Source organism: Mustela putorius, unplaced genomic scaffold (genome assembly GCF_011764305.1).
Source record: "Mustela putorius furo isolate JIRA1106 unplaced genomic scaffold, ASM1176430v1.1 tig00003845_pilon_pilon_pilon, whole genome shotgun sequence".
Lineage (NCBI taxonomy): Eukaryota > Metazoa > Chordata > Mammalia > Carnivora > Mustelidae > Mustela > Mustela putorius.
The window spans coordinates 95,763,876-95,835,964 of record NW_025421998.1 but is presented as its reverse complement, the minus strand read 5'-3'; the positions used below and the strand labels follow the sequence as shown (position 1 = coordinate 95,835,964).

Below are 72,089 nucleotides of genomic sequence, written 5' to 3'. Positions count from 1 at the left end.
AGCACAAATAAATATCTTCATCAGCCTTAAGAGCAACATTCTTCTCAGAATAGTGACACATACAATTACTGAATATGGCTACATATACCGCACATTTTAAGTGAATCTTCAAATTGAAAATGATTTTGTTCCCAGTGGAAACTTGGTGATCTTTTACAAAATGTGGCTGATTAAAAACTGTGCTCCAAGGTAAGATTCATGAATAGGTCCATAATTACGAACGATGTGACAAATGAAGAGGAAATGGTATTATCTTCCACTACTCTCAGGCCGTATGAAAGAAGATTGAGAAAGGGGGAGTTCTTTCTTTTTCTTTTTTCCTCTCTTTTTTAGAATTTATTATTATTTATTTAAATTCAATTAATTAACATACAATATACTATTAGTTTCAGAGGTAGAGTTCAGTGATTCATCAGTCTTATATAAAACCCAGTGCTCATTACGTCACATTTTCTCCTTAATGTCCATCACCCAGTTGTCACATCCACCCATCCCTCTCCCCCTCCAGCAACCCTCAATTTGTTTCCTGTGACTAAGAGTCTCTTATTGTTTGCCAAAGGTGGGAAGTTCTATTACAGCAGTTCTCAACTCCAGTGAATATGCTGCTGTGACATAAAAATAAACCCACACCCCACACCCCAACCCAACCTCCAGCCTCCTACCCAGCATCACCGGTACATAGTCGTCATCTTCTTCCTGGTTGCCAAGGCAATACAGGTAATGCCTGCCATATCTGAGTTAAGTGGGAGAAAACACAGGCAAAGTTACTCTAAGTGATGCTCAGGATTCATCAAGTTGCCAGTTTTGATGTTAGTCCAGAAAATTGCCCTAGTAGTTTCTGCCAGGCCCCCTTAACCTCCTTATTCCTTACACTATAAATCATGGGATTCAGCATGGGTGTCAACACAGCATAGAAGAGAGAGATCAACTTCTCCTGAAGAACAGAGGGGCTGGAGCGGGGCTGAATATAAGTGAAAATGGCCATGCCATAGCACAGGACAACCACTGTGAGGTGAGAGGCACAGGTGTGGAAGGCTTTCTTTCTTCCCTCTGTGGATCGGATCTTTAGGATGGTGGAGATGATCTGGATGTAGGACAGGAGAACCAGGCAGAAAGGTGTCATCAGCAGAACAATGCTAGAAACCATGATTGCGATCTCATTGGAGGAGGTGTCCACACAGGCCAGCCTGATCACAGCTAAAATTTCACATGATATGTGATCAATATACTTGTTTGCGCACATGGGTAGCTGAAATGTGATGGCAGTATGGATAAGAGAGTTGACAGAACCACTGACCCAGGATGTGAAGGCCAACCTAGTACAGAGGCCTCCATGCATGATGACTGAGTATCTTAGGGGGTTACACACGGCCACATAGCGGTCATAGGCCATCACTGCCAGTAGAACAAACTCAATCCCACCCCAGCCTAGGGAGAAAAATAACTGGGCTGCACAGCTCACAAATGGGATTGCTTTATGTGCTGCAAGAAGATGCACCAACATCTGAGGAATGATGCTTGTGGCATAGGAGACATCAACGAGGGAGAGGTTGGTGAGAAAGAAGTACATGGGAGTGTGGAGTCGGCTGTCCAGTCTGATGAGAAGAATGATGAGGAAGTTCCCCAGCACTGTCACTATGTACATGACTAAGAACAGGACAAAGAGGGAGACCTGTGTGTCCCAGTCATTGGACAGGCCAAGGAGAATAAATTCTCTCACCCATGTCTGGTTATCTGTTCCCATTAAAAAAATGTGAGAATCATTAATCTGCAGAATCAGAGATAACAAAAGTTGTTGAAGCAAAGAACCATTTTAGTGAATACATACTGTATACAATTAGCTAGCCTTCACCAGATGTTTCAGACCATTTATGGGTGAAGATGACAGGCTTTATCCCAACATACCCACTCTGCATCAGAGTCAGGTCAGCACCTTCATAGGAACATGATATGGTCTCAGGGAGACCCATTAAGGCCTGGAGATACTGCAGTGCAATTTTAGGAGCTCACATCTTTACCACCGTACCTCAAATTCTAGGGCAAGGAGAGTTTGGTAGGTGAGAATGGTAGGCAAAATGATAAACAATGAGGAAAATTTGGTTGGAAAGTTTATAAAAGCTACCCCTGACATATGTCAACTAGACACATCATAATGAAAAGTGTAAACTTATTACAAAATGAAATATTGGGAAAAATCAGGTCCTTGTGCAAGATCTGGAATCAGAGAGAACGTAAATTTCAAAAATGATTTTGTGTCTTAGTCATTTACAACTATGTGATTTGGGTTAGGTGACAAGCTTTTATATATAAAACAAAGGAATATCACCAAACTCACAAGTACTTTTAAGCTCAACTGTAGTTAGTTAGGGGAAAGTACTTTGTGAACAAATACTGGTAATAGTACTACAGTAGTAGCAGTATTAGTAATAACATGACCTCTGTCTTGGGGTAGATAAGGTAGCAAACGTGATTTTCTACATGCATCCTATCCACAAATACAAACCTAAATAAAATTGGAGACAACTGTCCACAGCACTAAGGGCTTAGGAATGGATGAGAGGCTTTGAAGCCTTTTTTTTTTTTTAATTACCTTTGATCCTCTTGGCCTTTAGTTTCTCAGCCTTCAGTGGGATCACAAAGGGAAAGGTATTGCAATGGCATCTTATTCTTTTTATTTTTCTCAATTACTATTATTAATAATTTACCCTCTGTATATAGGCTTAAGAGAAAATGAAGAAGACTTGAAAAAAGGAGGAAGGAAACACAAATGTTTAAGGGCTCTTCTTCATTATCCAAGGCAGAGAAGAAGGTATGAATTCATGTAGAATGGGGTTTCCTCCATTTCACTCATTTTTTTTCATAGAACTATTTTGTTATTATATCTGTTTTGAACATTAAACAAGAATAATTAAAATTTTAAAAATTTTTGAATCACTGCATTTTCACTAACTTTCCTTTTCTTGCAGTGCACAAAAAAAGGAAAATGAGAGCTAAAGGCAGCAAGAGGAATTGAGGGCAGAAACAGCTACCTGCCAATCCCAGGACCCATACAAGTTTCAGGTAAGGGTCGTTGAGCAGGAAAATGAAGACTCTCTATGTTTCAAGTCTCGTTTCTTAAACAATAAAACAGAACAAGTCATTCCAGAAATGCCTTTCTCGTTTGTGATTTAGAAACATATACTTTTATAAATTTCCTTAATTTCCTTCTCAAAATCTGACCTGTTCTTTCAATAGTTCTTTCTTTCCTGCTGTGTCATGAGACTTCCATCTCTACCCTTCACTTTGTTTTTCTTTAATCATGATTAGTCTGAGAAAACATTTACCAGTGTTGATTAATGAACAGTTAAGAGTTAATCCTATTTAGTTCTCTCTCCCCTATAAATTTGTTTGTGTTCTCTTCTCAGTATTTGTTATAACTTTGGCTACTCTACCTTTTTGCCAGGGACCAAATGCTCCTTTAGTATACATTAAAATCTGGGGAAGGAGGTCAGTAAGATGGCAGAATAGGAGGCTCCTGAGGAAGCTTTCTCCTCTCATGGATGCATCAAATAAACACATATATACATGGATCAAATCCCTCTAAGGGGAACCCAAAAAGTAGTTGAGCAACTCCTACACATAGGATGATTGAGAAAATACCCACATCTTAAAGGGCTGAAGATGCTGAGACATATTAGTGGCACAATCCCCACTATTAGCACAATTCCTTATAACCAGGAGAGAGCTCACAACTCCCAGCTTCTGAGGATAAAATAATAGGACTGCATATCCAGCACCCCAGCTTTTATGGCTGTCACCTGAGGGACTGACTCCCTAGTTCTCTGATCAAACAGAGTCCAGCATTCAAGAGTTCCCCAGGTCCACAAAAAATAAAGAGACACTTATCTTACACATACATGAAAATAAACTCAAAAGTGAATTAAAGACTAAACTGTAAGAGATGCAAACTCCGAGAAGAAATTAGGGGGAAAACATTCTTGATATTGGTCTAGGCAGTGATTCTTTAAAAAATATTGACATCAAAAGCTCGAACAACCAAAGCAAAAGTAAACAAGTGAGACTACATCAATTAAAAATTTTTTCACAGCAAAGGAAACAATCAACAAAATGAAAGGGTAGCCTAGGGATTGGGAGAAAATATTTGCAAACTATATATTTGATAAAGGCTTAATATCCAAACTATACAAAGAATGCATACAACTCAACAGCAAAAACAACAATCAGATTTTGAAAATTAGCAAAGCCCTGAACAGATATTTTTTCAAGAAGACATTCAGATGGCTAACAGATATATGAAAAGATATCTCAGCAACACCAACCATTAGGGAAATATATATCAAAACCATAATGAGATGCCACCTCAAACGTTAGGATGGCTATTAACAAAAAATAAAAAATAACAAGTGTTGACAGGATGTGGAGAAAGGGAGCTCTTGTACATGGTTGTGGGAAATGAAAGTTGGTTCAGTCAATATGGAAAATAGAATAGCATTTCCTTAAAAAAAAATTGAAAATAGAACCACCATGCGATCCAGCAATCCCACTTCTGGTATAAACCTAAAGCAAATGAACTCAGTACCTTGAGTTCCCATGTTCATTGCAGCATTATTCACAATAGCCAAGATATGGAGACAAATTAGTATCTGTTGAATGGTTAAAGAAATTATGATACACGTACATATAATGGAATATTTTTCAGCTTAAAAAAAAAAAAAAGTCCTGCCATTTGCAACAACATGGATGAACCTGGAGGACATTATGTTAAGTGAAATGAGCCAAAGACAGAAAGAAAAAACCTACATGATCTCACTTATATGTGGAATCTAAAATGTCAAATATGTAGAACAAGAGAGAAGAATGGTAGTTACCAACAGAAGAGGAAATGGGAAGCTGTTGATTACAGGGTACAAAGTTGCAGTTATTTAGGAAGAATAAGTCTTAAGATCTAATGTGGGTCACGATGACTATAGGTAGTAATACTTAGAATGGAAATTTGCTAAGAGAATTGATCTTAGGTGTCCACCACACAGAAAAGGTAACTATGTGAGAGTGTATGTTAAGTAACCCTACAATAGTAATCATTTCACTATGTATACGTATGTAAAATCTTCATGTTGTATGCCTTAAATAAATATGATTTTTATTTGTTTGTTTAACTAAAATAGGCAGACAGACAATAAATCCTATTTTACATTTTTGGGTCATATCACACTCATACTTAAAGAATCTCAACTGACACCTCTTTATGTTTTGAGCTTTTATTTGTCTACTCAAAAAAAAATCCATGCTGTCTACTCATAACATCATATTAAACAATAATATATCTCTGTGATTCCTCCTTGGACAAGAGCACCATAAAGGAAGGAATTCCTCATGTTTGTATTTCATGAATTGCAGTAGGTATAGGGTAATTACTTAGGCCATAACTAATAAGACATAATATGTGATATAATATGATAGATACTATTGAAATAGTTCATGAAAAATTATCTCCTTAAAGCACTGCCACTAATGCTTAAAATCTATTAGCATTATGTTGATCACTGTCCTTTTGGTTAAATGATTTAAAAAGGAAATAATATTTTTTAAATGAAATGATATTAAGTGGGAGTTTTGTATGAAGTACCTAATCTTGTAAACTAGTGTACCAGCTTACACTGACCCTAAAAATAAGTCATGCGAGAGTAGAAAATTGGGGATGCTTTGTTGGCTCAGTCAGTTAGTGTCTGCCTTTGCTCAGGTCATGAGCTCAGGGTCCTGAGATCAAGCGCCATATCAGGATCCCTGTTCTCTCCCAACTTGTTCCATCTCTCTCTCCATCAAATAAATGAAATATTTTTTTAAAAGAGTAGAAAATAGTAAGTTTCATGAATGATACTGAAATTGCAGGAAAAGTCACGTCTGGAGTATGAAGACAAACTTTTTTCATTTAAAGTATTATCATTGTTGGGGAAACCTGGGTAGCTCAGTCAGTGAAGAATCCAACTCTTGATTTTGGCTCAGGTCATGATGTCAGGGTTGATCTCTTGCTAAGCATGGAGTCTGCTTGAGTCTCTCTCCTTCTGCTCCTACCTCCACTTTCTCTCTCTTTTTAAAATAAATAAATAAATCTTTAAAAGTAAATAAATAAATTAAATATTACTCTAGATAAAAGTAGCTCTATTTATCTTCTCATAATTTCCAGTAATTATTAGTTACTGCATATATCAGGATAGAAATGTTCTTATCTCTATGACAAAGAAATAAAAACAAAATAATAGGTAGTTGCATTTCTATACACTGACAATGAGACTGAAGAAAGAGAAATTAAGGAATCAATCCCATTTACAATTGCACCAAAAACTATAAGATACCTAGGAATAAACCTAACCAAAAAGATAAAGGAGCTGTACAGAACACTTGTGAAAGAAATTGAGGAAGGCACAAAGAAATGGAAAAACATTCCATGCTCATGGAATGGAATAACAAACATTGTTAAAATGCTTATGCTACCCAGAGCAATCTACACATTCAATGCAATCCCTATCAAAATATCTTCAACATTTTTCACAGAGCTGGAACAAACAATCCTGAGATTTGTATGGAACCAAAAAATACCCTGAATAGCCAGGGGAATGTTGAAAAAGAAAGACAAAGCTGGGGGCATCACAATGACTTACTTCAAGCTATATTAAAAAGCTGTGAAAGACAGCATGGTACTGGCACAAAGCCAGGCATATAGATCAGCGGAACAGAACAGAGCATCCAGAAATGGACCCTTAACTCTATGGTCAACTAATCTTCAATAAGCAGGAAAGAATATCCAAAGAAAAAATGATAGTCTCTTCAACAAATGGTGTTAGGAAAATTGGACAGCCACATGCAAAAGAATAAAACTGAATCATTCTCTTTCACCATACACAAATATAAACTCAAAATAGATAAATGAGCTAAATGTGAGACAGGAGTCCATCAAGATCTTAGAGGAGAACACAGACAGTAACCTCTTTGACCTCAGCTGCTGCAACTTCTTGCAAGACACATCTCTAAAGGTAAGGGAAACAAAAGCAAACATGAACTATTTGTACTTCATCAAAATAAAAAGCTTTTGTACAACAAAGGAAACAAAACTAAAAGGCAACCTCCAGAAAGGGAGAAGATATTTGTAAATGACATAACAGATAAAAGGCTGGTATCCAAGATCTATGAAGAACTTATTAAACTCAACATCCAAAAAGCAAATAATCCAGTCAAGAAATGAGCAGAAGACATGAACAGACACTTCTCCAAAGAAGATATAGAAATGGCCAATAGACACATGAAAAAATGTTCCGCATCACTTGCCATCAGGGAAATACAAATCAAAACCACGAGATACCACCTTATACCAGTCAGAATGACTAAAATTAACAAGACAGGGAGCAACAAATGTTAGTGAGGATGTGGAGAAAGGGGAACCCTCTTACATCATTGGTGGGGATGCAAGCTGGTACAGCCACTCTGGAAAAGAGTATGGAGGTTCCTCGAGAAGTTAAAAATAGAGCTACCCTATGACCAAGCAATTACACTACTAGGTGTTTACCCCAAAGATACAAATATAGTGATCTGAAGGGGGAAAGGGCACCTGTGCCTGAATGTTCACAGCAGCAATGTCCACAATAGCCATACTGTGGAATGACCTAAGATGTCCTTCAACAGATAAATGGATAAGGAAAAGGTGATACACACACACACACACACACACACACACACACACACACACACACGGGGAGTAGCAAGCAGAGAGGGAGGGAGAACCAGGCTCTTCACTGAGCAAGGAGCCTGTTTCAGAACTCAATCCCAGAACCCTGGGATCATGACCTGCATCTCAGGCAGACACTCAACCAACTGAGCCACCCAGGTACCTCAAGTTAAATAGATTTCTAATAGTAAATTCTCAGGCTGTAATTTTTAGTAATATCTAGTATTTTGGAGTCTTAAAAATGAGACATCACCCAACTATTACAATAAACTAAAATTCTGAACAGTGGACCTCCCAGATGTGGGACTCTTTCATTCTGACCTCCCTATAGCTCTGCAGTATGCCTGAGATTTTGAAATGTATTGCCCCAAGTAGCAATTCTCAACATAAAGTACCCTTTTAGGATTTACCACATCCTCCACATATTCCTGCTCTAACAGTATGATACAACTTTGAGGAATTATGAGGAACTGCTCATTAAAAATAAGATGAGTAACCTGACCCATACCATAGACAAAAAAAAGAAAGTATGACAGAATTTTTCATGTGTTGGTACACACAGACAGGATCATCACTTCTGATTCTCTAGAGATGTCTTCAGATGCTGCTGTCCACATTTATTAATCAATTTTTAGTTGCATTTAGTTTCCCTTGTTATATTATGAAGCAACACCCCAAAATACTCAATTTTCCCTTGCAATGGAGGAAGTATCCAGGGCTTGACACGCAGGTACATTTACCTATTTAACATTCAGTGACACATTTAATATCCTGCACCAGTGAATGTGTTATCCACTTAAACGTTATCTATTTGAGTACATTTACATTAAATCTATCAAATAATATTTTCCATTTCTATTGACTGATGGCTTCATTAATTATCTTCTCCCTTACCCCCATGTCAGAAAAAGTATTTATTTGAAAAGACTCAGGAGGAATGCACACTATAAAAGGATTCTTCAATAGCTCAACTTCCAGAATTATATTTCAGAATAATTACCCCTTCCACTATTCATGCCAATTCAAAGAGTTAATGGATGGACAAAACCTTGGATCAGCCTCAAAAATCCAGTCTGAAACACAGCTGAGGCTGATGGGTGAGCTCTTTATTCATATTTTCCCCCATTCATTATAGAGATGATGATTTATGGCTAAAAGATAAAACACCAAAAACTTTGTCTCCCCTGAAAGTTTGGATATCCTCTTTTGAAACACTTCATTGAGTCACAACCATATTTGACCTTCTCACTGGAGTCCTTTATAGTCTTAGCAAAAACAGATTACAAGTCTTGAATTCAGAAACAGAGCTCATGAAGGTAAGTCCCACAACCTACAGAAATGCTTTCTTTCATGCTGGCCAAAATAAACCAGATCACACTTTTACACAATTGAGTTGTCAGTAGAGCCAAGATACACTTCAACAGATGACTGGGTAAAGAAGATGTGGTTCATATATACAATGGAATATTATTCAGCCATCAGAAAGGAGGAATACCCAACTTTTGCATCAACATGAATGGGACTGGAGGAGACTGTGCTGAGTGAAATAAGTCAACCAGAAAAAATCAATTATATGGTTTCACTTGTGGAGCATAAGCAATGACATGGAGGACACTAGGAGAAGGAAAGAAAAAGGGAATTGGGGCAAATCGGAGGGAGAGATGAACCATGAGAGACTGTGGACTCCAAGAAACAAACTGAGGGTTTTAGAGGGGAGGGGGTTGCCTGGATGGGGGTTAAGGAGGGCACATATTGCATGGAGCACTGGGTGTTGCACATAAACAGTGAATCTTGGAATATTGCATCAAAAACTCATGATTTATTTTATGGTGACTGATGTAACACAATAAAAAAATAAAATAGAATAAAAAATGAAATGTCACTTTTATTTAAAGAAAGAGTCCTCTACACTATGGCTGATTATTTAGTTGTTGCATACACTGAATATACCTATCAGGGGCAGGCATATTTGCATTATTCTAATATTTGGAAACAAAAGATCCCAAGGCCACTTGGGAATGTGATGTTTTAAAGGTAATTTTTAATCCTGAGAGGACAATTAATTTTCCTTCTTGGATTCTTGTTTCTGCTTCATATCTGGATTTTGTTACCTGACTCTTCACATATACTGAGTCCAGTTATTGAGGACCCAGTTTCTCCAACATGTGAAATACTGAAATTTACCTTTTGTGATATATTTTGTCATAATTTCATTCTATAAATGCTCAGCATCTTTATATCTTGTGCTTTGTAGGAAATACTAGCACAGTATAAATGCCTCAAAAAATTATGTCTCCACAATACAATTTCTCCAGCCCATTATAGAGGAACCAACCCTGAAATGAGAGTCAGGAGACCTTATTTCTAGTCTCAGCTCATATTCTTGAGTGTTTACGAATTTGAGCAATCCAGTTAATCACTTTACATTTTAAACCTCTACTGTAGAAAGGAAAATTCAAATATTTTGTGCACATACCCTTAGAGAAATAACTGAGAAAAGATATCTTAAGGCAATTGACAATTTGTCTTGTTTATACTCTTACTACATGTTCAAGAATATCAAAATCTAACTAATCATTTCACAGATCTGGGCTTGTTTCCTGCATGCTTCCCCCCCTCCAAAGATGTAGAATTTATCCATAGGAGCTCTACTTTTTAATTATTAATCAGTTGCTTCCTCCCATTTCTCACCATTGCACTTTTTCTCTGTCAGCATATAAATTTGGAATTAAGAACCCTTAGAACAGAAATGTACCTTCAAGAAAGCAGAATCACTTTACCCATTTGCTGTACTATTTACGGTGAGAAGACTTCAGTATCTGTAGGTCACATTTCTGATCCAAACTCCCTAACAAGTCAGATTGGTTCTATTTCTGCCCCTCTAGACACCTCTGTGTATACCAACATAAGATGCCTCCTCCATTCGAGCTCTCAAACAATGATTAGTGCCTGACAAACAGACATGTCTACTTCAGTTCAATTTTATGTTGGTTTCTAAAGAATGCTTCCCTCTAACAAAGTCATGGACCAGAGAAATGAAGAGTCCTAGACTCCTCAAACTCCTGGCTAAGAACTATCTGGAGTTGGTTGTGAGGTAAACATCTACTAGAAGGTTCACAGTGGCCCACAACTGGCTTCAGTATAAACCTGGTGAGGTGCAGCAGTGTGTGAATTAGCAATGTGGGGCTGACAGACTCCCTTCAGGAGCTTTATACATTATAGTGTCAACCACTGTCACCACTCCCAGTTCTCAAGGGCAGGGCCTCAATACTGACCTTCTTCTCCCTGTGAAGCCTGTTCTTCCCCATTTTCCTCAACCATAGCAACCCCCTGAAGCCAAAGGTCATACTAAAATGCCAGAGATACTAGTTTTCTGAGATTTAGAATATTCTCCTGTAGCCCAAACCTGACGTTTGGCACTTATGCCCCTATTCTACTGAGTGATGTCTAGGTCTGCAATCAAACCCAGTGAAAACAAACAAACAAACAAACAAACAACAAATAAAAAACCCCAAAACACAGTTGTCCCCTTAAGCTCTAAGATAACCCTCTCACTCCTTCTGAACACAAGAACATTGTGCCTCACTCCCTGATATATGTGCAAAGACCCACTGGACCTGCTGCAAGTTTGCAAAGATGGACGCACACCTGAGTACATTTTCATGGTACTATTCAAGTTTTCAAAATACTAATATCACATAATAGATTTAAGAATCCAAATAAGATCCCAAAAGGGGATGTAGAAAATCTTAAGCTTTACATGGGGGCAAAAGGAAAGGATAAAAGCATTAGAATTCACAACATAGAAGTACAGAAGTGTTAGCTTTCTATAACTTTTCAAATCTTTAATTTCTATGAACAGATTAAAAGCAAAATTCATAAAATGCAGTCACATATATGTCTGATACATTCTCAGGCACCATGAAACCTGTAAGTGAATCATTTGTCCATTCATCTCCAAGTCCAATACCCACTTTTAGCACTACCATTTGCATATCCACACATTTACCCACTATATATAGCCATCTCCATACTCCGCCATCTGCCTATCGACTCAGCCAACCACGTGTGCATCCCAGGATCATCCACATGCTACTTCATCTATGTCCCTAATGTCGAAAAGTTACTCCCACATCTTTTCTCAACAATGTATCACACTCCTTGTCCTCTCATTCATTCTGCATGTTACTATAATCTCTGATACTACAGTACCCGGTGACTTTAAAAGTGTTTTTGTGATATGCCAAGCAATGGAAAGAGAAAGTAGAGATGCTTTTCATTCTTCACCTGATTTTCTGAACTCCCCTCATTTGACAGAATTGGTTGGATACTTTCTCTGAGGAAAAATGGAAAAATTCCATGGCTGTGAGTGCTGTAGTCACAGTATCCAGATGTTCACAACACTGCTATTTTTCTTCACTCATCTGAAGACACCAAAAAGGGAAACTCCCAGATTCTAAGTTTTGGTAAGGAACCCACAGAAATCTTAGTCATTTTTCTGCTCCAGACCTAGGGAGGAGCCTTTCTTTTCATTCAACCTTCATTACTCAGCAAGTTATATCAACTTTTACTAGAAACATTGCCACCTGGATCTTTTCTTTCTATTATTAAAACAGCTGACTGCTATTATTTCAGCATTTGTCCCAAAGTCCTAAGTAAATTTAGTCCATTTCAATGCCTGAGAGGTTTCATTCTACCCAAGTGTATTGAATCAGATATGTTGCAGAGGGTTCAGAAAACTGTTTTGATGAGGCTCTCAGGTGTTTCGGATAGAATACATTTGAGAACTCCTGAAACAATTCATTTGTGAACCACTGTCACATTAATTTTTCATTATAACACTTTATTCTACCATTATTCACTTCACAAATATTTTATCTTAAAGACTCTAATGCTGTATCTCAACTAATTGTGAGAAAAGAAGTTCAAAATCAACTACAATCTCAGTTTCCCTGTTTGTCTTCCCTGCAAGCTCCCACCCATCCTACAATTCCTACTGTTTTGCAAATGGGAAATGCCCTCTTTGGACCAAGAAGGTAATTTCATGGGTGTCAGCCTACGAATTGGAATGCCTTCTTCAAGAAGCACTTCTGATGAACACAATAACATATACTATCTACGTGTAGGCTTGGTTTACAAGAAAAATACAAATATTTGCTCCAAACACTGCATCTAATTTGGGTATGCTGCTTCCAGGTAAGTGATTTATTGACTTAAAATTCCTTGGCCCAAAGAGCTTTATTTGTCATTGTTAGCTGAAAATCAGAATCTATTTCTCTCTTTTACTTTATCTATTAAAACATAATTTAAAGAGTAACTTAGTTTCTTCTAGATTCCTTTTAGGTTGTAGAAAGCTTGAATGAACATCACCCCCATCAGACAAGGAAGGAGCAGATAATCTACAAAACCATAACTATTTTTTAAATCATCAGAAAGCTGAGGGAAACCAAATAAAATGAAATCTCAAGAATGATAGTTGCATCCAGAAAGATGTGGGACATGGGCTTTGCCTTACCTGGGCGAGAGTATGAGAAGAATGTGGGGCACCATGCAAACCTGTAAGAATTTATTTACCAGATTGATAAAGGCTGAATGTGAGAGTACCATGAGCATATAATGGCTAGGAGACAGAGAAAAATAGAGGTGTTCACATATATTCTTGAGATTTTCTCTATATACTTAGACCAATCCTCATGAGAATATTTAAGGAAGGTACAAAACCAGGAAAGTCTCTCTCCTTCATAGTGCAAGTCTAGGTGAAGGCAATCACCTCTCTCACAGTAAGATAAAGAACTCTCCAACCACTCCATTATGGAACCAAAGTCTGAAGTCACTGGGGAAGGGTACCAAACCCTGTTTTCCTCAGAGACAGATAAAGGTTCATTCCTAAGGGAAGGGCAAACAGAAAAAAGCAAGCAAGCAAACAAACAAACAAAAAACAGTACAAAACAAAAAAAGCCCCTGTAGGTCTGGGGTTCCCACTGGCAGGAGACCAATCTAGGTCAGTCCATGAGCATCTTGTATGATGCTGCCCACAGAGGGGCAGGATCACTAAACATGTCTGAAACATGGGGACAAATGATGTGCCTAAGACTGACAAAGAACCAGACAAAAGGAATAAAGTCTCACCCTCCATCACCAGGACAGGAGGAATTAAGGGATAATTCAAAGTTGTTACCATGGGGTAGAGGCAATCTGTAGACAGACACACTCTCCACATGAAATTTAATAAAAAGAGCCTAAAATTCAAGGTAGTTCAGCGACACTGGGAAAAGCCCTCCAACCAGTGAACATCCCAAACTAAGAATAAGTCATGATTGGGAAAATTTAACTTTTTGGTACACTGAGGATAGCCATAGCAACATAAAACTCAAATGCAACACAACCCTGGCTGCACTGATTCCACACCCCATACACACTACCTTATAGGGTAAACAGAAGAGATGTGTCCACTGCAAAGCATACTACTACTTATCTCATACTCTGCCATCATACACACACACACACACACACACACACACACACACACGTATGGGTTTAAACAAAATTAAAGATCAGAGAAGAATCAAGAAAAAAATATGTTGTTATTGGGCCAAGCAATTAACAGAACAAAAATTAAATATGACCTGAATATAGAAACCATCACACAGGGATTCAAAATAACTCTCATTAAAATGCCAAAGGATGGGGAGAAGAGCAAGATGGCAGAGAAGAAGGAGACCTAAATATTAGAAGGTCACAGGAGTTCAGATAGATAGTTACCAAACCATTCTGAACACCTGCATACTCAACAGGAGATCAGAGAGAAGAGCAGCAATTCTAGGAACAGAAAATCGACCACCTTCCAGAAGGTAGGACGTGCGGAGAAGTGAATCTGAAGTGATACACAGGAAGAGAGCCCACAGGAGGAGGAGAGTGGTAGAGCAGCAGAGCACAAAATCAGAAGTCTGCTCTACTGAGGAATGTCACTCCAGAGGCTAAGCGGGGGGTGAAGCCCTCATGGGGGCAGTGTGTTCTCAGGACCTGCATGTTACAGAAAGACTGGGGGTGTCTTGAGTGTGGCAAAGCTCCCAGGTATCAGAGTGGGGAAGCTGGCTGCAGAGACGGAGATAAGGAGTACGCTCTCAGCTGGGTTTACTGTAAACCATGATCCAAGGCACGATCAGGCCACTGCTATTTGAGCAGACTCCCCACAAGTGGCAGATCTGGGGAGACTCACCTTTCCTTTCTTCTCCCAGAGGAGTGGCACAGGAGCATGCAGCAGGAATCTGCTGGGTTTGGAGAGTCCAAACAGGGCTGTGCACCAGAGATAGAAATGCTTGGTCACAGGCCAGGTGAGCATGGAGAGTAGCCAGAGACCAGGGAGATGGGAGGGACTGACGACTTTTCTCTGAGGGTGTACTAAGGACTGGGGGCCCAAACTCTGGGCTCCTCTGGGCTGGAGACTGGGAGGCTGCCATCTTCATTCCTGTCCTCCAAAACTCTACAGAAAGCATTCAGGGAACAAAAGCTTCCAAGAGCAAACCCAAGCAGATTACAGAGCTTGGCCCCTGGCAAGGGTGGTACAATTCCACCTCGGGCAAAGACATTTGAGAATCATGGCAAGAGGCCCCTCCCCCAGAAGATCAGCAAGAACATCCAGCCAAGACTAAGTTCGCCAATCAATGAGAACTGTGGAATTCCAGAGCTAGGGCAAAGCATTTCACAGAATTCATATATTTCTCCCCATGATTCTTTAGTCTTTCACAACTAAATTTTTTAAAATTTTATTTTTTTCTTATTCTATTTTTTAATTTTTCCCTTCATATTTTAGTGTTTTTATTTTATCTTATCAATACCTTTAAAAATCTTAATTTTCATTGTTATAGTCATATTCTATCCTTTCATTATATTTAACCCTATTTTCTATATACATATAGGTTTTTCTTTCTTTAAAACTTTGGGATACAGATTCTTCTAACAGATCAAAATATACGCTAAATCTAACACATGGCTTTCTTCTAGTCTCTAACTTGATTACATTCTTTGCTTTTTTTTTCAACCAGTTTCTTATCTTACCAATTCCTTTTTTTGAGTCTTTTTTTATTTTCATATTTACAGTCATATTCCACCTTTCATCATGTTGACCCTTATTTGTGTGTGTGTGTGTGTGTATATATATATATATATATATATATATATATATATATATATGTTTTTATTTCTTCAAACCTTTGGCAAGTAGTTTTTTCTAACAGGCCAAAATACACCCAAAGTGTGTAGCTCTGTTCTATTCACTGGTATGCGTGTGTATGTGTGTATATATATGTGTGTGTGTGTGTGTGTGTGTAATTTTTTTCCTCCTTTCTTCTCCCCCCAGTTTTGGGTCTCTTCTGATTGGTTAGTGTATAATTTTCTGAGGTCACTGCTACCCTTTTAGTATTTTGTTCTCTCATTCATCTATTCTTATCATGATAAAATAACAAGGTGGAAAAACTCACCACGAAGAATGGATCACACCCTGGGTAACAAATCAGATCTTAACTTGTACCAAAAGACTAGGATCATTCCCTGCATATTTTCAGACAACAATACTTTGAAACTAGAACTCAGCTACAAGAGGAAAGTTGGAAAGAACTCAAATACATGGAGGATAAAGAGCATCCTACTAAAGAATGAATGAGTCAGCCAGGAAATTAAAGAAGAATTTAAATAATTCATGGAAAGAAATGAAAATGAAAACACAACTATTCAAAATCTTTGAGACACAGCAAAGTTGGTCCTGAGAGGAAAGCATAGAGCAATACAAGCCTTTCTAAAGAAACAAGAAAGGTCTCAAGTAAACTACCTAACCCTACACCTAAAGGAGCTGGAGAAAGAACAGCAAAGAAAACACATCAGCAGGAGAAGAGAAATAATAAAGATCAGAGCAGAAATCAATGAAACAGAAACCAAAAGAACAAATCAACAAAACTAGGAGCTGGTTCTTTGAAAGGATTAATAAGATTGATAAACCCCTTGCCAGACTTCTCAAAAAGAAAAGAGAAAGGACCCAAATTAATAAAATCATGAATGAAGGAGGAGAGATCACAACCAACACCAATGAAATACAAACAATTATAAGAATATATTAGGAGAAATTATACACCAGCAAATTTGACAATCTAAAAGAAATGGATGTATTCCTAGAGACATACAAACTTACCAAAACTGAACCAGGAAGAAATAGAGAACCTGAAAGGACCCATAACCAGTAAGAAGATAGAAGCAGTCATCAAAAAACTCCCAAGAGGAGAGGGGAGTTAGAAAAAAATGGAGGGGGAGATGAAATATGAGAGACTGTGGACTCTGAAAAACAAACTGAGGGTTTTGGAGGGGCAAGGGTGGGAGGTTGGGTGAGCCTGGTGGTGGGTATTATGGAGGGCACATATTGCATGGAGCACTGGGTGTGGTGCATAAATAATGAATTCTGGAAGACTTAAAGAAAATTAAAAAAAAATAAAAATTTAAAAAACAAACAAACAAACAAAAACTCCCAAGAAACAAGAGCCCAGGACCAGACAGCTTCCCAGGGGAATTCTACTAAATATTTAAAGAAGAATCAATACATATTCTCCGGAAACTGTTTCAAAAAATAGACATGGAAGGAAAACTTCCAAACTCATTTTATGAGGCCAGCATTACTTTGATCCCAAAACCAAAGACCCCATCAAAAAGGGTAATTACAGACCAATATCCTTGATGAACATCGATGCAAAAATTCTCACCAAGATACTAGTTAATAGGTTCCAACAGTACATTAAAAGGATTATTCACCACGACCAAGTGAGATTTATTCCTGGGATGCAAAGTTGGTTCAACATCCACAAATCAATCAGTGTGATATGATACATATCACATGAATAAAAGAAAAACAAGACACATATGACACTCTCAAAAGATGCTTAAAAAGCATATGACAAAGACAGCATATTTTTTTGATCAAAACCCTTCCTTCACAGTGTAAGGATAAAGGGTATATACCTCCATATCATCAAAGCCATCTATGAAAAGCCCACAAGGAATATCATTCTCAATGGGGAAAAACTGAGAGCTTTTCTCCAATGGTCAGGGACACAGCAGGGCTGTGCACTATCACCACTACTATTCAACATAGTACTAGAAGTCCTAGCCTCAGCAATCAGACAACAAAAAGAAATAAAAGGCATCTGAATCTGCAGAGAAGAAGTTAAACTCTCACTCTTTGCAGATGATATGATACTTCATGTGGAAAACCCAAGAGACTCCACTCCAAAACTGCTAGAACTCATACAGGAATTCAGTCAAGTGTCAGTATAAAATCAATGCACAGAAATAAGTTGCATGTCTATACACTAAGAGCAAGGCAGAAGAAAGAGAAATTAAGGAGCCAATCCCATTTATAATTGCACCCAAAACCATAAGATACCTAGGAATAAACCTAACCAAAGAGGCAAAAAATCTGTGCTCAGAAAACAATGAAGTACTCATGAAAGAAATTGAGGAAGACACAAACAAATGGATAAATGTTCCATACTCATAGGTTGGAAGAACAAACATTGTGAAAATGTCTATGTTACCTAAAGCAATCTATACATTTATGGAACCCTTATCAAAACCCCATCCATTTTTTTTTCAAAGAAATTGAACAAATAATCCTAAAATTTATGTGGAACCAGAAAAGACCCCAAATAGCCAGAGGAATGTTGAAAAATAAAACCAAAGTTGATGGCATCACAATTCCAGACTTCAAGCTCTATTACAAAGCAGTAATCATCAAGACAGTATAGTACTGGCACAAAAACAGACACATAGATCAATGGAACAGAATAGAGCGCCCAGAATGGACTCTCATCTCTATGGTCAACTAATCTTTGACATAGCAGGAAAGAATGTCCAATGGAAAAAAGACAAGTCTCTTCAACATATGGTGTTGGGAAAATTGGACAGCCACATGCAGAAGAATGAAACTGGACCATTTCCTTACACCACATACAAAAATGGACTCAAAATGGATGAAAGACCGCAGTATGAGATAGGAATCTATCAAAATCCTTTAGTCAGCAACCTCTTCCACCTCAGTCACAGCAACTTCTTCAGAGAAACGTTGTCAGAGGTAAGGGAAGCAAGGGCAAAAAGAACTACTGGGAGTTCATCAAAATAAAAACTTTTGGGAGCGCCTGGGTGGCTCAGTGGGTTAAGCTGCTGCCTTCGGCTCAGGTCATGATCTCAGGGTCCTGGGATGGAGTCCCACATCGGGCTCTCTGCTCAGCAGGGAGCCTGCTTCCCTCTCTCTCTCTCTCTCTCTCTCTCTCTGCCTGCCTCTCCATCTACTTGTGATTTCTCTCTGTCAAATAAATAAATAAAATCTTTTAAAAAAATAAATAAAAAAATAAAATAAAATAAAAATAAAAACTTTTGTACAGCAAAGGAAACAGTCAACAAAACCAAAAGACAACCAACAGAATGGGAAAAGATATTTTTGAATGACATGAAGGGCTAATATCCAAAATCTATAAAGAACTTATCAAACTCAACACCCAAAGAACAAAGAATCCAATCAAGAAATGGGAAGAGGACATGAACAGATATTTCTGCAAAGAAGACATTTAAATGGCCAACAGACACATGAAAAAGTGTTCAACATCACTCAGCATCATGGAAATACAAATCAAAACCACAAAGACATACCACCTCACACCAGTCAGAATGGCTGAAATTAACCAGTCAGGAAACAACAGATATTGGCAAGGATGTGGGGAGAGGGGAACCCTCCTACTGTTGGTGTGAATGCAAGCTGGTGCAGTCACTCTGCACCATATGGTGCATAGTATGGGGGTTCCTCAAAAAGTTGAAAATAGAGCTACCCTGACCCAGCAATCGCATTACTGGGCGTTTACCCTAAAGATACAAAAAAGTGATCTGAAGGGGCATGTGCACCCAAATGTTTATAGCAGCAGTGTCCCAAGAGCCAAACTATGGGAAGAACATAGATGTCCATCAACAGATGAATGGATAAAGAAGAAGCAGTATATATGCAATGGAATATATACAGTCATCAAAAGAAATGAAATCTTGCCATTTGTAATGACGTGGATGGAACTAGAGGGTATTAAGCTAAGTGAAATAAGTCAATCAGTGAAAGACAATTTTTATATTATCTCTCTGATATGAGGGATTTGAGAGGCAGGGCAGGTGTGCTGGGGGAAGGGAAGAAAAAAGTGAAACAAGATGGGACTTCAGAGGGAGACAAACCATAAGAGACTCTTAATCTCAGGAAACAAGCTGAGGGTTGCTAGGGGGTGATGGGGGAAGGATAGAGTGGCTGGGTTATGGACATTGGGGAGGGTATGTGCTATGGTGAGTGCTGTGAATTGTGTAAGACTGATGATTCACAGTCCTGTACTCCTGAAGCAAATAATACATTTTATGTTAATAGTGAAAAATTTTAAAAGAAATTCTCAAAACTAAACAGTAAGAAAATAAACAACCAAGTGAAAATTGGGCAAAAGATGTAAACAGACATCTCATCAAAAGCACACAGATGGCCAAAAATTACAAGAAAAGATATTCAACATCTTTAGTCCTCAAAGAAACACAAATTAAAGCCACAGTGAGATGTCATTACCCATCTACCAAAATTGCTAACCTTAAAAAAAATTATAATAACTGAGACTAGACAGTTACTACTGGTAATTGTATGGAAAAACTGCAACTCTCTTTACTGCTTGTGCAAACACAAATGATGCCACCACTTTTTAAAAGTTTGGCAGTTTCTTATGAGATAAAACTTGCTCTTATAATAACAACCTAGCCATAGAACTCCTATGTGGGATTTCTTTTCACCCAATTGAATTCATTTACGTTCACCCAAAAATCTGTACTTGAATGTTTATAATAGTTTTTGCTCATAACTCCTCCAAATTAGAAATAATCCAAATATACTTTAAAAAGTAAATCAACAAATGTGGTACATCCATACAATTAAACAATTACTCCACAAATAAAAAGAATACACTACACTAACATGAAAAAAAATGAATGCATCTCAAATGCTTTTTGCTAAGGAAAAGAGGTCATACTCAAAGGCTGTGTCCTACTGATTCCATTTACATGCTATATTGCAATAGACAGAGAAATCTGTTTGGTGGTTGAGCATCAATGGTGTTCAGAAAATCATTTGACTAAAAAGGGTCACAAGAATATGCTTGAATGATGAAAATTTCTGTCTTGATTATGGTGGAACTTATATGATTGTATACATTTTTAAAACTCATAAAACTGCACAAAAAGGAGTGAATTTACTGTATGTAAGTTATACCTCAATAAAAAATAAAATAAGAAATTAGCCTTTATTATTTATTAATCTTAGCATAGCAATTAGAAAAAAATTAAGTAGTAAGGAGTTTGGAGTGTTGGCTCAACATCAGTTTATATGCTAAAGACATGAAGCTTTTAATTATCACATTTCAATATCTGGTATGTATTTAAAATTCAAGAAGCTAAAGCAATCTTAAGCACATCTGTAATAATTACAAAGTCCTAATTACTGGAAATTGATTGACTTGTGAGCTGCTTGAAGACAAAGACCTTTCACTAGTTATAAATAGCAGGGTACTAATTAGATGTACACAGGATATTTGCATTATGAAATTATCATATTAAAATAATACTCTCATTGTACTATTCAACATAGGCTAGATGCTGAAACAGACAGTTCCCAAATAACCATGGCTTAACACAATAAAATTTATTTCTTATTTATACACATTTCCACATAGGTAACACTGGTCAGAATGGCTCTTCTGGGTAGTTCTTGTCCTGTCAATGATGCAGGATCCAGCTTCCTTTACCATCTGAGCCCCCAGAGTCTTATGCTTAATACCCTGTATGTGGGTGACTTCAGAGCAAAACAATGAATAATGGAGGCTGGTGGCTAGCAACAGGCCAGGCCTGGAAGTGGCATATTGTATTTCTTTGCATCTACATTTCAGAAATTAGAACTTGGTTCCACAGTTCACCTCATTACAAAGTAGAGGATATGTCTTATGAGTAACTAGCCAGTTTCTGCCACATGCATTGGACTCTGACTTGATTAGACTACATTTGAGATCGTATGTTTATTTCAGAACTCTACAATTTAAAAGGGATATTTAGAATACTCAAGCACCATAGAAAAAAGCCCTGAATAGTAAGAAGTCTGAAGTCATGCTAATGAGTATGCACTGAGAAACATTTAGCTTGATCATTTTCTCCCCTCAGTGTCTCTCAGAAGGACCCAGTAGCAGCATGTGATTTTCAGCCTCAACAGACCAGACCAAAGAATCTGACAGACTGGAAACCCAGTCTGTTTCTAAAGCTGGTTTGCTCTGATCCAAGAAATAAGTAGTACAAAGAATATTATTTTATTTATTATTTATTTACTTACTTACTTATAGAGGGTGAGAGAGAGAGAGAGAGAGAAAACAAGCAAGCAAGCAGGGAGGGGGTGAGGAAGATAGAGAGAGAGAATCCTAAGCAAGCTCCACACCCAGCACTGAGGGAGTGTGCAATCTCACTACCCTGAGATTATGACCTGAGCCAAAATGAAGAGTTGGATGCTTAACTATCTGAGCTGGGTAGGTGCCTCCAAAGAATACTTTCAGAAGCAGGTAGGGAACAGGTTATATTTCATATAGAAATATGACGTGAAATAGAAATAGACATGATCCTTGCATCCCATTCAATGGGACTTTAAATCAATATCCACAACATTGTACCATATAAGGAAATAACTTCTCAAATCAATGAACCATGTCACTGAGGCCTAGTATCTGGGTATCCAGCCTGGAAGCTTCTATTGTGGTAACACCTCTGTAATGCATTGTTTATTCTTTATCTTCACCTGTTTTCTTCAAGACTCATTTTTTTACATATTTGTCAATTTTGGGTTTACCATTAAAAGGCCAATCAGGTTAGGATGCCATGAATGCCAGTTTCAAGAGCAGCCCAAAAGAAATTCTCCAGATGGTTCATCTGCAGTGCAAACAATCTTCTATTTGGTCCTTATGACCCCATGTTCTCACTGAACCTTGCAATATCTATGGCAGATTGAAATGCTGAATAGAGGATATGGGAATATTTGAGTAGAGAATCAAAGAGCTGATCCATAGGGTTTTGGGGGATAAGGAAGTTGTTCTTTGTCAAGTTACCTCTTCTTTTGAGAAACAACTTTTACTTGCTACTGGGCCCTAGTAGACCATGGGAATGCCTGGCCATGGGAAACCACATCACCATGAACCTGGAGCTGTCCATCAAAACATGCATTGAAGAACAAAGCATAAAGCAGTATATGTGAGACTAGGCCTGAGCATATCCTGAACACTCAAACAACTGTCATAAACTATTAATTTATACTTCCATCATGTCTGTTCCTGTCATCCTGCCATTGAATCTTCAACGTATAATATGGTCTCCTATGACTATTAAACTGAGAAGTTACAGTCCTGAAAGACCATGGAAAAAGTGCTCTTCCTAAAAGGGAGAATTTTATGCAGTACGTTTCACCATAACTTCGCATGGGAGGAAGATCATTGGAAGCCAGGATATGCACTGATTTAAAGGCCACACATAATCTTTTACCTCGATATAAAAGACAATGTTTAGAGGATTAGGACACAGCTTTAAGGAAGAAATAGGAGTGAATTCATGTGTGTTCCATAGGATTTCTCATGACAAAGGAGGTTCTCAGTTTCCATGTGAACAAGAATAATGGCATACTTCAGAAGTCAATCAGCCTAATTTCCCAAGCATACCAGTGGTCATGGTGATGATGATGACTATCTATGGGTTCAATGTATTGGATTTCATTTAGCCAATACTAGTTCAGTTACAACCATTACTGACTATACATCATGCCAATCTCAGAACCAACCTTAAATCTCCAGTAGAATACAGTACTAAGACAGTGTTCTCTAAATTCCATTTCCCATCAAAAGGAATCATGCTTCTTGGAGCAATAATTCCAATTATAAGGCAAGAAAGGTAAAAGATGTGGCTGCTGGAGAACCTGGGTGGTTCAGTTGGTTAAGCATCTGCCTTTGGCTCAGGTCATGATCCCAGAGTCCTGGGATGGGGTCCCGCATTGGGCTCCCTGCTCAGCAGGGAACCTGCTTCTCCCTCTGTTCGTGCACTCTCTTTGACAAAGAAATAAATAAAATCTTTATCCTGTCTGCTATATTTTATTTTATTTTTATTTCTTTTCAGCATAACAGTATTCATTATTTTTGCACCACTTAAAAAAAAAAAGAGAGAGAGATGGGACTATAATGTTGTATCACACCAGAAAGTAAGGCAGCTATTGAAGAGACTAGGGTAATGTGAGAAAACAACAAAAAACAACAAACAAAACAAAAAACTAAGTAGCTAATTTGAATAGGCTCTTTTGTAGCCAGAGTAGTAACCCCTTAAAGATGCCCATGTCCTATTCTCCGGAACCTATGAATATGTTATTCATACTCATATTCATATTTAGAACCTGCCTTACATGTTAAAAGGAACCTGCAGATGCATTTATATTAAGGATCTTCAAGTGGAGAGATCTTCCTGGATAATCTTTGTGATGCCAGACAAGAGTCTGAATAGGAGCAAGAAGAAAGGCTCAGGGTCAGGAAAAAATGATGTGAGGATGGAAGCAGAATCATAGTCAGAGAAAGGTATAAAGGTCTGGTGCTAACCTTCAGGGTGGAAGAAAGGGGCATGAGACAAGGAGAAGAAGCTCCCTTAGAAACTGGGACAAGCAAGAAATCAGATTCTTCCCTAGCCCTCCAGAAAGAGATACAGCCTGTGGACATGTGGATTTTGACCTAGGGAAACCCATTTCAGACTTCTGAGCTTCAGAACTGAAGATAATAATTTGTATTGTTTTAAGGCACGAAACTTGTGATTTGTTACAGCACCAAAAGGAAATTCAAATAGACTCCCACTCAGTAAATACAAGACAATTTGAACATCAATAAAGATAATAACTGCAACAAATAAAAATACAGCAAACATGTTTACATTGAAGAGCTCATCATTTTTTTTAAAAAAAACATCTCCTTTGTTGTATTAAAAAATAGTGGTAAAGAAAAGGGAAAAATAACATATTTATCCTGCCTTTCCTCTACTAACTATACCTCTGGAAGATAAAATCGTGGTGAGGAGGAAGTTTCTACTTATAAATGCATTTTAAATGATAAAGAGAAAGGGATAGTAGGATATTCCTACCCTGCAACCCCTAATAAACTAATGGATATAGGTTATTAGTTTTCTACCAGGGGTGATTTTGCCTTCCCCAGGGGATAGTTCTTAATATCTGGAGACTTCTCTGATTGTCAAAACTGGAAGGTGGTGGGGATGGGACACTAATTTCATTTAGTGGGCAGAGGTCAGGAATGTTGAAAAACACCCTACAATGTGCAGAGGAACCCCTGCAATAAACAACTACCTAGCCTTAAATGTCATTAGACACTGGCTGCTATTGAGAAACTAAGCAATGCAATAACCATAATAAACCCTAAAGAAGAGAAACTGAACACTGTGTCCCTCTTGATGGAAGTACATGCCACCATCCGAAAAATCTTGTCAGAAAAGAAAACTCATTTAAATCTAATCAAGGCTTCAGATCTAAATGAGAGACAGGGTCAATGGAACATGCAAAACTGCACTCCAGGGATGTCATAAAAAAAATCCAAGCTGCATGGGAATCCAACCAGGAAAAACAATGCTATTTTATTCAACAAGTAATTCCAAGGGGGAAAAAGGAAACTGAAGGTGAACCTATACATTAATCAGGTCTTCAGGGACATAGTAGACAATGGCAATGTATGGATTTTATTTGAATTCCTATTTAAACAAACTGCAATTTTTATATATATTAGGGTTTTTTTTCCTTACAAGATACTTCAGTGATATTTTTATGGTTATTAAATAATGAACAAGATTTTAATTCTTAAATATTTTTAAATATTTTTTCAAAATATTTTTAAAGAGTTTTTTTTAACTTTTTAAAAAGAGTTATATTTAATGGATTTATTTTTTAGAACATCATCTTATTTTGCCCCTGAATCAACCATACTTTCCTCTTTTATACTGAGAATATCATTCACAAACAGCTTCTAATGAGGAATGCTGGATGTCTCAAGGTATTTACGTATACTAATTATGACAATTTAAATTTCTGAGAAAAAGCAGTCCTGGAAAAATAGTCTATAAAATGAAAAAGATAAAAGTAGAAATTTGACACGTGGACTATAACATTACACTTGTCTGTTTCTATACATCTGAAGCCCACTCCCCAGATTTCTGCCTCCTAAGAAATGCAGATCTGGGGTTTGGGGTCAAGATGGTGGAGAAGTAGCAGGCTGAGACTACATCAGGTAGCAGGAGATCAGCTACATAGCTTATCAATCCATTGCAAATACCTACAAATCCAACAGGAGACTGAAGAGAAGAACAGAAGCAATTTTGGGAACAGAAAACCAACCACTTTTTGAAAGGTAGGACTGGCGGAGAAGTGAATCCAAAGCGATGGGAAGATAGACCCCGGGGGGAGGGGCCGGCTCCTGGCAAGCGACAGAGACCAACGGAGCACAAAATCGGGACTTTTAAAAGTCTGCTCCATGGAGGGACATCGCTCCAGAGGCTAAACCGGGGGGAAGCCCACACGGAGTCAGCGTGGCCCCAGGTCCCGTGGGGTCACAGAAGGATGGGGGGTGTCTGAGTGTCGCAGAGCTTGCAGGTATTAGAGCAGGGAAGCCGATTACAGAGATAGAACCAAGGAGAGAGCGCTCAGCTCAGGGTTACCTTGAACCTGTCGCAGCCTGGATGAGCTCGGAGCACAGGCAGCGGACAGGGACACGGGAGTGATTGAACACTTGTCTCTGAGGGCGCACTGAAGAGTGGGGCCCCAAGCTCTCAGCTCCTCCCAGCCAGAGACCGGGAGGCCGCCATTTTCATTCCGGTCCTCCGGAACTCTACAGAAAGCGCTCAGGGGACAAAAGCTCCCAAAAGCGAACCCGGGAGGATTACTCAGCCCGGCCCCTGGTAAGGGTGGTGCAATTCCGCCTCGGAAAAGATACTGGAGAATCATTACAACAGGCCCCTCCCCGAGAAGATCAACAAAAAATCCAGCCAAGACCAAGTTCACGTACCAAGGAGAACAGCAGAATTTCAGAGGAGGAGAAAGCAAAGCATGGAATTCATGGCTTTCTCCCCATGATTCCTTAGTCTTGCAGTTAATTTAATTTTTTAACTTTATTTTTTTTCTTCTTCTAAATTTTTTTTACCTTTTACCCTTTCCTTTTAACATTTTTAAACTAGTTTATCTTAACAATACTTTTCATTTAAAATAATAATAATAATAATCTTTTTTGAAACTTCATTATTATAGTCATATTTTATCCTTCATTGTATCTAACTTAATTTTTTTGTATGCACACAGGGTTTTTTCTTCTAAAAAGTCTGGGGTACAACTTCTTCTAAAAGATCAAAATATGCCTTAAATCTAGCTCTAAGCTTGTTCTAGTCTCCAGCCCGAGCAACATCTCTCCACTTTCTTTTTCTTTATTCTCCCAACCAACTTATTTTATCAACTCCTTTTTTAGAAATTAAAAAAAAAAATTTATCATCTTTATAGGCATATTTCATCCCTTCATTGTGTTTACCCCTATATATGTTTTTCATTCTTTAAAATTTGGGGAGGTAGTTTCTTCTAAGAGACCAAAATACTCCCAAAATTAAGTGGGTGACCCTGTTCTAACCACCAGTCTAATATATATATTTTTCTTTTTTCTATTTTTTAAATTTGTTTTCTTTTTTTTTTAATCTTTTTTTTCTGAACTTCTTTTTATCCCCTTTCTCCCCCTCCCCATGATTTGGGGTTTCTTCTGATTTGGCTAAAGTGTATTTTCCTGGGGTCTTTGCCACCTTTTTAGGATTCTATTTGCTCCTTCATATATTCTTATCTGGAAAAAATGACAAGGTGGGAAAACTCACCACAAAAAAAAAAAAAAAAGAAAGAACAAGAGGCAATACCAAAGGCTACGGATCTAATCAATACAGATATTGGTAATATGTCAGATCTAGAGTTCAGAATGACAATTCTCAAGGCTCTAGCCGGGCTCAAAAAAGGCATAGAAGATATTAGAGAAACCCTCTCTGGAGAGATAAAAGCCCTTTCTGGAGAAATAAAAGAACTAAAATCTAACTAAGTTGAAATCAAAAAAGCTATTAATGAGGTGCAATCAAAAATGGAGGCTCTTAATGTTAGGATAAATGGGGTAGAAGAAAGAATTAGTGATATAGAAGACCAAATGACAGAGAATAAAGAAGCTGAGCAAAAGAGAGACAAATAAATACTGGACCATGAGGGGAGAATTCGAGAGATAAGTGACACCATAAGATGAAACAACATTAGAATAATTGGGATGCCAGAAGAAGAAGAAAGAGAGAGGGGAGCAGAAGGTATATTGGAGAGAATTATTGTAGAGAATTTCCCTAATATGGCAAAGGGAACAAGCATCAAAATCAAGGAGGTGCAGAGAACCCCCCTCAAAATCAATTAGAATAGGTCCACACCGCATCACCTAATAGTAAAATTTACAAGTCTTAGCGACAAAGAGAAAACCCTGAAAGCAGCACGGGAAAAGAAGTCTGTAACATACAGTGGTAAAAATTTTAGTTTGCCAGCAGACTTATCCACAGAGACCTGGCAGTCCAGAAAGAACAGGCATGACATATTCAGAACACTAAATGAGAAAAACATGCAGCCAAGAATACTATATCCACCTAGGCTATCATTGAAAATCGAAGGAGAGATAAAAAGTTTCCAGGACAAATAAAAACTGAAAGAATTTGCAAACACCAAACCAGGTCTACAGGAAATATTGAAAGAGGTCCTCTAAGCAAAGAGAGACCCTAAAAGTGGTAGACCAGAAAGGAACAGACAATATACAGTAACAGTCACCTTATAGGCAATACAATGGCACTAAACTCATATCTCTCAATAGTTACCCTGAATGTTAATGGGCTAAATGCCCCAATCAAAAGACACAGGGTATCAGAATGGATAAAAAAAAAAAAAACCATCAATATGCTGCCTACAAGAAAATCATTTTAGACCTGAAGACACCTCCAGATTTAAAGTGAGTGGGTGGAAAAGAATTTACCATGTTAATGGACATCAAAAGAAGGCTAGGGTGGTAATCCTTATATCAGATCAATTAGACTTTAAGCCAAAGACTATAATAAGAGATGAGGAAGGACACTATATCATACTCAAAGGGTCTGTCCAACAAGAAGATTTAATAATTTTAAATATCTATGCCTCTAACATGTGAGCAGCCCACTATATAAACTAATTAATAACAAAATCAAAGAAACACATCAACAATAATACAATAATAGTAGGGGATTTTAACACTCCCCTTACTGAAATGGACAGATCATCCAAGCAAAAGATCAGCAAGGAAATAAAGGCCTTATATGACACACTGGACCAGATGGACATCACAGATATATTCAGAACATTTCATCCCAAAGCAACAGAATACACATTCTTCTCTAGTGCACATGGAACATTCTCCAGAGTAGATCACATCCTCGGTCCTAAATCAGGTCTCAACCAGTATCAAAAGATTGGGATCATTCCCTGCAAATTTTCAGACCACAATGCTCTGAAGCTAGAACTCAATCACAAGAGGAAATCTGGAAAGAACCCAAATACATGGAGACTAAACAGCATCCTTCTAAAGAATGAATGGGTCTACCAAGAAATTAAGGAATAATTGAAAAAATTCATGGAAACAAATGAATGTTTGTTTTTCATTATGAAAACACAACAAAATCTGTGGGACACGGCAAAGGCGGTCCTGAGAGGAAAATATATAGCAGTACAAGCCTTTCACAAGAAACAAGAAAGGTCTCAAATACACAACCTAACCCTACACCTACAGGAGCTGGAGAAAGAACAAAGAAAGCCTAAACCCAGCAGGAGAAGAGAAATCATAAATATCAGAGCAGAAATCAATGAAATAGAAACCAAAAAACAATAGAACAAATCAACGAAACTAGGAGCTGGTTCTTTGAAAGAATTAATAAGATTGATAAAAGCCTGGCCAGACTTATCAAAAAGAAAAGAGAAAGGACCCAAATAAATAAAATCATGAATGAAAGAGGAGAGATCACAAAAAACACCAAGGAAATACAAACAATTATAAGAACATATTATGAACAACTCTATGGCAACAAATTTGACAATCTGGAAGAAATGGATGCATTCCTGGAGACATACAAACTACCACAACTGAACCAGGAAGAAATAGAAAACCTGAACAGACCCATAACCAGTAAGGAAATTGAAACATTCATCAAAAATCTCCAAACAGTGGCACCTGGGTGGCTCAGTGGGTTAAAGCCTCTGCCTTCGGCTCAGGTCATGATACCAGGGTCCTGTGATCAAGCCTCGCGTCTGGCTTTCTGCTCAGCAGGGAGCCTGCTTCCTACTTTCTCTCTCTGCCTGCCTCTGCCTACTTGTGATCTCTCTCTGTCAAATAAGTAAATAAAATCTTAAAAAAAAAAAAAAAAAAAAGCTCCAAACAAACAAACAAAAGCCCAGGGCCAGATGGCTTTCCAGGGGAATTCTACCAAACATTTAAAGAAGAATTAATACCTATTCTCCTGAAACTGTTCCAAAAAATGGAAATGGAAGGAAAACTTCCAAACTCGTTTTATGAGGCCAGTATCACCTTGATCCCAAAACCAGACAAGGATCCCATCAAAAAGAGAATTACAGACCAATATCCTTGATGAACACAGATGCAAAAGTTCTCACCAAAATACTAGCCAATAGGATCCAACAGTACATTAAAAAGATTATTCACCACGACCAAGTGGGATTTATTCCAGGGCTGCAAGTTTGGTTCAACATCCACAAATCAATCAATGTGATATAATACATTAATAAAACAAAAAACAAGAATCATATGATACTTTCAATAGATGCTGAAAAAGCATTTGACAAAGTACAGCATCCCTTCCTGATCAAAACTCTTCAAAGTGTAGGGATAGAGGGCACATACCTCAATATCATCAAAACCATTTATGAAAAACGAAAAACTGAAAGCTTTTTCACTAAGTTCAGGAACACAGCAGGGATGTCCAGTATCACCACTGCTATTCAACATAGTACTAGAAGTCCTAGCCTCAGCAATCAGACAACAAAAGGAAATTAAAGGCATCCAAATCAGCAAAGAAGAAGTCAAACTATCACTTTTTGCAGATGATATGATACTATATGTGGGAAACCCAAAGGCTCCACTCCAAAACTGCCAGGACTTGTATAGGAATTCAGTAAAGTATCAGGATATAAAGTCAATGCACAGAAATTAGTGGCATTTCTCTACACCAACAACAAGACAGAAGAAAGAGAAATTAAGGAGTCAATCCCATTTACAGTTGCACCCAAAACCATAAGATACCTAGGAATAAACCTAACCAAAGAGGCAAAGAATCTATACTCAGAAAACTATAAAGTACTCATGAAAGAAATTGAGGAAGACACAAACAAATGGAAAAATGTTCTATGCTCCTGGATTGGAAGAATAAATATTGTGAAAATGTCTATGCTACCTAAAGCAATTTACACATTTAATGCAATCCCTATCAAAATCCCATCCATTTTTTTCAAAGAAATGGAAAAAATAATCCTAAAATTTATATGGAACCAGAAAAGACCTCGAATAGCCAAAGGGATATTGAAAAAGAAAGCCAAAGTTGGTGGCATCACAATTCCAGACTTCAAGCTCTATTACAAAGCTGTCATCATCAAGACAGCATGGTACTGGCACAAAAACAGACACATAGATCAGTGGAACAGAATAGAGAGCCCAGAAATAGACCCTCAACTCTATGGTCAACTCATCTTCGACAAAGCAGGAAAGAATGCCCAATGGAAAAAAGGCAGTCTGTTCAACAAATGGTGTTGGAAAAACTGGACAGCCACATGCAGAAAAATGAAATTGAACCATTTCCTTATACCACACATGAAAATAGACTCAAAATGGATGAAGGACATCAATGTGGGAAAGGAATCCATCAAAATCCTTGAGGAGAACACAGGCAGCAACCTCTTCGACCTCAGCCGCAGCAACTTCTTCCTGGAAACATCGCCAAAGGCAAGGGAAGCAAGGGCAAAAATTAACTTCGGGATTTCATCAAGATCAAAAGCTTTTGCACAGCAAAGGAAACAGTTAACAAAACCAAAAGACAACTGATAGAATGGGAGAAGATATTAGCAAACAACATATCAGATAAAGGACTAGTGTCCAGAATCTATAAGGAACTTGGCAAACTCAACACCCAAAGAACAAATAATCCAATCAAGAAATGGACAGAGGACATGAATAGACATTTCTGCAAAGAAGACATCCAGATGGCCAACAGACACATGAAAAAGTGCTCCATATCACTCAGCATCAGGGAAATACAAATCAAAACTACAATGAGATACCACCTCACACCAGTCAGAATGGCTACAATTAACAAGTCAGGAAATGACAGATGCTGGCGAGCATGTGGAGAAAGGGGAACCCTCCTACACTGTTGGTGGGAATGCAAGCTGGTGCAGCCACTCTGGAAAACAGCATGGAGGTTCCTCAAAAAGTTGAAAATAGAGCTACCCTATGACCCAGGATTTACCCTAAAGATACAAATGTAGTGCTCTGAAGGGGCATGTGCACCCAAATGTTTATAGCAGCAATGTCCACAATAGCCAAACTATGGAAAGAACCTAGATGTCCATCAACAGATGAATGGATAAAGAAGATGTGGTATATATACACAATGGAATACTATGTAGCCACCAAAAGAAATGAAATCTTTCCATTTGTGACGACGTGGATGGAACTAGAGGGTATTATGCTTAGTGAAATAAGTCAATCGGACAAAGACAACTATCATATGATCTCCCTGATATGAGGAAATGGAGATGCAACGTGGGGGTTTTGGGGGATAGGAAAAGAATAAATTAAACAAGATGGGATTGGGAGGGAGACAAACCATAAGTGGCTCCTAATCTCACAAAACAAACTGAGGGTTGCTGGGGAAGGGGGCCGAGGAGAGGCGGGTGGGGTTATGGACATTGGGGAGGGTATGTGCTATGGTGAATGCTGTGAAGTGTGTAAACCTGGTGATTCACAGACTTGTACCCCTGGGGATAAAAATACATTATATGTTTATAAAAAAATAATAAAATTTAAAAAAAAAGAAATGCAGATCTGGAAAAACTTTCAGGTAAACCCAAACAAGCTAAGCTGCTGGGTAAGAGCAAAGAGATCTTTGGATGGGAGGTGGAGAAAACTCACTCTGGGACCACACATCAATCACAGAAATGAGGTATAGCACCTGCCATATTCTCCTCCATGAAGTGTCCTGCATATATTTGATGAATTTCCTTCTTTTATATCTTTCTCCTACACTGCACATAGGACATGTTCATAGTAGTCAATTTTTCAGTTGACTCCACAATTCATAGAATATTTAGACAGGAGATTGATATTTTAGAAGACAAATGAGATCCACATGGGAATTCCAAACTGAGAGCGGTTGAAGTATTCCTCTGGAATATCTTTTTAAATCACAGGATCTGACTTTTCTCTTTTCTCTATTACCACTATCTTAATTCAGATTCCACTAATGTCTCAAACAGTGATTGTGGAGTAGTCCCCTAGCTAGTCTCCTCCATTCCAATCTTTTCTTCGTCTGACTTGTTTGCCAAAATGATATCTCAGGAATGTAAATTTTCATATGATCTCACTGATATGTGGAATTTGAGAAGCAAGGCAGAGGATCATAGGGGAAGAGAGGAAAAAATGAAACAAGACAAAACCAAAGAGGGACACAAACCATAAGGGATGTTTAATCTCAGGAAACAATCTGAGGGTTGCTGGAGTGAAGGGGATGAGAAGGATGATGGACATTAGGGAGTGTATGTGTTGTGGCGAGCGCTGTGTATTATGTAAGACTGATGAATCACAGACTTGTACCCTGAAGCAAATAATACATTATAAATAAATAAATATCGTTACCAACTTGAATCTGGCATTCAAAGCACTCTAAGACCAGGCCCCTGTTTATCACCTGCCTTATCTTCACTAGTTCCTCATCCTCCTGCCCTGTAAGCCCAGGTTTGGATATTTTTGAATTTTTGTGCTTGCTTTCAGCTCAGCACACTTCACAAGGTGCTCCTTTGCTTGGGTTGCTTGTTATCTGGATCATTTGTTCTAACTTTCATGGCCTCCAGCAAGATATTTTCTGGTCCTTTTATACAGGAAGATTTCTACAACCATCCCCAAAGCTTTACTCTCTGTGACTGTTCCCACCCTACATTTTAATTGCTTCACTGTCATCCTTGCTATGCCCTTATATTGTCAGCACTGATTCATATTGACTGTTGTGTCTCAACAATTCACTGTCACTGGTACACAGTAGATATTCCACTGATATCTGAATACCTAACGAGAATTTTAGCCCAGTACCACTGACATCTACCAAGACATATGCCAAATTTGAAAAATTTATGATTGATCACCTTTAGGTAAATTTAAAATGTCAAATGAGCTTTGGATTATATGAAACTTCAACTCATCTTGAACACTGTAATTGTATAACATGTTCACAAGTGGAAGAAGTGTGAATCCCCTGACTTACACAAGACACAGGAAGAAAGGACTTTGAGATTTTTTCTAGGGAGTGAGAAGATGAGCTACTACCATTCATTCTCCTCTTTCCCCTTCCTTGCCTATTGTACAATTCTTCTTCCCCCTTTTGTTCCTTACTCAGGTGTTTCTCAGCGATGAGGCCCAGTCTCATGTATTCCACCTCATCAATTTAGAAAGATCAGCTAGGACCCTGTTGTGTGTGGGAGGAGGAAGGGGTGAAGGTGTTCAGATAGAGACCAGAGGGCAACACTGAACAGCTGACCAAACTATCCTGATTCCCAAAATACATATTGAAATTGTCTTGTCTTTCAGTGGCTTTGGCTCAGAACACTGTCCTTTCTCAGATTAACTGTATCTCTTATATTTTATATGTTAATTCATATTTTATGTGCTTATTGTTTCTAAAGTCTCAGAAAAGAGGTTATGGATTTTTCAGAAATTGGACAGTTTTAATATTTAAATGGTACCTCTTACATATGCAGTAAAATTCCTCTCAAATTGCTTGTATGCTGTCAAGTAGTACCCAAATGTGGCTTTTCCTTGGTCAGTAGTAGCCTTGTCCAAACAGCTTTACTTATATTCCTAACACTATAAAGCAAAACCCTCAGTTAATGCTCCTTTCCTGAGGTATGCCCCACACTCAGATAAGATGATATGTGCACAGTTAGTGATCCAGCACAAAGATATCTTGACAGTGTCCAAAGCATTTCTCTCAGAACAGTGACTCACACAGTTACTGGATGTGGCTTCATACGTCACACATTATTTTAAGTGAGTCTAAAATATGAAAATGTTTTAGTTCCCAATGGAAACACAATTACCTGTACAAAATTTGGATGAATAAGAATGAGTGGTCCAAAACAGGTCCATGATTACAAACAATGTGACAAATCAAAACAGTATGTTTTTCTTCTCATTATCCTCAGGCCATATGAATGGAGACAGAGAAAGTGTGGGAAGTTCTATTACAGCTGTGCTCAACTCCACTGAACATGCTGCTTTGACATAAAAATATATCCACACACCACACCCCAACCCAACCTCCAGCCTCCTATGCAGCATCACTAGCACATGGGTCACCATCTCCTTCCTGGTTGCTATGGCAATGCAGATGATGACTGCCATAAGTGAGTCGAGTGGGAGAAAACACAGGCAAAGTTACTCTTTCTAAGTGATGCTCAGGATTCATCAAGTTGCCAGTTTTGACGTTAGTCCAGTTAATTGACCTACTAATTTCTGCCAGGCCCCCTTCACCTCCTTATTTCTTACACTATAAATCATGGGGTTCAGCATGGGTGTCAACACAGCATAGAAGAGAGAGATCAACTTCTCCTGAAGAACAGAGGGGCTGGAGCGGGGCTGAATATAAGTGAAAATGGCCATGCCATAGCACAGAACAACCACTGTGAGGTGAGAGGCACAGGTGTGGAAGGCTTTCTTTCTTCCCTCTGTGGATCGGATCTTTAGGATGGTGGAGATGATCTGGATGTAGGACAGGAGAACCAGGCAGAAAGGTGTCATCAGCAGAACAATGCTAGAAACCATGATTGCGATCTCATTGGAGGAGGTGTCCACACAAGCCAGTCTGACCACAGCTAGGAGTTCACAGGATATGTGATCAATATACTTGTTTGTGCACATGGGCAGCTGAAAGGTGATTACAGTCTGTATGAGAGAGTTGACAGAACCACTGACCCAGGATGTGATGGCCAACCTAATACAGAGGCCTCCATGCATGATGACCGAGTATCTCAGGGGGTTACACACGGCCACATAGCGGTCATAGGCCATCACTGCCAGTAGAACAAACTCAATCCCACCCAAGCCCAGGGAGAAAAATAACTGGGCTGCACAGCTCACAAATGGGATTGCTTTATGCGCTGCAAGGAAATGCACCAGCATCTGAGGAACGACGCTTGTGGCATAGGAGACATCAACGAGGGAGAGGTTGGTGAGAAAGAAGTACATGGGAGTGTGGAGTCGGCTGTCCAGTCTGATGAGAAGAACGATGAAGAAGTTCCCCAGCACTGTCACCAGGTATGTGATCAAGAAGAAGATGAAGAGGGAGATCTGTGTGTCCCAGTCACTGGACAGGCCAAGTAGAATAAACTCTCTCACCCAAGTCTGGTTACCCGTTCCCATTAAAAAATCTGAAGATTAATAATCTGCAGACAAAGTCAGAAACAATTGAAATGGCTGAATCAAAGAATTATAAAAATAACTTTCTATGAATACAATCGGCCAGCCTTAACCAGATGTTTCAGACCATTTACTGGCCAAGATGACAGGCTTTGTCCCAACATATATTACATTTATTGTGCATCAGAGCCAAGCCAGCACTTTCATAAGAACATGAGGTGGTCTCAGGATAACCCATTTAAAGGCTGGGGATAATGCAATGCAATTTTAGGAGCTCATATCTTTACCATCTTACCCCAGAGAGAGAGAGCTTGGTAGGTGATAGCAGTAGGTAAAATGACAAACAATGAAAAAAACTTTGGTTGGGATGTTACAAAAACTACCTTAATCATCATAAAATGGATAAATCATCATTATCATTATCATTTATCATGATAAAATAGATAAATCTATTTACCCATCATGATAAAATGGATAAATCTATTATAAGAGACAGGAATTCACTCTTTGGGAAGTAGCAGGGCCTTGTGGAAAGTTAATCAGAGAAGCTGGGTTTGAAAACTGATTTTATTTAACAGCTTTGTTACTGTGGTTTAGTGACAAACTTTCATATATGAAACAGGACAATATTATACAACCCACAAACACTTTCAAGCTGAAATGTAGGTAACTTTGGAGAAAGTACTTTATAGACTGGACTGGTAATAATAGCACTATATTAGTCTAAATAATTAGTAGTAACATGACCTCTGCCTTGTAGTAGAAAGAATAGCAAAGGATTTTACCATGTATAAACTCCACAAACTCAGATATAAATGAAATTGGAGGCATTCTATAATAGAACTGAGGACTTTAGGATGACTGGTCACCTTGAGGGACTGGGGATCATTTGTCTTTTTTATAACCCTGATCTATTCAGCCCTCAGTAGGATCAAAAGGAAAAGGGAATTATGTTCTTTTTATTTTTCTTCTCAACTTGATATTCTTAAGAACATATCCTTTGCTTATGGGCTCAAAATAAAGAAAAAGACAGTCAGTATGGGTGTTTGACTTTCTTTCTTTTTTTTTAAATTTCTTTTCAGCATAACGGTATTCATTACTTTTGCACCACACCCAGTGCTCCATGCAATATGTGCCCTCCCGAATACCCACCACCTGGTTCCCCCAACCTCCCACATCCCACCCCTTCAAGACCCTCAGATTGTTTTTCAGAGTCCATAGTCTCTCATGGTTCACCTCCCCTTCCAATTTCCCCCAACTCCCTTCTCCTCTCCATCTCCCCTTGTCCTCCATGCTATTTGTTATGCTCCACAAACAAGTGAAACCATATAATAATTGACTCTCTCTGCTTGACTTATTTCACTCAGCATAATCTCTTCCAGTCCCATTCCTGTTGCTACAAAAGTTGGGTATTTGTCCTTTCTGATAGAGGCATAAAAGAGGAAGGGAAGCAATTGTTTAAGGTACATTCATCATTGACAAAAGCCAAGTACAATATATGTATGAATGTATGTATATGAATGCTGGAATGGAGTTTCTTTTGTGTTTGCTTTCATCCTAGAAAAGCTTCTTAAGTAGAACTGTATGTTACAATATCAATGTTGAACACTAAACAGAAACTGTTAAAATTCTAAAAAAAAATTTTAAAGTAAGGAAAAGGCAGTAAAAGGGCTTGAGGGCAGAAATAGAACTGCTTGCCTGTCCTAGACTCCATAGGGGTCTTCCGAGGGTCTGTGAGCAGAAAGGTAAGACTATCTATGCCTCTACTCTCTTATCTGATAAAGGTTGAATCAAAACAAGCAGTTCCCCCAAATGCCCATCTCTTTCAAGTTTCAGTCACATACATTTTCATAAACTCTGCTTAACTGATATCCCCTTTCAACTGTTCCTCCTCTTTGGCTCTGTCATACACCTTCCACCACCACTCTAAATTGGCTGTTCTTCAGTCACGGTCAGACTAAATGCCTCAAAGATGACATGCAAATTTAATTCCAAAATCTCAAGAAAAAAAAAATCTGTTAGCTGTTACCGAATTTTAACAAATCTGCAACAGAAAGTAGACGTTTCCTTTTCTACTCATCTGGCAAACATCCATGAGGTGCCATTGCTGCTAGATGCTGAGATTTGAAAGTCAGTATTACACTTTCCTATACTTAGGGTCCATGTAGATGAAAAAGACACAGAACAGATTGTCATCTTATCACTACCCCCCTGTTGCATGTACAAGCTGCCTGGAGAACAAGCCAGACCGTGACTCATTCTGGTCTTCCTGCCCACCCTGCGTATCTCTCAACTACAGCCCTTGTCTCATGACAAATGAACAGTACCACATCTCACTGTAGGTGCGAGCTTCAGAGCTTAACAGTCTGTGTCCTGAACCCATTCTTTTCTGTTTCCTGGGACTTGAAGCAAGTCACCCAACCGCAACCTGTCTCACAGTTCTTCAGTGGTACAATGTGGATAATATTGGCCAAATAAAAGGGTAATTGCTGAAAGTAAGGAGTTGAAGATCCAAGCTTCCTATACTAATGACTGAATCAGGGCAGGTATCCATTATTTGGCGATGGTAATTGACCTAAACCTTTGATTTCATACTCTCTATCTCTTTCATTATCTTTTTCATCTATCTCTTTCAATAAGAATCTTATTCTTTCACTTATTTCCTCTTTTTGCCATCCTTGAGTTTCTCTGGTCTCTCATTGACCACTTTCCCTCACTGAAAAAAAAATACACACACACACACAACCTTTCAATATGGGAAGAGGAATCTGCTATTTATCATCCTAATTATTTCCTCTTTCACATCAAGAAATCTCAAATGATTGGTGTCTACCTGCTGGAATTATTTCCTCATAGGATTCATCCTTTGAGTCATAAAAATATAGTTTTCACTTCACTACCTCATGGAAATTATACTCTTAAAGATCACTGATAACTTTCTCATATCAAATATACAGGTTTTCATTTGATTTTCCACTGTTTAACTTTTAACACTGTCAAATATTTCTCCTTCAAACCCATGACTCTATCCTGTGCTTCTGTCCTCACTTACCTCTGATCTGTTTTCCTTATCTGCATTCTTGGGGGGATTTCTCCAAACCCTCCCACTCCACTGTTGTGAAATTCTGGTCAGTTCTGTGCTCACCGACTGTATTCTTCTATGGTTTTTTTCTCTTGAGGGGCTTGTAATTTCTAACAAGAATAATTGTGATCAACTGTGTACAGCTCACCCTCAAGTCTACATTTCTCTCCTGGACTTCCCTGAAGGCCCAGGTGCTTTCCCCAACACCACAATGAATGTCTGTCTCATAAATGTCTCACCAAGGCTTTCTCTAACCTCCCCACACATGGGGTCCCTCCTGACTCCTTCATTTCTGTCAATGCCACAAAAATTCTCCCACTCTCCCAACATTTCATGCTTGACTTTTTCCTCCTCTTCCCCACTCCATGGAATAAATTCTCTTTCTTCATTTGCTTTACTGCATATTCCCCACTTCACCTAGTGTGAATGCACACTTAAACACTTGCCCTCAACACCCCACTTTGTGGAGTGCAGGGCGCCCTCATAAATGTCCCCGACGCTACCTCCACCCACTCCATACTCTTACATGCTCCCTCCAAGTTCATCAGGAGATACAAGTGTTTTTCCATCACTTCCCCACACAAACATATCTATGATGTCTACATGTACATAGAATTAAGGTTTTCCCACACAGAAGAATTTCCACACAATCCCAATCTGGTCCTGTTCTATTTCTAACTTTTATTATCTCTAGCATTTATTATCATACTTTGTGTTTTACAGCAAAGCATTTTATTAAAATAAGCTGTTAATACTCAAGTAACTTCCAGTGATATGTTAGCTGATTATCTTTAACCTCCTGAGGCTGCTATTCATTTCCAAAGACCACTGCCTTACTTCAAAATCATTTATATCCAAGTATACCTTTTGTTCACACTCATAGAGTCCTTTTTGGGACTCATAGTAGGTAAAGAAAATAGATACACCTTTGGAAAGGCAAATGCAGAAAGAAACATGTGCTCATCAGATGCTTTTAGCATGCCCTGCAGTTAATATGATCACCTTATTACTTTAAGAGCGGCTCCATTTAAATTTAGCTGGGTTCCATTCCTGGCCTAGGGTGGAAAATGGACTGAGTGCCAGATGAAGACTTCAGACCTCACCACTCCTATCAGAAAGCCAGGATCTGTAGCTCTCCCTGAGCATGCATATTTCACTGAGGTCAAAAAACAGAGGAGAAATGTAGGAATGTTTGTTCTACTTGTCTGCATAATAAGATAAGAGAAACCTTTTAGTACAGGGTTAAGCTGGCAGGAGATGTTCAGACCAGTGTTGAACAATGACCACACTTAAGAGCCACATCTATTTAGCTCTTCCTCCTGCACAGTGTTTTGTTCTCTCTTCTGAGAATTTGTTCTAACTGTAGCTACTTTATTTTTCCTTGCCAGATTCACAGTATTCCTTTAATAAACAACAAAATACTATTTTACATATATTCTCAAAAATCCCAAACCATTCTCTGTATGTTTTGAGCTCTCATGGTCTACTCACAAATGAATAATCCATGCTGTCTGTTTAGAACATAGTATCAAAGAATGACATATTCCTTCGTTAATCTCCTTGGATGCAAGCACCTTGCAGGAAGGACATCAGGCCTGGGTTTTACAAGGTAGGGTGGATGTAGGATAATTATTAGAGCCATAACAAATAGAGCATACTGTGTGACTTAGTATGAAAGATGCCACAGAAATAGTCAATGAAAAATTTTCTCTGCACAGACCTGTACCCCTGGGGATAAAAATATATGTTTATAAAAATAAAAAATTAAAAAAAAAAAATTTTCTCTGGAAGATACTGATGCTAATGTCTGAAATGTGTTATTTTATGTGGAACATCTCGTTTTGAGGACATATTTAAATATGAAAAATATTAAATGGAAGTTTTACTATACAAAGCAAATAATCTTTTTGTGAACTAGTATGTAAATTACTCCGATGTTGCAGAAAAAGTCCAGGGTGAAGAATAGACAGCAAGATCAGATTTTCCCAGTTAAAATATTACATTTCTAGACCTTAGCTAAAACTAGCTCCTGGTGCCTCCTCCCATTATCCAGTAATTATTAGTTACACAAATATATCAGGACTAAAATGTTCTCTTCATGACAAAGAAATGAAGACATAAAGTAGGTGAACAAATTTCTCACACACCTTTTATATGACACAATACACCTAATTTAAAAGTTAAATTTTAGCCAACCATTAAGATCTTTTTAAAAAATAAATCTATTCATTGATTCCATGGAAACGGTTATTTTTTTCTGTTATAAACTTGATGTAAATTACAACAAGTTAAATGTTATTTTTCTAACCTATTCCACCTCCTTAAATTCAACCACAATTACTTTTCTTATTGTTTCAATCTCCTACCACCTGATGACATTTTCTGTTGAAAGTACATGTCATCTGAACAAGACTGAACAGTGAATAATTCAGACAACAATGCTTGCTGATGTTAAAAGCCAGGACTGCCCTTTATCTCCATGGGGCAGATAAAATTTGGCTTTAGCTTACTCCTGCCTCCCTTTATCTTACTCTTGTTTCTAACCCTTCATTTACAAGCCCAATATTTTCATGCCGTCTCTGTAACTCTCTATACTAAGGTCTACCTTGTACTAAAATGGTCCATGCTCTAATAAAATTGCCCATTAGAAATAGGGTAAATTCTCAGGCAGTAATTTTTGGTAAAATTTGTAAACACATGGCATTTGGAAGTCATGGAAACAATGCATCTCCAACTCACCTGTCATAATTTACTTAAACTCTAACCAGTAAACCTCTCAGATGGGAGCCTCTTCCATATTGAGCTCACTAAGCTCTGCAGAATGCCTGAGAGGAAGGGTTTTGCCTCAAGAAACAATATGACTTTTCAGTGTAGTAAAACACCCATTTAGCTTTTTACCACACCCTCCCCAGATTCTTGCTCTAATAGAACTGATAAGCCCTTGAAAAACTAGGAGCAACTGCTCATCAAGTAAAACAAGAAACCTGACCCACAGACAAAATCTAACAAGCACTAACAGAATTTTCACTACATTGTGCCACATAGACAGGATCATTCCTTGTGGTTCGCTGGAGATGTCTGCAGTTGCTGCTGCTCATGCTTTACATCATTTTTAATTGCATTTAGTTTCCACTGTTACTCTTTGGACAAACACTCCAAAATACTTGATTAAATTTTGTAAGGATGGAACTATTTAGAGTTTCACAATGGGTGAAAGGTTTCATATACTTTCTCTATTCTCAGCATTCATTGCCAAATTCATTCTCTTACTATCATGTGTAAACATTTTAAACTAACAACTTTTTTTCCACTTCTTTTGGCTGGCTGCTTCAAGAAGTTATCTTGTCCCTCTCCGTATTTGTCTTTGAAGAGACAAATATTGATTTGATCAGACTTAGGATGTATGTATACTACAGGATACCCCAGTGCCTCACTTTCCAGGATTATATTTCAGAACCATATATCTTCCCATAATTCATGCTAATTCAAAGAGGGCACGGATGGACAAAACACTGGATCAGCCTCAAAAATCCATTCTAAAACAGTGAGGCTTATGGTAAGCCCACTACCCATATTCCAACTTGCCCCCAATGATTACATCAATAATGTCCTAAAGCTAAGGGAGGGAAAGCTTTTTCTCCTCTGAAAGTCTATGCCCACTTTTTGCAATCCTCCACTGAATCTTAATCGTATTTGTTTCCTATTTGGAATCCTCTACAACTTCACTGCAGCAGACAGAAACAAAGCACAGGAAGGTAAGTCCCACAACCTACAGACATGTTTTGTCTAGTGCTGGTCAAAATAAACCAGACCATATATTTACATACTTGAATTGTCAATAGAAATAGCACTTTATTTTAGAGAAAGATTCATTAGACCTATGGCTAAACACTTGGATGCTGTATACATATAATGCATTCATCATGGGCAGAACTGTTGGCAACAACCTAATGTTTGGAACAGAGAACCCAAGGATCACTTGGGAGGGTGATCTCAAACAGGTTTTATATTTTCAGAAGGTAACCATTTTGCTACTTCCCATTTAGATATGGTGCCTGTCATTTCACATAATCAGCAATTACTGAAGCTCCATTTCTCCAATATATGCAAGACTCAAGTCACCTTGAATGATGTTTTATTATGCTTTCATTTGGTAAATGCACAGCTTCTTTGTGTGTCTTGTCCCTAGTGGGGAGACTATGGCAGTATAATTCCCTCAATCTACCATGTCCCCACAGTGCAATCCCTACAGCCTAATCTAGAGGAACTAACCCCAAAAATGAGAGTCAGGAGACCTCAGTTCTAGTCCCAGTTCACATTCTGAGTGTTACAGGATTTGAACAATCCATATACTCATCTTTTATTTCCATTTTCCAACACTAAAAGGAAAATCAAAATACTTTGTACACAAACTCTTTGGGAAATTTGAGAAAAGAGACTGCATAGTTATTAACAATTTATCTTTTTTGGAAATTTAATAGTCTCCTACTATATGTTCATGAATACAATACCTAACTATCATCTTACAGATCTGGTTTGTCCCTTAGGTCTTCCCCAAAGATGATGCAGAAATCCTCCCTACTATCTTCAGTTTCCAAAAAGTAACCATACTCTTCTGCATCTCCCCCCATTTCACTCTCTCTTTTTCTCTCTGTTAGTACATAAGTTCAACCTTGAGAACCCTTAGAACAATACCTGAGCCCCCGGCTTCAAGAAAGAATCACCTTACGACACTCGCCATATTATTTAGGGTGAGAAGATTGCAGCATTTGTGGGTTGTATCCTGATCCAAAGTCCCTAACAAGTCAGATCAGTCCTATCTCTGCCCCTCAAAACACATCTGTGTACACCCCCCCTCTGTTGGTGCCTCCATTCGAGCTCTCAGACATTGATTAGTGCCTGACAAACAGATGTGTCTACCTCAGTCCCAGTTTATGTTGGCTTCCAAAGAATGTTCCCTCCAACAAAGTCACGCAGCAGAGAGATAAGAGTCCCAGACTTCTCAGGCTCTTGGCTAAGAACTCATCTGGGACTAGTTTAGATTGTGAGGGAAACAGCTGCAAGAAAGTTCACCGGTGCCCCACAACTGTCTCCAACATAAACCTAGTGAGGTGCAGCAGTGTGTGAATTAGCAATGTGAGGCTGACAGTCTCCCTTCGGAAGCTTTATGCATTAGAATGTCCATCACTGTCATCCCTTCTAGTTCTCAAGGGCAGGGTCTCCATGCTGCCCTTCTTCTCCTTGTGAAGTCTGTTGTTCTCCACTCTTTAAAGAAGAAAACAGCAATCCCCTGAAGCTAAGGATCATTCTAAAAAGCCAAAGATGCCAGCTTACTGAGATTTTAGAGTATTCTCCAACAGCTTAAACCTGATGTTTAGTTCTCTTGCCCCTTTTTTACGGAGCAGTGACTAGATCTGCAACCAAACCCAGTTAAAAACAAAGCAAAACAAAAACCAAAAACAAAAAAACCCAAGTATCTCCTTCAGCTCCTGGCTACCCTTGTCTATCCTGAACAAGGGTCATTGTCCCTCACTCCCCTGAGATTGGTAGAGACCCTACTAGACCTACTGAGAGTTTTACAAGGACTGACGAACTGTGAGGAGAGTCTATCTCTCATAGAACTAACCAAGTTCCAAAAATAATATCACTGTATAAAAAGATTTAAGACTCAAGATCTAGGGGTGCCTGGGTGGCTCAGTATGTCAGTAAGTCTCTGCCTTTGGCTCAGGTCATGGTCTCAGGGTCCTGGGATCGAGCCCCACATCTGATTCTCTACTCAGCAGGGAGCCTGCTTCCCCTTCTCTTTCTGCCTGTCTCTCTGCCTGCTTGTGATCGCTCTCTGTCAAATAAAGAAATAAAATCTTTTTTAAAAAAGATTATTAAAGAAAAAGACTCAAGATCTATAAAAATAAAGTTTTATGGTCTCCAGGGGAAAAAAGCGAAAAGTAAAGGAGATACAAAATCATTAATTCAGTCAATTTTCTATACTTCTTCAATTTTTAATATTTATGGAAGGTTGAATGTAATTTTAACAGACTGCAGTCACATTACATCTCTGATACATTCTTCAAGCAATGCTTATGTAAGTGAATTATTTGTCCATCCATCTTCAAGTCCAATACCCAGTCATGCTAGTACCATCATTTACATATCTACACACTTACCCACTGTCTATAACCATCTCCATACTCCGTCACCTGCTTATCTGTTCCTCCACCAACATATGTGTCCCCTCATCATGCACTTGTCACCTCATCTATTTCCCTAATGTCTAGTAATTATCACCCACATCTTTTATTCTCACCAGTGTGAATATCATCCTGTTTGTCCCCTCATTCATTCTGCCCTGTCACTATAATGTCTGATACTATAGCACCCAGTGACGCTGACAAAGTTTCTGGGATGTTCTAAGCAATAGAAAGAGAAAGTGGAGACGTTTCTCATTCCTCACCTGAATTTCTGAACTCCCACAGATTGACAGAGTTGGTTGGATACTTTCTTTGAGGAAAGCAGGAAAAATTCCATGGCTGAAAGTGTTGTAGGGACGGTGTCCGGATGCTCACATCACTGCTGTTCTCCACTCATCTGCAGACAAAAAGGAAAACTCCCAAATGCTAAGCTTGGCAAAGATCCCATAGTTCTCTCAGTTGCTTCTGCTCCTGCTCCAGACCTAGGGCACCTTTCTTTTCATTCTACTTCCTTCACTCAGCAAGTTATATCACTCTTACTCAAAACATCTGTGCCATAGAAATTTCCTTTCCCTTGTTAATGCTGCTGACTGCTGTTGTTTTAGTATTTGTACCAGAGGACCCAATAATTCATTGCATTTCAAAGTGTGATAGCCTTCTCTCTGCCCAAACTCACTGAATCAGACCCTACACAGGAAAGTCAGCAAACTGTGTCCTAATGAGCCTTTCAGGTATTTCTGATAGAATGAATTTGAGAATTCTTGGGGCAATTCATTCTGTAAACCACGGCTACATTAATCTTACATTAGAACACTTTATTCTACCATTATTCACTTCACAAATGTTTTATCTACAGTCTCCGATGACTTGAAATCCACATTTCCACTAACTGAGACAGAAGAGGTTCAAAGTCAACCACAATCTCAGTTTTCACTGCTTCTCTTCCCTGTGAACCGCCACCTATTTTCCAATTCCTGCTGTTCCCCAAACAAGAACTGCTCTCTTCTGCCCAGGAAGGTCATCTCATCAGTGACTGCCTGGGAAGCGACATCGTTCTTTTGAGGAGTTTTTGTGACAAATGCAATAACATATATAATCAATGTGAAGTCTTGGTTTGTAAGGCAAACATGAATATAATGACTTATTGTCTGTGAACTCTACACATATAATTTGGGTAAGCTCCTGTCAGAAAAACAGTTTATTTTCCTTAAATTCCTTGGCTTAAAAATCATTGTTTCCCATTTTATATTATTACTTACCTGTAAATTATCACATCTCTAACTTATATTTTTTCTTTTAAAATATACCTTTAAAAGTAAGTGAAAATGTACTGCCTGGTATGGGATGTTTCTAGGGGCAAAGCGGAGAGGGGGACAGGGAATATATGGGAACACTCGGTACTTCCTGCTCAACTGTGCTATGAATCTAAAACTGTTCTAAAGAACACAATCTCCTTTAAAGGAAAAGATATAAAGTATTTGAGCATATTCCAGCTTCTATTTAGGCTGTAAAAACCTGGAAAGAACAATGCTTCCCTCCTAAAACAAGAAAGGTTAAACCACAGAATCATAGCTATTCTCAGAATCATCAGAGAGCTGAGATTACAGGCAACCCAAAAGCATGAAATCTCAGGGAAGAGCGGCACACCCATGGAGAGAGAGGGTGGGTGCTCTTACTCACCCGGCCAGAGCCTGGTGGTAAACAAGACCAGCAAACAAGCCCATGAGAATGGCCTTAACAAATGGCTAAAGTTTGAGGGTGGGTTACTAGAAGCATAGAATGGCTGAGAGCCACAGCAAAAAGAGGAGCGCCCACCAGTCCTCAAGATTTTCTCCACACACTTGGGACAACACCGCAAGGATGTTCAGGGAAAAGTGGAGAGCAGAGAAAGTCTCCTTCATGGTGCAGGTTTGTTGAAGGCACCACAGCTATGCAGCAGGAGAAGGCATGCTCTGGGCACAGGCTCTCCCTGCATCCTGAACAAAAGCCTGAGCCACTGGGGAAAGGGCAGCAAACTGCTTCCCTCAGAGACAGGTGGAGACTCATTACCAAGGGAGGAGAACAGAAAACAAAACAAAACACTCTTTCTCGAGGGTCCTTGGGACAGGAAACCACAGTGAGGTGGAAATAACACTAAGGAGACCCCAACTCTGAGACACAGGGGCAAAGGATGTGCCCGAGACTGAGAAAGAGCCAGGACAAAGGCACAAAGCCCCACCATCCACCCCAGGCCAGCAGGATTGAGGAACAACTCACAGCTGTGGACCAGGGGGCAGGAGCAGTCTGTGCACAGATGCTCTCTCTACCTGCAGCATCACAGCAGAACCTACAACTTAGGGTGGTTCAGCGACACTGGGAAAAGCCCTCCAAGCCCTGGACACCCCACACTAAGCACAAGTCCTGATACAGAAACTTAATTTGTTGGTAGAGGGGGATGATCACAGCAAAACAAAACTCAAGCCCCACTCAACCCCTGGGTGCACTGACTCCCACACTCTCCTCACCAAGCAAGACCACAGCATGGACAGAAGAGATGTGCCCATTTCAAGGCATAATGCTACGTATCTTAGTTTATTATTCTATGCTCAAAATACTCAGTTGCCCGTCCAAACAAAGGTCAGAGGAAAAGGCAAAAAAAAAAAGCCAGTGTCGTTGAACAAAGGAATTAACAGAACCAGAATCAGATGTACTTGGTTATAGGAACAATCACACAGGGGTTTTAAATAACTTTCGCAAATAAGTTTAAGGATCTAGGAGAAGAGATGGACAGGGTCATAAGTGCATGAGAATTTCCATAAAGATTGAACGCTGCACAGAGAAATTAAGTAAACAGACTGGATATGAAGAACACAGAAACAGAAATGAAGTTTGCTTATGAGTTGACTTGGTTGAGCTGAGAAAAAAATCAGTGAGCATGGAAGCAGAGGAGCAGGACCAGAGAGGTCACCTGGGCTGCTGACCTTGTGGCCAACAGAAGGCAAAGGGATCCTGGGAAGAAAAGTGAGAAAGAGTCCAAATATGTCCACCAGATGCAGAAATGAGTGTGCAGCATCTTCACACTTTTCTTCTTTGTGTGTCATGAGTACATTTGTATTTTTGACTGATTTTCTGCTTCTTTCACTTCTTTTCCTACTATTGTATATAAAGGGCTGTGTCCATGGTGGTCAGTTTTACAGTTTATTCCACAATTTACAGAACATTCAGACAAAATGTGACATTTTAAAGGCGTAGGTCTGTATAAGAATTGCAATTTGAGAGATGAAGTGTTCCTCTGTAATCTCTTTTTTTTAAACTGAAGTATAATTGACATACAATATCAATTAGTTCCAGGTGTAGAGCATAGTGATTCAAAAATTTTATATACTATGAAATGATCCCCACAATAAATGCTGTTACCATCTGTCACCATACAAATTTATTACAATACTACGGATACTATTCACCCGCTATATATTACATCTTTATGACTTATTTTAGAGCTGGAAATTTGTATCTGTTAATCTCCTTCACCTATTTGACCTACCCACCACCTCTCCCCACTCTGGTAACCAACAGTTTGCTCCCTGTGTGGGTCTGTTGCTGTTTTGTTTTGTTTGTTAATTTGTTATGTTTTTTAGAATCCAAACAGAAGTGAAATCATGTGGTATTTGTCTTTCTTTGATTTATTTCACTTAGCATAATGCTCTCTAGTTCTGTCCTTGTCACAAATGGCAAGATTTCATTCTTTTTTTTTTTTTGTAATGGCTGAGTAATGCATATATGTACCATGTCTCCTTAATCCAGTCATCTGTCCATGAACATGTAGGTAGCATCCATATCTTGGCTATTGTAAAGAGTGTTGCAATGAATATAGGGGTATATATGTATCTCTTCAAATTGGTATTTTTGTTTTCTTAGGATAAATACCCAGAAGTGGAATTGCTGGGTCATATGCTATTTCTATTTTTAACTTTTTGAAGAATCTCCATACTGTTTTAGAGTGGCTGCACTAACTTAACATGCCTACCAATAGTGCATAATGGTTCCTTTTTTTCAACATCCTCATCAACATCTGTTGCTTCTTTTTTTTTTTTATTTCAGCCAATCTGACCAGTGTGAGGTGATATCTCATTGTGGTTTTGATCTGCATATCCCTAATAATGAGTGATGTGGAGCATCTTTTCATGTGCCTATTTGACATCTTTTTGTCCTCTTTGAAAAAATGCATATTCAAGCTCTCTGCCCAATTTTTATATGGGTTGTTTGTGGGATTTTTAATATTGATTTGTATAAGTTCTTTATATATTTTTTAGTATATGTGCTGCTGAAGCAAGCACAGTTCTTTATATATTTTTAACATTAAGCCCTTATCAGATATATGATTGTAAATATTTCCTCCTATTAAATGGACTGCCTTTTGCTGATGGTTTTTTGACTATTTTTAAAATTTTTGCCTTCATTGTGCTTGCCTAAGCAAACTAGTCCACAAAATATTGCCAAGACCAATTCAAAAGACCATAATGCCTTTTTAAAAAATTTTGTAGTTGTAGTTGTAGTTTCATGTTTTCAGGTATTACCTTCAGATCTTCAAATCTTTCCATTTTGAATTTAATTGCATATGGTATGAGACAGTGATCCAGTTTCACTCTTTTGCATGTGGCTGTCCAGGTTTTCCAACGTCAATTATGGAAGAGGCTGTCTATTCTTCAGTGTGCATTCTTGCCTCCTTTTTCATTTAACTGGCCACATATTTAGGGGTTTATGTCCAGGCTCTCTATTCCATTCCATTGATCTATGTACTTGTTTTCATGCTAGGCCATATCTTATTGATTACTATAGCTTTGTGGTATACTTTGAAATCAATTATACCTTCAACTTTGTTCTTCTTTCTCAAGATGGCTTTGGCTATTCAGGGTTTTTTGTAGTTCCATATAAATTTTAGGAATCTTTGTCCTAGTTCTCTGAAAAATGCTGTTAGTATTTTAATGGGGATTGCACTAAAGCTGTATGTTGCTTTGGGTAGTAAGGACATTTAACAGTATTAAATCTTCCAGTCTATAAGCATGGTACATCTTTCCAATTATTTATGGAAAGAAATCTTCAATTTCTTTCATCAGTGTTTTTTTTTTTGTTTGTTTTCAGAGTACAAGTCTTTCATCTCCTTGGTTAAATTTATTTGAAGCAATTTTATTCTTTTTGATGCAATTGTAAGAACTGTTTCTTAATTTCTAATAGCTCATTATTATTATATAGAAATGCAACTGATTTCCACATGTTAATTTTGTATCCGGTGACTTTAGTGATTCATTTATTAGTTCTAATGGTTTTTGATGGCATCTTTAGGATTTTCTACATATAGTATCATGTCATATGCAAATAGTGATAATTTTACCTCTTCCTTTCCAATTTGGATGTCCTTTTTCCCCCTACCTAATTGCCATGCCTAAGACTTCTAATACTATGTTGAATAAACATGACAAGACTGAGCATCCTTGTCTTATTTCTGATCTAGAAGAAAAGCTTTTAGCTTTTCACCATTGAGTATGATGTTAGCTATGGCTTAGTTATACATGGCCTTTATTATGCTGAGTTATGTTCCTTCTACACCTTCTATATCCTTCTTATTATACTTTGTTGAGAGTTTTTATCATCAATGAATGTTGAATTTTGTCAAATGCTTTTTTGCCTCTATTGCAATAATCATATGATTTTTATTCCTGATTTTGCTAATGTGATAAATCCCATTGATTGACTTGGAGGTATTGAACCATCCCTGCATACCTGGAGAAAACACCATTTGATTGTGGTATATTAACCTTTTGATGTATTATTGAAACACCTAAGGTGTTTCTGTTGGTTCAGTGTCTGACTCTTGACATTTGTCTGATGCAATGTTTGACTCAGGTCAAGATCTCAGGGTCGTGACATCAAGCCCCAAATCACGCTCCACACTCGGCATGGAGCCTGCTTAAGATTCTCTCTCTCCCCATCCCTGTGCACCCCACCCACCCTCTCTCTCGCTCTCAAAAATATTTTTTGTTGAATTCAGCTTGTTAACATTTTGTTGAACATTTTCCCAACCTATGTTCATCAGGGATACTGGCTTATTGTGTGTGTGTGTGTGGGGGGGTGTTGTCTTTGTATGCTTTTTGGCATTAGGCTAATGTTGGCCTCACAAAATGAGTTTGAAAGTGTTCCTTCCACTTCATTTTTCTGGGAATCATTTGAATAGAATAGGAATTAATTCTTCTTTTTAAATGTTTGGTAGAACTCACCTGTGAAGCTGTCTGGTTCTGGACTTTGGGGATTTTTCAGATAACATGCATCTTAATTACTTGTAATAGGTCTATTCAGATTGTTTGTTTCTTTTTGATTTGGTCTTAGAAGGTTGTTTTCCTAGGAATTGTCCATTTCTCCTAAGTTTTCCAATTTGTTGGCATATAATTGTTCATAGTAGTCTTTCTGATCCTTTGTTATTTCAATGGTGTCAGTTGTAACTTGTCTTTCATTTTTATTTGAGTCCTCTTTTTTTTGATGAGTCTGACTAGAGATTTGTCACTTTTGTTATCTTTTCAAAGAATCAGATTTTAGTTTCATTGATATTTTCAATTGACTTTTTGTCTCTATTTTATTTTTCCTCTTCTGATGTACATTATTTCCTTCCTTATACTAACTTTGGGTTTTTTTGTTATTCTTTTCATAGTTTCTTTAGGTATAAATTTAGATTATTTGGGGGTTTTCTTATTTCTTAGGGTAGGTATGTATTGCTACAAACTTCCTCTTAGAACTGCTTTTTTTTTTTTAATTTTCAGCATAACAGTATTCATTATTTTTGCACCACACCCAGTGCTCCATCAATCGTGCCCTCTCTAATACCCACCACCTGGTTCCCCCAACCTCCCACCCCCTGCTGCTTCAAACCCCTCAGATTGTTTTTCAGAGTCCATAGTCTCTCATGGTTCACCTCCCCTTCCAATTTCCCCCAACTCCCTTCTCCTCTCTAACTCCCCTTGTCCTCCATGCTATTTGTTATGCTCCACAAATAAGTGAAACCAGCATTCCATTAATTTGGGAAGTTGTGTTTCCATTTTCATTTGTCCCAAGATATTTTTTGTTTTTCTGTCTGGTTTCTTCCCTCACCCATTGGTTGTTTACTAGCATTCTGTTTAGTGTCTACCACAAAACAGTGGTAGTTCATATTAATGTTTCTCCAATTTTCTCATGACTGATTTCTGGTTTTACAACATTGTAGTTAGAAAAGATATTTGATATGATCTGAATCTTTTTAAATTTACTGAGACTTGTTTCATGACCTAATATGTGATCTATACTGGAGAATGTTCCATGTGTACTTAAGAAGAATGTAGATTCTGCTGCTTTGGGGGAGAGTGTCCTGTAGGTATGTATTAAGTTCATCTGGTCTAATATGTTGTTTAAAGCCAATGCATCCTTATTGATTTTCTGTCTGGATGATCTATCCATTGATGGAAATGGGTATTAAAGTCTCCTACTATTATTGTATAAATGTCGATTTCTCCCTTTATATCTATTAATATTTGCTTGACATATTTAAGTGCTCTTATGTTGGGAGCATAAATATTTACAAATGTTACATTTTCTTCTTGGATTGACAACTTTATTATTATTTAATGTCCTCCTTGTCTTTTGTTACAATCTTCGTTTTAAAATCTATTTTAAAATTTATTGCATAGAGCACTGGGTGTTATACACAAACAATGAATCATGGAACCCTCCATCAAAAACTAATGATGTACTGTATGATGACTAACATAACATAACAAAATAAATAAAATAAAATAAAATCTATTACTACTTCAGCTTTCTTTTCATTTCCATTTGCATGGACTCTCTTTTCTAGCCCTTCACCTTCATTCTGCATGTCTCTTTATTTTCCTTTTACAGATTTTATTTATTTGACAGAGAGAGAAAGTGCCTAAGCTGGGGGAACAGCAGGTGAGGGAGAGGAAGAAGCAGGCTTCCAGCTAAGCAGGGAGCCCAAGGCAGGGCTCAATTGTGAGCCAAAGGCCCATGCATAAATGGCATAGCCACGCCTATGCCACTGCATGTGTCTTAGATCTAAAGTGAGTCCCTTGTAGGCAGCATATAGATGGGTCTTGATTTTTTAATCCATTCAACTACCTTATGTCCTTTGACTGGAACATTTAGGCCACTTACATATAAAATAATTATTGACATATGTATACATCACCATTTTCTCAATTATTTTCCAGTTTATATAGGGCTTCTCTGCTCCTTTTTATTCTTTCAGTCTCTTTCCTTGTGATTTGATGATTTTCTTCAGTTATATGTTTGGATTCCTTTCTCTTTTATTTTTTCTGGATCTATTATAGGTTTTTGGTTTGTTGCTACCATGAGCTATGTGTAAAGATATAATATATAGACATATATTTTTCAGTCTATTTTTCAGCTGATAGTCAATTAAGTTTGAACACATTGTAAACCAACTTTGAAAGCTGTTAAATCATGTAATTTGACTTGATTTTTCTCTTTCCCCATTGCCACTACTTTAGTTCAGATTCCTTTAATGTCTCAGTAGTATCACTGCAACAGTCAGTCAGCTGGTTTTCTGGCCTCTAATCTCTTCTTCCTCTGAATCATTTTCAATAATGGTAATTCTAAGATTTAAGATTTCTTTTTTCTCTTTTTAAACTTTTTTCTTTGTGTTTTTCTTTTTAATTTTATTATGTTGTGTTAGCCACCACACAGTACAAAGATGTAAGTTTCTATCACACAATACCCTTGCTTAAAAATCTTTACTACCTCCACAATGCTGGTAGTAAAGGTAAAAGATAGTTTGGCATTTGGTGCCTTCAGTAATGTGACCCTTCCTTACCTGCCTGCTTCATCTTCACAAATTTTTCAATTTTCTTTGCCCTGTAAACCAGCTTCAGGACTTTTTTTTTTTTTTTAATTCTTGTGCACTCTTCCAGCTTTGCACTTTTCACCATTGTTACTTTACTTGAGTTGTTGTCATCTCAATAACTCATTCTCACTTTCCTTATCTCCACTAGGACCTTTTCTCATTCTTTCATACAGGAAGACTTCTGCAATTACCCCAAAGTCTCATTACCTGAGAAACTTATCACACTGCACTTTAATTGCTTCATCATCTATCATACCTGCTACGTAGTTACATTACATTATGGTCAGAAATGATTCATATTCACTATTATGTCTCAAAAACCATTCAATGTTACAAACACATACTAGATTCTCCATTAATATTTCTTGAATTAATACCAAGAGAAATTTAGTTCACTAGCATTGACATCCTTTGACAATGCACCAATATCACACATTTTAAAACTGGATTATTTTAGATTAAATTAAAATATCAAATGGACTCTTGATTAAATGAAACTTCAAACTTTCATCACTGAGATTGTGTGATAATGTGTTCAGAAAGGAGAAAACTACAAATCTGAAACACCAGAAGGAAGAACTTTGAGAATTTTTTCAAGTGAGTGAGAAGAGGTGCTACTATCCATTTTTTCTCCTCTTTCCCCTTCCTTAACCCTTGTACAATATTTCTTCTCCCTTTTGTTCCTTACTTAGATATTTTCTCATAAATGAGGTCCAGTTTCACATATTCCACCTCACTAATTTACAAAGGTCAGCTAGGGTCCTGTTGTGTGTGGGAGGAGGAAGGGGTGAAGGTGTTCAGATAGAGACTAAAGGGAAACACTGCACAGCTGACCAAACTATCCTGATTTCCAAAATACATATTGAAATTGTATTATCTTTCAGTGGCTTTGGCTTGGAACCCTGTCCTTTCTCAGATTAACTGTACCTCTTATATTTTATATGTTAATTCATATTTTATGTGCTTATTGTTCCTAAAGTCTCAGAAAAAAGGTTATAGATTTTTCAGAAATTGGACAGTTTTAATATTTAAATGGTACCTCTTACATATGCAATAAAATTCCTCTCAAATTGCTTGTATACTGTCAAGTAGTGCCCCAAATGTTACTTTTCCTTGCCAGTAGCTGTCTTGTACAAACAGCTTTACTTATAATCTTATCACTATAAAACAAGACCTTCAGTTGATGCTCTTCTCCTGAGGTACCTCCAGAACTCAGACAAGATGCTATATTCACAAGTAGTGGTCCAGCACAAAAATATCTTAACAGCCTCTATGGCATCTCTTTCCTCAAAACAAGGACTCACACAATTACTGGATGTGGATACATATGCTGTGCAGTATTTTGAGTTTAAAATGTGAAAATGCTTTTCCCCACAGTAGAAACACGGTAACTTCATACAAAATTTGGATGAGTAAGAACCAGCGGTCCAAGATAGTAAGATCCATGAATAGGTCCACATTTACAAACAATGTAACAAATCAAAACAGCAAAATGTACTCTCGGGCCATAGGAATGGAGATTGAGTAAAGGTGGGAAATTCTATTACAGCTGTGCTCAACTTCACCGAACATGCTGCTGCGACATAGAAATACACCCACACCTCACACCCCAACCCAACCTCCAGCCTCCTCTACCCAGCATCACCAGGACATGTACCATCATCTCCTTCCTGGTTGCCAAGGCAATGCAGATGATGACTGCCATATCTGAGTCAAATGGAAGAAAACACAGACAAAGCTCCTTCCTCTAAGTGATGCTCAGGATTCATCAAGTTGCTAGTTTTGATGTTAACACAGATAATTGCCCCAGTAGCTTCTGCCAAGCCCCCTTCACCTCCTTATTCCTTACACTATAAATCATGGGGTTCAGCACAGGCATCAAAATGGCATAAAAGACAGATATCAACTTCTCCTGAAGGACAGAGGGGCTGGAGTGAGGCTGGATGTAAGTGAAAATGGTCATGCCATAGCACAGGACAACCACTGTGAGGTGAGAGGCACAGGTGTGGAAGGCTTTCTTTCTTCCCTCTGTGGACTGGATCTTTAAGATGGTGGAGATGATCTGGATGTAGGATAGGAGAACCAGGCAGAAAGGTGTCATCAGCAGAACAATGCTAGAAACCATGATTGCGATCTCATTGGAGGAGATGTCTACACAGGCCAGCCTGATCACAGCTAAAATTTCACATGATATGTGATCAATATACTTGTTTGTGCACATGGGCAGCTGAAAGGTGATTACAGTCTGTATGAGAGAGTTGACAGAACCACTGACCCAGGATGTGATGGCCAACCTAATACAGAGGCCTCCATGCATGATGACCGAGTATCTCAGGGGGTTACACACGGCCACATAGCGGTCATAGGCCATCACTGCCAGTAGAACAAACTCAATCCCACCCAAGCCCAGGGAGAAAAATAACTGGGCTGCACAGCTCACAAATGGGATTGTTTTATGTGCTGCAAGGAAATGCGCCAGCATCTGAGGAACGATGCTTGTGGCATAGGAGACATCAATGAGGGAGAGGTTGGTGAGAAAGAAGTACATGGGAGTGTGGAGTCGGCTGTCCAGTCTGATGAGAAGAATGATGAGGAAGTTCCCCAGCACTGTCACCATGTACATGATCAAGAAAAAGATGAAGAGGGAGATCTGTGTGTCCCAGTCACTGGACAGGCCAAGTAGGATAAACTCTCTTACCCAAGTCTTGTTATCTGTGTCCATTAAAACAATAGGATTATTAATCTGCAGAAGGAGACAGAAAGAGCAGAAACTATTGAATTAAAGAACCGTAAGAATAACTTCTTAAAAGGATGCATATTGTGTAAGACCTGTCAGTCTTAGCCAGATGCTTCTGATCATGTATGCACCATGATGACAGGCTTGATCCTAAGATGCATTATATCTACTCTACATAAGAGAAAAAGCCATTCTTTTAAAATGAGAAGATAGTCTTAGGGATTTCATGGAGACCTGGAGATAATGCAGTGTGATTTTCAGAGCTCTGTATCTTTTTAACTTACCATAATTTCCAGGTCAAGAGAGGATTATGGGTGACAATAGGGGATCAAGTTATAAATAATGAACACAAACATGATTCAAAGTAAAGAACAACCTTAGATAAATCTACTACAACAAACATGATAAAAAGAATAAATGACTTATAAAAAATGAGAGAAATTTTTCAGATGTGGAAGATGTATAGTATAAATATGGCTAGTGTCTCATGGACAGATCTGGAAACAAGAGACTGGATATGAATCCTCTTTTATGACATACCTGATATGTTATTAGGTTAGAGACTTAAGTTTTTATATATGAAATGTGATGTTGCATAACTCAGAGGTAGATTTAAGATCAAATGTAGATAGTTTATTAGGAAGTTGTTTATAAACTGTTACTGGTAATGGGACTTCAGCAGTATTCAGCATTAGGTATCATGACATGAGTTTCTCCATGGAAGAGACAGAGAAAGAAATGCACTTTCTTCACATCCCCTCCACCCTATGTTTAACACTAGAATAATCACACAAAATGCAAATTAAATGAGACAACTTCTGTGCACATACAGATTTGAGATATCTAACTGCCTACACAATTAAGAAAATCACAGACAAGGGAGTGCCCAAATACTCAGTAAGGAGGACATGCTCTGTCTTTTCTTTTATGAATTTCAGCATTTATTATTACAGGTGTGTTTTAGACCAAAGTGTTTTACCAAAGTATCCTGCTAATACTTCAATGTCTTGCATATATATGTCAACTAGTTATTATTTCTTAAAGATTTTTATTTTATTTATTTGACAGAGATCACGAGTAGGCAGAGAGGCAGGCAGAGAGAGAGAGAGGAGGAAGCAGGATCCCTGCTGAGCAGAGAGCCTGATGTGAGGCTCGATCCCAGGACCCTGGGATCATGACCTGAGCCGAAGGCAGAGGCTTTAACCCACTGAGCCACCCAGGTTCCCCAGTCAACTAACTATTTTTAACCCACCAAAAGTATATTTATTTCTAAAGACAATTGCCTTGATTTAGCTGAAAGCTGATCCAAAGTAATGGAAAATAGTGTTCACTGCAGGTGTTAAACCCATCTGACTGACCCATAGTTCCTCCTTCATTTGGCTTTTCAAATATAGATACAATTTCTATTTTCTTAATCTCCTAGAAATCCAGGAAACTCTATAACTGTAGAAGACAGGTATATTTGATTATCAATTATTTTGAATTTAATTATTTTAAAATAAATTTGATTTTATTAGGAAAAATCAGGCCTCAGGCATGAATGCAGACATCAACTCTTCATTGTTAAAACAGAACCTTTGGCCCCAGTTCAAGTACCTCCATGTGCCTTCTCTCATTATCCAGTTATTAATACAAACAGCAAATAGAACCAAAATGCTTTCTCTCTAAGACAGAGATATGCAAACAAAAAACAAGGGTTCAGATTCCTAATAAAACACATTTTATCTAGCTTAATACATCTAATTAGAAAGCTCAACTTTAATCATTTATGGTTTTTTATTTAAATAAAGAAAATCCATCCATTTCCCTGAAACCAACATGACCTTGGATGTTGGGGAGCTTGTTTAGCTCCAGTCTTGTCTGGGACAAGTGAAAGTTCCAAATATAGAAGCAGAACACATGAAGGCAGGTACCACAACCTACAGATAGCTCTCTCACACTGCTCAAAATAACTCGGAGCCATACCTTCAACAAGTTGACCTGTCCATGGAAATGGCACTTTCATTTAGGGAGAGATTTCTCTGACTCTTGACTGAAGTGTTGGTGATGTAGACACTGAGAGCATCCATCCAGAGCAGGAATGCTTGCATCATACTAATGTATGAAAACAGAGAACCTATGGGTGGCTTGGGTGGCTGGTATCTTAAACATGGGTTTGGCATCCTGAAAGAAATTACTTTATTCTTTTTGTTGTCTTGTTAACTTCTATCTGGATTTGGTTACCAGACTTTTCACTTAATCAGAGACTAATTACCAAGACCAAATTTCTCAAACATGTATGAACCTGACATTCACTTTTGGTGACATATTGTATTATGGTCTCATATAAATTATTCTTCTTCTTTCTTGTTTCCAGTGGCTAGGACTAGCGTTTTCATGGCAATATAACTCCCTCTTGTCTGGCAAGTCTCCACAGTGCAATCTTGCAGCCAGCTCAAGAAAAACCAACCCTGAGATGCGTAAGGACACCTGAATCTTGCCTCCAGTTCATTCTCTGTGTCAAGGGTTTTTAAATAGCCTTAATTGTCTTACATCTTCATTTAACTATTACTAAAAAAGATAATCATATGATTATCGAACCCTTCAGAAATAACTGAGATAGGATTTAAAGAAATTGGTAATTTATCTTCCTGAAATGTAATAGAATATTCCCACATCCTATCAACACCTAATGAAAGACTGTATTTCTGGGCTTTCTCCCTAAGTGTCTTTCTCTCTCTGTCAGTACTGAGCTTTGGAATTGAGAAGCTTGTTGTAAAATTATACCCAAACTTCATGCTCCTACAAAGCACAGTCATTTTACCACATTTTCTATAATACTTAAGATGAGAAGATTTCACCAGTCGTATTTCATGCCTCCCATTCAAGTCCCTAACAAGTCACATCATTTCTGTCTCAAGGCCACATTCCCACAGGCTGTGGATGCCATTCAGATGTTCATCAGTCCTCACAGAGGAGGTGTGTCTGCTTTCCTCTAGGTTCATACTGTTCTTAAGAGCTCTCCCTCCAACACAGCGTTGGACACATAGAAGAGATACCCCAAATTCCTTGGGTCCCCAGGGTGCTTCAGTCACCTGGGACTAGTTGCCATTGCTAGGGACACTACTGGGAGGACATTGATGAGAGCTCAGAAATAGCTCACACACAGACCTAATGAGCTTTGGCAGCAGCTGTATTTGCAGGGGAGGGCTGACACATCCCCCCAGGAGCCTTCTGCGTGACAGTGTTAATTGCTGCCACCACTCCCAATGCACAGGACAGGGTCTCCACCCTGCCCTTCTCCCTGTGGAAGGCTCTTCTCCATCCCTCTGCCTCTCACATCTTCATTATAGCCTTAGGTCATTCCAAACAGTCAGAGAAGCTAGCCTTCTGAGGTTGGAGGATGTCCTCCTAGAGCCCAAACCTGATGTTAGCCTTCAAGGCCCCAATCCAGGGAGCAGTGACCGAGGCTGCATCTAAGTCTGCTAGAAACACCAATTCTCCGCTTTTGGCTCCAGATGCCCTTACTTCTTCTGGAGACAGAAGAGATGTGCTTCCCTCCCCTGATGTACACACTATGTCCACTGGGCTTCTGTGATCATTGCAAGTCTGATGGACATCCTAGCACATTCCTCATGATACTATTTAAGCTCCAAAAATAATAACATCACATAGATAGATTTAAAAATCTAAATGTATAGAAAGTTGATAAAGGGGGCGCCTGGGTGGCTCAGTGGGTAAAGCCGCTGCCTTCGGCTCAGGACATGATCTCAGGGTCCTGGGATCGAGTCCCGCATCGGGCTCTCTGCTCAGCAGGGAGCCTGCTTCCTTCTCTCTCTCTCTGCCTGCCTCTCAGTGTACTTGTAATTTCTCTCTGTCAAATAAATAAATAAAATCTTAAAAAAAAAAAAAAAAAAAAAGAAAGTTGATAAAGGAGGTATTAGCAACTACTGAAAAAAAAATGGAAAAGAATTAAGATCATCCAAGTTCCTTAATACAGAAAGGTAAAACTTCTACCCCCTTCAAACTTTTTAAATTTAATTTTGTGCTTATAGAGATTGCAGATTTATATGTTGTTGAATGAAATAATACAGAAGTAACTCTTATGCCATTTTCCCAATTGCCCCAATGGTAACAACTTACAAAGTGATAGTACAATATAAGATAACGTGATATATAACGGGCTATAATTATGTCAATTATATGATATGATAACATGATATTGTGATATTATGATATAACAAGATATTGGCATTGATACAGTCAAGATACAGGATGTTCTATCACCACAAGAATTTCTCATGTTCTCTTTTCATAGCCAAACCCACTTCTATGCAGCCCCTACCCTCTCTTTGACCTCTGGTAATCACTATCTATCTGTTCTCCATAATTTTGGAAATTGATGAGTTATATATTAATAGAATAATATAGAATACCCCTTCTGGGACTGGCTTTTTCACAAGCATAATTCTCTAGAGATTCATGCAGGTTTTGTGTATATCAACCGTTCATTCCTTTTTACTGTTGATGAATATTCTATGGTATGTATGTACTGCCTTTTGCTTAACTATTCACAGGTTGAAAAACATCCAGATTGTTTCTGGTTTGGAACTATTACCAACAAAACTGCAACAAACACTCACATGCAGGTTTTTGGGGTGTGTATGATCTTCATTTGAATAGGAAAACCCCAGGAGTACAATGGCAGGGTTGTATGGTAGTTGTATATTTAGAGTATTTGGACTTTTTGCTTTGTTTTGATTTTTAAGAAACTACCAATCCATTTTCCAAAGTGTCTGTATCTTTTAACATTCTTGTCACCAATGCATGAATATCCAGGTTGTCTTCATCCATGTAAGCACTTGGCATTGTCACTATTTTTATTTCATTTACATTTTCCTAACAGTTCTAACTGTTGAAAGTCTTTCTATGGGCTTGTTTACCATTTGTCTATCTGATTCAGTAAAATGGATCTTTATGTCACTTTCAATTGTTTGTTTTTCTACTGTTGAAATTTGAATATTCCTTATGTATTCTAGAAAATGGCCCTCAGTTCAATACATGGTTTGCAAATTTTTTCTCCAGCCTGTACTTTAACTTTTCATATTCTCAACAGAGTCTTTCTCAGGGTAGAATTTTATAAGCTTGGTGAAATCCAGTTTATCACTTTTTATCTTATAATACATGTCACATCTAAGAAACCTTTGCCTGTCCTAGATTACATTATTCTCCTATGTTTTTTCTAAAAATTTATGGTCTTGTGAATTGTGATAAATCAGAGGGTGAGATGAATCATGAGAGGCTGTGGACTCTGAGAAGCAAACTGAGGGTTTTGGAGGGGAGGAGAGTGGGGGATAAGTGAACCTGGTGGTGGGTATTAAGGAGGGCACTTATTTCATGGAGCACTGGGTGTGGTGCAAACAATGAACCTTGGAACACTGAAAAAATAAAATAAAATTTAAAAAATAAAAATAAAATGGGGGAGGAGTCAGGATGGAGGAGGAGTAGCAGACTGAAATGATGTCAGGTCATGGGAGTTCAGCTAGATAGTTATCAAACCATTCCAAACACCTATAAACCCAATAGGAGACCGAAGAGAAGAGAAGCAATTCTAGAAACAGAAAATCGATCACTTTCTGGAAGGTAGGATGTGTGGAGAAGTGAATCCAAAGTGATGGGAAGATAGACCGCGAAGGAGGAGCTGGCTCCCGGCAAGTGGTGGAGCAATGGAGCGCAAAATGCAAACTTTCAGAAGTCTCCTCCACTGAGGGACATTGCTCCTGAGGCTAAGCAGGTGGAGGAGAGGGTGACCCTCGAGGGAACAGTGTGGTCTCATGACCCACGGGTCACCAAAAGATTGGGAGTGTCTGAGTGTAGCAGAGCTTGCAGGTATTGGAGTGGGGAAGCTGACCTCAGAGATGTAGCCAAGGAGTGAGCTCTCAGCTTGGGGTTACCTTAAATTGTGATATGCACCACAGTTGGACCACTGATCATTGGGCAGGGACCCCACAAGTAGCAAATCCGGGGAGACCCACCTTCCTCCACAGGAAAAGCAGAGCAGCAGGAATCTGCTGGGTTTGGAGACTCCAAATGGAGCTGTGTGCCAGAGACAGAAATGCTTGGTCACAGGCCAGGTGAGCTTGGAGCACAGCCTGAGGCCAGGTAGACAGGAGTGATCGAACGCTTTTTTCCAAGGGGGCACTGAGGAGCAGGGCCCCAGGCTCTCAGCTCCTCCACGCCAGAGACTGGGAGGCTGCCATTTTCATTCCCATCCTCCAGAGCTCTATGGAAAGTGTTCAGGGAACAAAAGCTCCAAAGGGTGAACTCAAGCAGATTACTTAGCCTGGCCCCTGGCAAGGGCAGGGCAATTCTGCCTCAGGCAAAGACATTTGAGAATCATGACAACAGGCCCTTACCCCAGAAGATCAGCAAGAACATCCAGCCAAGACCAAGCTCACTGACCAAGGACAGCAGAATTCCAGAGGAGGAGAAAGCAAAGCATGGAATTCATGGCTTTCTCCCCATGCTTCTTTAATCTTACAATGTTAATTAAAATTTTTTCAATTTTTTTTCTTATTCTAATTTTTTAAACTTTTCCTCTTTCCTCTTTTAACATTTTTTAACTAGTTTATCTTAACAATGCCTTTATATATATACATATATTTTAATTTCTTTTCAGCGTAACAGTATTCATTATTTTTGCACCACACCCAGTGCTCCATGCAATACGTGCACTTCCCAATACCCACCACCTGGTTCCCTCAACCTTCCACCCCCTGCCCCTTCAAAACGCTCAGGTTGTTTTTCAGAGTCCATAGTCTCTCATGGTTCACCTCCCCTTCCAATTTCCCTCAGCTCCCTTCTCTTCTCCATCTCCCCATGTCCTTCGTATTATTTGTTATGCTCCACAAATAACTGAAACCATCTAATAATTGGCTCTCTCTGCTTGACTTATTTCACTCAGCATAATCTCTTCCAGTCCCATCCATGTTGCTACAAAAGTTGGGTATTCATCCTTTCTGATGGAGGCATAATACTCCATAGTGTATATGGACCACATCTTTCTTATCCATTCGTCCGTCAAAGGGCATCTTGTTTCTTTCCACAGTTTAGCGACTGTGGCCATTGCTGCTATGAACATTGGGGTACAGATAGCCCTTCTTTTCACTACATCTGTATCTTTGGGGTAAATACCCAGTAGTGCAATTGCAGGGTCATAGGGAAGCTCCATTTCTAATTTCTTGAGGAATCTCCACACTGTTCTCCAAAGTGGCTGCACCAACTTGCATTCCCACCAACAGTGTAAGAGGGTTCCCCATTCTCCATATCCTCTCCAACACATGTTTCCTGTCTTGCTAATTTTGGCCATTCTAACTGGTGTAAGGTGGTATCTCAATGTGGTTTTAATTTGAATCTCCCTGATGGCTAGTGATGATGAACATTTTTTCATGTGTCTGATAGCCATTTGTATTCTTCATTGGAGAAGTGTCTGTTCATATCTTCTGCCCATTTTTTTTATGATTGTCTGTTTTGTGTGTGTTGAGTTTGAGGAGTTCTTTATTGATCCTGGATATCAACCTTTTGTCTGTACTGTCACTTGCAAATATCTTCTCCAATTCCGTGGGTTGCCTCTTTGTTTTGTTGACTGTTTCCTTGGCTGTGCAGAAGCCTTTGATTTTGATGAAGTCCCAAAAGTTCATTTTTGCTTTTGTTTCCCTAGCCTTTGGAGACATATCTTGAAAGAAGTTGCTATGGCTGATACCGAAGAGGTTACTGCCTATGTTCTCCTCAAGGATTCTGATGGATTCCTGTCTCACGTTGAGGTCTTTTATCCATTTTGAGTTTATCTTTGAGTACAGTGTAAGAGAATGGTCGAGTTTCATTCTTCTACATACAGCTATCCAGTTTTCCCAGCACCATTTATTGAAGAGACTGTCTTTTTTCCACTGTATATTTTTTCCTCTTTTGTCAAATATTATTTGACCATAGAGTTGAGGGTCCATATCTGGGTTCTCTACTCTGTTGGACTGGTCTATATGTCTGTACTTATGCCAGTACCATGCTGTCTTGGTGATCACAGCTTTGTAGTAGAAATCAGGTAACATGATGCCGCCAGTTTTATTTTTGTTTTTCAACATTTCCTTAGCAATTCGGGGTCTCTATGAAAGACCCACAGCAAATATCATCCTCAATGGGAAAAAGCTCACAGCCTTCCCGCTGAGATCAGGAACACAACAAGGATGCCCACTCTCACCACTCTTGTTCAACATAGTATTAGAAGTCCTAGCAACAGCAATCAGACAACAAAGAGAAATAAAAGATATCCAAATTGGCAAGGAAGAAGTCAAACTCTCTCTCTTTACAGATGACATGATTCTTTATATGGAAAACCCAAAAGACTCCACCCCCAAACTACTAGAACTCATACAGCAATTCAGTAACGTGGCAGGATACAAAGTCAATGTACAGAAATCAGTGGCTTTCTTATACACTAACAATGAAAATACAGAAAGGGAAATTAGAGAATTGATTCCATTTACTATAGCACCAAGAACCATAAGATACCTGGGAATAAACCTAATCAAAGAGGTAAAGGATCTGTACTCGAGGAACTACAGAACACTCATGAAAGAAACTGAAGAAGACACAAAAAGATGGAAGACCATTCCATGCTCTTGGATCGGAAGAATAAACACTGTTAAATGTCTATACTGCCTAGAGAAATCTATACTTTTAATGCCATTCCGATCAAAATTCCACCGGTATTTTTCAAAGAGCTGGAGCAAATAATCCTAAAATTTGTATGGAAACAATGCCTTTCTTAAAAAAAACAAACCGAAGCAAAACAAAACAAAAAAACCAACAACAGTAGAACAAATCAACAATACTATAAGCTGGTTCTTTGAAAGAATTAATAAGATTGATAAAACCCTGGCCAGACTTCTCAAAAAGAGAAGAGAAAGGATGCAAATAAATAAAATCATGAATGAAAGAGGAGGGATCACAACTAACACCAAAGAAATACAAACAATTATAAGAACATACTAGGAGCAACTATATGCCCACAAATTTGACAATCTGGAAGAAATAGATGCATTCCCAGAGAGATGTATAAACTACCAAAACTGAACCAGGAAGAAAGAGAAAACCTGAACAGACCTATAACCAGTTAGGAGATTGAAGCAGTCATCAAAATCCCAACAAACAAGAGCCCAGGGCCAGATGGCTTTCCAGAGGAATTCTACCAAACATTTAAAGAATTAGCACCTATTGTCCTGAAACTCTTCCAAAAAATAGAAATGGATGGAAAACTTCCACATTCATTGTATGAGGCCAGCATTACCTTGATCCCAAAACCAGACAAAGGCCCCACCAAAAGAGAGAATTATAAGCCAATCAATACCCTTGATGAACAAATTCCCACCAAAATACTAGACAGTAGGATCCAACAGTACATTACACCAAGACCAAGTGGGATTTATTCCAGGGCTGCAAGTTTAGTTCAACATCTGCAAGTCAATCAGTGTGATACAATATATTAATAAAAGAAAGGACAAGAACCATATGATACCCTCAGATTATTTTTCAGATAGTCTCTCATGGTTCACCTCCCCTTCCAATTTCCCTCAACTCCCTTTTCCTCTCCATCTGAGGGTTTTGAAGGGGCGGAGGGTGGGAGGTTGGGGGAACCAGGTGGTGGGTATTGAAGAGGACGCAGATTGCATAGAGCACTGGGTGTGGTGCAAAAACAATGAATACTGTTACGCTGAAAATAAATTTTTAAAAAAAGATTAGTAGTTGCTAGGGGTTTGGGGGGAAGAAGAGAGGGAAGGAGAGAGGGAGAGAGAGATGAATAGGTTGAGCACAGGGCACTTTTAGGGTGGAGAAACTATTCTGTATAGTAATGGTGAATACATGATGTCATACATTTGTCAAAACCCACAGAATTGTACAATACAAAGAGTTAACCTAATATAGTCTTGGACCTTAGTTAATAACAAAGTATCAGTATTGTTTCATCAATTGTAGGAAGTATAACACACTAATGCATGATGTTAATAATAGGGAAAACTACACAGGTGAGGGGATATGTGAAAACACTGCACTATTTGCTCAGTTTTTCTCAAAATCAAAAACTGCCCTGCAAAAAAAAAAAAAACCAAAACCAAAAACAAAAACAAACAAACAAACAAAACCCAAGAAACAACAACAACAACAACAACAAAAACCCACAACCATATGATACTCTCAAAAGATGCTGAAAAAGCATTTGACAAAGTACAGCATCCATTCTTGAACAAAACCCTTCAAAATGTAGGGATAGAACTGAAGGTAAAACTGAATCACAGAGGAAAGTTGGAAAGAACTCAAATACCTGAAAGATAAGGAGCATCCTATCTTCATCAACACCATCTATAAAAAACCCACAGTGAATATCATTCTCAATGGAGAAAAACTGAGAGCTTTTCTACTAAGGTCAGGAACATGGCAGGGATGTCCGTTACCACCACTGCTATTCAATATAGCACTAGAAGTCCAAACTCAGCAATCAAACAACAAAAAGAAATTAAAGGCACCCGAATTGGCAAACAAGTCAAACTATCACTCTTTGCAGATGATATGATATTTTATGTGGAAAACCCAAAAGATTCCACTCCAAATCTGCTAGAACTTGTATAGGAATTCAGTAAAGTGTCAGGATATAAAATCAGTGCACAGAAATCAGTTGCATTTCTTTACACCAACAATAAGACAGAAGAAAGAGAAGTTAAGTAATTCACAATTGCACCCAAAACCATAAAAAACCTAGGAATAAACCTAACCAAAGAGGCAAAGAATCTGTACTCAGAAAACTATGAAGTACTCATGAAAGAAACTGAGGAGGACACAAAGAAATGGGAAAATGTTCCATGCTCATGGATTGGAAGAACAAACATTGTGAAAAAGTCTATGCTACCTAAAGCAATCTACACATTTAATGCTATCCCTATCAAAATACTATCACTTTTTTTCAAAAAAAAAATGGAGCAAATAATCCTAAAATTTATATGGAACCAGAAAAGATCCTGAATAGCCAGAGGAATGTTAAAAAACAAAACCAAAGTTGATGGCATCACAATTCCAGATTTCAAGCTCTATTACAAAGCTGTCATCACCAAGACAGTATGATACTGGCACAAAAACAGACACATAGATCAGTGGAACAGAATAGAGAGCCCAGAAATAGACCCTCAAGTCTATGGTCAACTAATCTTGGACAAAGCAGGAACAAATGTCCAATGGAAAAAAGACACTCTCTTCAACAAATGGTGATGGGAAAGTTGGACAACCACATGCAGAAGAATGAAACTGGACCACTTCCTTACACCACACACAAAAATAGACTCCAAAAGGACGAAAGACTTCAATGTGAAAGAGGAATCCATCAAAATCCTTGAGGAGAACTCAAGCAGCAACCTCTTCGACCTCAGCCATAGCAACTTCTTCCTAGAAATATCACCAAAGGCAAGGGAAGCAAAGGCAGAAATGAACTACTGGGACTTCATCAAGATCAAAAGCTTTTGCACAGCAAAGGAAACAGTCAACAAAACCAAAAGACAACTGACAGAATGGGTGAAGATATTTGCAAACAACATATCAGAGAAAGGGCTAGTATCCAAAATCTATAAAGAGCTTAGCAAACTCAACACCCAAAGAACAAATAATCCAATCAAGAAATGGGCAGAGGACATGAACAGACATTTCTGCAAAGAAGACATCCAGATGGCCAATAGATACATGAAAAAGTGCTCAACATCACTTGGCATCAGGGAAATACAAATCAAAACCACAATGAGATACCACCTCACACCAGTCAGAATGGCTAAAATTATCAGTCGGGAAATGACAGATATGGGTGAAGATGTGGGGAAAGGGGAACCCTCCTACACTATTGGTGGAAATGCAAGCTGGTGAAGCCACTCTGGAAAACAACATGGAGGTTCCTCAAAAAGTTGAAAATAGAGCTGTCCTACAAACCCAGCAATCACACTACTGGGTTTTTACCTTAAAAGACACAAACATAGTGATCCGAAGGGGCACATGCACCCAAATGTTCATAGCAGCAATATCCACAATAGCCAAACTATGAAACTGGACCACTTCCTTACACCACAAACTATGGAGAGAACTTAGATGTCCATCAATAAATGAATGGATAAAAATGAAGTGATATATATATATAATGGAATACTATGCAGCCATCAAAAGAAAAGAAATCTTGCCATTTGCAACAACATGGATGGAACTAGAGGGTTCCATCAGAGAAAGACAATCAGAGAAAGACCATTATCATATGATCTCCCTGATATGAGAAATTTGAGAGGCAATGTGGGAAATTTGGGGGGTAGGGAAGGAAAAAATGAAACAAGATGGGATTGGGAGGGAGACAAACCATAAGAGACTCAATCTCACAAAACAAACTGAGGGTTTCCAGGGGTTGGGGTATGGACAGGATGGTTGGGTTATGGACATTTGTTGAGGGTATGTACTATGGTGAATGCTATGAAGTGTGTAAGCCTGACGATTCACAGACCTGTATCCCTTGGGCAATTAATACATTATATGTTAATTTAAAAATAATAAATCTTCACAAATAAATAAATAAATCTTTTTTAAAAACATGCAGAAAAAAATAAAATAAAGTGCATTTTAGAAAAAAATAAAAATGTATAGTCTTATATTTTGTAAGTCTGTAATGCTTTGGGCAGTAACTTTTTCTTAAGCTATGAGATGGAGGTTTTTCTTGGCATACAAATTCTATACATGGTTATATTTGCACATAATTGTTTTATCTTTGAACTCTTGCATGAGTGTGCTTATGGAGACATTGACCCAGGATGTGATGGTCAACCTAAAACAGAGGCCTCCATGCATGATGGCCAAATAATGCAGTGGGTCACACAAAGCCACATGGTCATATGCCATCACTGCCAGTAGAACAAACTCAATCCCACCCAAGCCCAGGGAGAAAAATAACTGGGCTGCACAGCTCGCAAATGGGATTGCTGTAAGAATATGTATATGCTATAAGAAAATGTACCAGCATCTGAGGAATGATGTTGTGGCATAAGAGATGTCAATGAGGGAGAGGTTGGTGAAAAAGAAGTACATGGGAATGTGGAGTTGGCTGTCTAGTCTGATGAGAAGAATGATGATGAAGTTCTCCAACACTGTAACCATATATGTGATCAAGAAGAGGACAAAGAGGGACCCCATGTGTCCTAGTCACTGGATAAGGTGAGAAAATCAATTCTCTCACCCATTTCTGGTTTTCTATCCCATTAAAAATTGTCATAATTCTTAATCTGCTGAGAGAGTTAAATATAACAGAAGCTGTTAAAAGAAAGAACCATAAAGGTAACTTCTTGTGAAACATAGTGTATACCTCTGACCAGACTTAATCTGATGTTTCAGATCATTTGTGATCCAAAAATGGCAGGTGTAATCCCAACAGGCACTACATCCACTCTCTCAGAGTTGGGCCAGCACCTTCATAAGGACATGAGGTGGTCTCAGCTAGACCCAGTGAAAGCCTGGAGATAATGCAGTACAATTCTAGGAGCTCACATCTTACAAATTTACCTCAAGGGCAAGGAAAGAAAGGTAGGTGACAACTGTATGTAAAATGATAAATGATGAAGAAAACTTGGTTGGAGAGCTTTTAAAAAACTACCTTACATATGTCAACTAGATCCATCATAATGAAATGGTTGAATTTATTACAAAAGGAAATATTTGAAAGAGTCAGACCCTTACGGAAAGATCTGGAATCAGAGACTCTAGATTTAAAATCTGATTTTATTTAGGAACTCTATTGCTTTAGTTCAGTGATAAAATTTTATGAAACAGACACTGTTTCATAACACACAAGTACATTTAAGCTGAAATGTAGGAAAATTACAGAGAACATCCTTGTGAACTGAGTACTGCTATAATAGTGTAGCTATGACCATTAAGTTGACCACTGCCTTGGAGGAAACTAACAAACAAGATTTCCCCATACATGCCCTCTGAAAATTCAGATGTAAATAATATTAGAGGCAACTTCTAATAGGTCTTAGGGCTTACAGATGACTGGGAAGCTTTGAGGACCTGAGGCCATTTTGATAAACTTTGGTCTCTGGATTCAGAGGGATAGGATGGGCTAGGGAATGTAATTGTATCTTGTTCTCTCTCTCTCTCTCTCTCTTTTCCATTTTCAACTTGTTACTATTAAGAATCTACCCTTTGTATACAGGACCCAAAGAAGGGAAGTAAGAGTATGGATGCATAGACTTTCTCCAGACCAAAGAGGCAGGGAAAGCATGTGTTTAAGGACCCTTCTTCACTGGAAGAGAGGAGGATAAGAATTCATTTAGCTATATATTACAGCAGAGTTTTCTTCATTTTCTTTCACTCAAGAAGTACTTTTTCAGTAGAACTATGTAGTATAATACCCGTTTTAACCCAAAGATACAGATGTAGTGAAAAGATGGGGTTACCTGCATCCCAATGTTCATAGCAGCAATGTCCATAATAGCCAAACTGCAGAAGGAGACAAAATTTCCTTCAACAGATGAATGGATAAAGATGTGGTTCATCTAT

General features: G+C 38.4%; 3 protein-coding genes across 3 annotated transcripts; all 3 read right to left on the bottom strand.

Moving 5' to 3' along the window:
* Positions 1–790: 790 nt before the first annotated feature.
* On the bottom strand, positions 791–1,744 carry LOC101681134 (olfactory receptor-like protein OLF3). The gene has a single exon (XM_004772078.1). The coding sequence runs from the start codon at positions 1,742–1,744 to the stop codon at positions 791–793; it is 954 nt and encodes a 317-aa protein (XP_004772135.1).
* Positions 1,745–35,643: 33,899 nt separating this feature from the next.
* LOC101680853 (olfactory receptor-like protein OLF3) lies at positions 35,644–36,597 on the bottom strand. Its single transcript, XM_004772077.2, has one exon. The coding sequence runs from the start codon at positions 36,595–36,597 to the stop codon at positions 35,644–35,646; it is 954 nt and encodes a 317-aa protein (XP_004772134.1).
* Positions 36,598–56,516: 19,919 nt separating this feature from the next.
* Positions 56,517–57,470, bottom strand: LOC101680549 (olfactory receptor-like protein OLF3). Its single transcript, XM_004772076.1, has one exon. It carries the CDS (start codon positions 57,468–57,470, stop codon positions 56,517–56,519), a length of 954 nt encoding a protein of 317 aa, XP_004772133.1.
* Between the last annotated feature and the right edge of the window lie 14,619 nt (positions 57,471–72,089).

Coding starts and splice junctions, on each gene's coding strand:
- LOC101680853 (XM_004772077.2), bottom strand. CDS start 36,597: ATGGGAACGGGTAACCAGACTTGGGTGAGAGAGTTTATTCTACTTGGC.
- LOC101680549 (XM_004772076.1), bottom strand. CDS start 57,470: ATGGACACAGATAACAAGACTTGGGTAAGAGAGTTTATCCTACTTGGC.
- LOC101681134 (XM_004772078.1), bottom strand. CDS start 1,744: ATGGGAACAGATAACCAGACATGGGTGAGAGAATTTATTCTCCTTGGC.